At 40.1% G+C, this 72089-nt stretch overlaps 4 protein-coding genes across 12 annotated transcripts in view; 3 read left to right on the forward strand and 1 right to left on the reverse strand.

Moving 5' to 3' along the window:
* Positions 1-12864: 12864 nt before the first annotated feature.
* Positions 12865-28735, reverse strand: smarca5 (SWI/SNF related, matrix associated, actin dependent regulator of chromatin, subfamily a, member 5). Its single transcript, XM_053622045.1, has 24 exons — positions 28453-28735; positions 26000-26110; positions 25740-25906; positions 23771-23871; positions 22914-23014; positions 22598-22777; positions 22328-22483; positions 22107-22238; positions 20551-20619; positions 20316-20425; positions 19984-20210; positions 19765-19886; positions 19404-19556; positions 19146-19278; positions 18912-19060; positions 18656-18775; positions 17771-17878; positions 17526-17639; positions 17317-17439; positions 15734-15866; positions 15509-15627; positions 13581-13793; positions 13355-13465; positions 12865-13209 (listed from the first exon to the last, which is right to left on the reverse strand). Exons 1-24 carry the CDS (start codon positions 28525-28527, stop codon positions 13144-13146), a joined length of 3093 nt encoding a protein of 1030 aa, XP_053478020.1. The 5' UTR covers positions 28528-28735; the 3' UTR covers positions 12865-13143.
* A 1580-nt stretch (positions 28736-30315) lies between these two features.
* LOC128606064 (putative nuclease HARBI1) lies at positions 30316-32577 on the forward strand. Its single transcript, XM_053622058.1, has 2 exons — positions 30316-30845; positions 31564-32577. Exons 1-2 carry the CDS (start codon positions 30475-30477, stop codon positions 32447-32449), a joined length of 1257 nt encoding a protein of 418 aa, XP_053478033.1. The 5' UTR covers positions 30316-30474; the 3' UTR covers positions 32450-32577.
* A 3422-nt stretch (positions 32578-35999) lies between these two features.
* Positions 36000-58325, forward strand: usp38 (ubiquitin specific peptidase 38). Of its 3 annotated transcripts, none has more exons than XM_053622046.1 (11): positions 36000-36107; positions 38489-39217; positions 40037-40172; positions 40878-41007; positions 43072-43173; positions 43707-43865; positions 48547-48740; positions 48855-48948; positions 50381-50487; positions 50864-52136; positions 54111-58325. In XM_053622046.1, exons 2-11 carry the CDS (start codon positions 38536-38538, stop codon positions 54279-54281), a joined length of 3048 nt encoding a protein of 1015 aa, XP_053478021.1. In that variant the 5' UTR covers positions 36000-36107; positions 38489-38535; the 3' UTR covers positions 54282-58325. The 3 variants fall into 3 exon arrangements, with proteins under 3 accessions (XP_053478021.1, XP_053478022.1, XP_053478023.1); XM_053622047.1 differs by having other exon boundaries at positions 38508-39217; XM_053622048.1 differs by lacking the exon at positions 36000-36107 and adding an exon at positions 37697-37712 and having other exon boundaries at positions 38508-39217.
* Positions 58326-65286: 6961 nt separating this feature from the next.
* The window catches only part of gab1 (GRB2-associated binding protein 1), a 78368-nt gene continuing 71565 nt past the window's right edge, over positions 65287-72089 (forward strand). For 6 of the 7 annotated variants that reach the window (XR_008385625.1, XM_053622050.1, XM_053622051.1 and 3 more), the window contains exons 1-2: positions 65287-65430; positions 65524-65624. Coding sequence is in view for 5 of the 7 variants with exons in the window: in XM_053622050.1 (XP_053478025.1) it covers positions 65553-65624 (72 nt within the window). In the remaining 2 variants the exon portion in view is untranslated. The remainder of the gene's footprint in view (positions 65431-65523; positions 65625-72089) is intronic. The other variant, XM_053622056.1, reaches the window with a different exon arrangement.

Consider the following 72089-nt stretch of genomic DNA (forward strand, 5'->3'; position numbering starts at 1 on the left):
TGAAATAATGTAGTACTTGCGTTCTCTATTTCGAAGCTACTGGCTTTAACAGGAATGGTGTGTTTACAACTATATGAGAAAAGCTTTAAGTTATAATATAAGTTAGAGTCTCGATGACCAACACTTTCTGTGATAGGGGCAGTAGTGGCTCAGTGGTTAAAGGCTCTGGGTTACTGATCAGATGGTCAGGAGTTCAAGCCCCAGCACTGCCAAGCTACCACTGCTGGGCCCTTGAGCAAGGCCCTTAACCCTCAACTGCTCAGTTGTATAAATGAGATAAATGTAAGTCGCTCTGGATAAGGGCGTCCGCCAAGTGCCATTAAATGTAAATGAGCATGTTTGAGGAGAAGATGTGAGACATGGCGTCGTAGATCCCACAGGATATAACCCACCATCCATTCGCACGTCTTTACCAGCCAATCACAGTGGAGACAGGCAGCCCGTTAGACGCTTTGTTTTCAAAGAGCAACTTTTCCGAACTGCTGCGCTAAGTGCCTTTCCGATAGTCTGATGTCACCAGAAGCCCATTTGTCTGCAAAGCACAAATTACTACCTAACTAACTGATAAGTGAATAAATAACTTACATGAATAAGCCATTACAATGTATTAAGTTTCACAAAGTGTATTTCATTAGAAGTAACAACAACAAAAAAAATCTATTTGTATACTACAGTTAGGATAGCAATACTGAAAAATTGAAATGTCAGCTCAGAGTTTACATCTTTCTTTCTAAATGTGGTACAAGCATTATTTTAATACCTGTATGCCCTTTGCCTATATTCTGCCTCTAATCCCATGCATATTCTCTAAGCAGCTTTGGGATTCCTTTGGTAGCGTCCCACACATTGTTCCTTACATACACAGTCTTCATCAAATCAGGTCTGAAAAACCAACAAATGAATTATGAAGTTTAACTGCAAAACAGGTACTTTCTTCTACCCCCCCCCCCCCCCACCCCCAAACACTGATGAAGGATGTAAACTTTTGCACTCAGCTATAACATGGTTCTTTGAAATGGCGGTAAAATGGAAAGAATCTTCGTCAGGAGCAATTAGAGAACTTCAAAGTGATGAGAATAAGGAAGTCACTTGCAGGTTCAGGTGGCTACAAACAAGCTGTGACAGATTAAAGAAGAAAACAGCACACATTTATTAACCATGAAGCAAGGCGCTGTGTTGGTGACAGATGGGGAGAGTAGCGAGGACTCGAGGGTAAGCTTTGTGCCGGTGGGCCTCTTCTGGGCTTTGCATGCCACGTTCACGGCTTATCACTTTCCTTTCAACTCCATACGCATCGTTTCAAAGAGAAGTGCTGATTCCCTTTTAACTTTGACAAGGCCTATTACACAGATGGATGGCTCTGTTTCAGAGGGTCTCCTTCACTGAACTTCTGTGAGTTTATTAAAAAAAAAATAAAAAATAAATAAAAAAGCTAACACAATGCCAGGCAGCTCTGATCAGATAAGATGGCTGGGTAAATCAATTCAATCCTCATTGTCGATCCCAAAATAATCATCACAGCACTGTCATCACTGTATACTGCGATACAGTATATACTGTCCATAAATCTCCTTATGAGAATGTAATAAAATGATAATGATTATATCAAGGAGTCAAACAGCCTACCGTGCCTATGCATAAGAATCAAAAATGTTCAGCTAAAGGGATAATAATGATTAGTATTATAAACTCATCTGACACATTTGAAGCAGATTCCATTTCATTAGTCTTAAATAGACCCCGATTACGCGCATGAATCTTCACTTTCCGTGGATTGAAAACCTCTAGAGAAAATGAGTTGTTGTACAAAAGACTTTACTCTTCTTTCACACCAGTATTCTCTGTGTACATTATTGTCCTCCTCTTTCCCTTCAGATGTAGGTAGACAACAGAGTTCTGACCTGAGGAATTTTACCCTTCTGTGTGGAGACACGTATCTTATAAATGTGGCTGTATTGGTTCTCCAGTGTGCAAGCCTGAACATCCCTCATGGCGTATATTATTTTGCTCTCCTTCTGTTTTGGTGTCTAGTCCTTTTCATGTACAATGTTCTGAATAAATGTATTGCTGGGTTTGAAATACACCTGAACATGATGTTTTCTCCTGTTCTGTTTGCCCGGCGATCCTGGTCTGGTTTTCCTGTTAGAACTTTGGAGCTGTTTTGACAAAATGCAATGCTTTTCAAGCTTACATAGATGATTTTTTTTTTTTCCTCAGATGTTTGCACTTTTTTGTTCTTGGCCAAAAATGACATTTTCAGCCCGGTGGTATTTTGCTCAGATCATTCCCAGCTTGTTGTTCAGAAGGTTGTGGGAGTCACACAGCAAACACAGTTCACAGCGACTTGGTTTCCAGTAAACAACAACGTCCACACTGCCATCCTTCTTTCTATGAGGTTTGTCTATGAAGACCAGTTTGCTGTCTTGTGTGTCTTCCTTTGATGTTGATTTCTATCTTAGGTGTCAGCTCACACAAGACTCACACCTGTTTAGATATTTTAGATATCTCCACTTCTTCCATACGCCGACTGGCTACATTTAAGAAGATCTGTGATCCCATTAAATTTTGTGTTGAGATTTGTTCTGTTATCGAGCCATCTCTAACCGTTTTGATTGTCTCAGAAGTTGGTGTGTTTGTAAACATATAGTTTACAAGCTCAATAATTGTGTATGAAATTTGTTTTCATCAATTTCCTGTTCGCAAAGACCTAAGACGTTTATGTAATGTTTTGCGTTTCCCACTATGAGATTTAGAATATTGCCAAATACCTGCTCAATATATTATTCACCATGGTAATACTGCAGAAAATATGATGGAGAAGGGCTTCCAGGACTAGGAACACCTAATAACTAGAAGAATCCACGTTTCACCCCTGGATTACTGGCAATTCATCTTCATTAATACGATTAAATTGCTCTTTAATTGGACTTGAAATTTGTCTGTGATATAACTACATAAACACATGTGGAGATCAAACTCTGATTCTTCTGAAGAGGGGACTGTCTGACTCCTCTAGAGATCAGACTCCTTGACTCATTCAGAGACCTGACTCACTAACTCCTCCAGAGATCTGGCACCCTGACTGTTCTGGAGATCAGACTCTCTGACTACTTTCAGGATTATCTAAAGACACAGTCTTTAATTTAATGCCTCTCACGTAGGAAGTCACTCCACTTGTCCCATCCAGCTGATTGCCACAAGGTGACGGAAGGGAAAAGAAAAAAAAAAAACAATAAATGTAGAAAAGCCACATAGTGGAAAATTACTCTGGGGACAGTATTGCCTGTTCCAGCACGTTATTCAAAACTCACGCTGAGTATTTTCAGCTTCCAGTATTTTCATTTCATAAACGCTCCGGAGGGCCTCTTCAACGTAGACATGTAAAGGAGTCTCTGGAGCTCCTTGGCTCAACCTCCCAGCTTGAATCCAAACAAGCTTCTCTGCCCTGTTTAGCATCAACAAAATCAATTGTATCAGCTCCTTTGGCGTCTATACTTTTTGGCTTTAGTCTCGGCTGCTTCTTTATTCCCATCTTTCTTCTGCCTATTTATGGCTTTCCATTGGTAAAGAAATGCGTCAAACATGGCAGCTTTCTATATGAAATAAGACTCGATTGATTGTGATTCCTGGAGGTCTCACAACCAATCTAAGCAATTGTACTGAATGCTGGTAAAAGGGAGAAGGCAGACACAGATGGTGCCGAGGCAACAGAAAGAGAGGAGGGGGGTAGATCGATACTGACCTCTTTCTGCTTTTAAGAATGGTACATCATGCAGCTCCATCAAGAAAGGACTGGAATCATCCTTTTTTTTTCCTTTTATATTCGTAGAGGGAGAGGCTGACAATGAACATACGAATGAATAGTGATTAAGTACGATAGAGAACAGCATAAAAAGAAGATAAAATTCAGCTGACCAGTTTGAACCTTAAAAATTAGGAGATAAAACAAAAAAAAAAGAAGATATCTGCTAACTCGAAATTTGCAGGTCCAAGACTCAAACAGATTGATTCTTTATGACAGTTCAACTGATTGAATCAAATTTTCAGGAAATTAGTAATATTCATGGTGCTATAGAACCACCTCAGTAGTAAAACAGTCAATGACTACATTTACATGGACAGCAGTAATCTAATTAGTGACCTTATTCTGAATAAGACAATATTGTGATTAAGGTGTTTACATGAGTTGCGTTTAGTATATTCCTTTCACGTTCCCGTTTTACATGTTATAGAACATAGAGCGATTAACAGCACACGTCATTACGTCCCCGCGCCACGCCGTCCGACATTCCCTCCAGAATTTCACGTATCATACAGTTCGTCTTCATTATGGTACCGTATACAGTTTTGGGTGTTTTTATTTTAAATTTTTACAAACACTTCAAGTGCGGTTAATTATTCATCATGCTATACGTGCAAATAGACGACTGCTTGAAGCTGTGGGTTGCGTCCCAAACCGCGTACTTACTGTCTATATAGTATATAGAGATGCATGTATTTCATCTACTACAGGCCTACAGTAGGTAAGTACGCGGTTTGGGACGCAGCCGTGCTCTCTTGTTTGCCGTCAAACGGTTGAGCGCTGCCGTGTGTGTACGTGTCCTGTCGCAAAATGCGGTGAAAACTCTCACACGACGTTAATAGTGTGATTAAGGTGTGTACATGTCTGTAACGCACGTCGATAATGCGACTAAAAAAGGAATACTCCACACGTCTTAATTCGATTCGTGTTTACTTCGAGTATGACTTTAATCGGATTAAGCTAATTAAAAAAATGGCTGTTTACATGCTAGTTTCTTAATGAGAGTATCGTCTTAATCGGGTTAATATCGGATTATTGTTGTCCATGTAAACATACTGAATGATTCAGGTGGTTATATAACATGCGCAATCTAAGTATTTTTTTATCCTTACAAATCAGTTACTGTATGCCACAGGTATAACCTGCAGTACCATCTCATAAATCAAACAACAAAACAGCATTTTGAGTGCTGCTGAAACTATATACTAAATCAGACAACACATCTATGTATAGTTTATGTCACAAAACCAAAAACAACAACAAATCAGTCCTTACATCTATGCAATGTAGAGTATGATAAAGATACAATTCATCACAACCGAGTTGTCGTGTTATCGTGCTCAGCTTGATCATCCACTGAAAGAGTTGAATCACCGACCCCTCTGTGCTAATAACTATTCTAACTGCCTCTTCTGCTGCTCAGAGACTTGCAGTTCCATTACTCAAACACCAGCAAAGATGCCGCGATAGGCTCGGACGCCTTCCCTTGTGGCTTATCGATTCTCCAGGTTTGAATGATATAATACATCTTTGTGATTAGAATGCAGTGCTGGATAAGACACGGTAGTTTTGCTCAAACACTAAGACTGGAGATATCGGATAAACACACCACTTGTGTTCACCTTTTCCTTCATGCCTACATCTGTCTCAAGAAGTCCTAAGTGATTCGGTACGAACAGCAGAAGGACGGAGAGGACGCACTGAAAGAGAAGATGTATTGAGGCAAGTTAGTGCAGTAAAGGAGAGTTAAATTAGCATGAACGGATTATGCGACGGCAGAGCCTTTTGTGAAAAGCACTAAGCATCAACTGCACTCTTGTGCGATATAAATCTCGTTAAGAAGGAAACAGTGGCAGTCAAAGGTCAAACTCCAGCTGATTAGGAAATTATGGAGTAACCGTGCCAACAGGCGCCATTCAGACTTGAAACAAAAATTCTACAGGGCTTGCTTTGCCCTTTTAATTAACAGCAAGCAAGCCTGACTAAATCTCATTGCAATTACCAAAGTGTAAACCTGTCATGTCATCTTTCAGCCATGCGACTGAGCTCACAGGCCTGTCAATCAATAGCCTGGCTTCATCTGTTACAGTCTGTGCAAGTGTTATTCTCCAATTAAGACAGCTGCAGCTGCGAGGAAACGATGATATGTGGGGCAAATATGGATTTATAGCTTAAATATGGCTGTCAAGCTGGTTGTCTGTCTAACTCCATATGCTGTAACAAGAAAAGGAAACTGGAATTCACCATTGCCTGTTAGTTGTCTCTCAGTCCCTTAGTGGTCAAAGTGCAATGACAGAAAAAAGTGCCTGCTCTTTGTAGCAGGTGCATTGCATGCGTAGGTCTTCTGTCCACACTTATTGAGCTCCTAAGCAAGATGTTCGACTTGGAGCTAGTCCAGCACGACTGCAAGATGTTCTTCTCTCTTGTCTACATCCAGCAAGCCATCAATGCGAACGAGCACTAATGATTACTCCTCGATGACTACCACTGGAGCAGTAGGATATCTATATTGTGATTATACTGTCCCTTGCGACATAGAATATTCTAGATTTTTTCCAACTTAATCTCTACCGCTCACATCTGTGGCATGTGCCGTTGCCACAGTTTCTCTGTGATGAGACGAAAACAGTCACCCTGTTTACTCGAATTTTTATTTTTATTTTTAGTATTGAAGTCGCATCTCAGAAAAGGACGTATTTTACAGACTTAGATCTTAGTCTACAAATGACTGACTGATTCATGAAAGAGTTCTGCATGAATATGTATCGCATTAAAGTTTACCGACTGCCCCAACAAGTACCCTTACATTTCATATTCAGTGTTGTGTTGTAATTAGTTTATTTGTTTTCTGAGTATAGGACAACGTGTTGGAGTTCTTGTCTGTGGTAGTCGCATATACACTCCAGATATAATAGACAATGTCGAAAAGTAATTTCTTTAAAAACACTGGTGCATCTTCAGAGTGTCATTAAAGACTGCATGGTATTTTTGTTCCAATTTATACTTTCACTATTTTTATTTTTTTTTTTTAAAACAAACCTGCAAATCTGTTGTTGTTTTTTTTTCGCACGGCAATCTGTGCACTGGGTATTGTTTTTCTGCTGTAACAAGTCCATTTTCATTATGGGATCCATAAATTATCCATTTACTTTCACTTTCCTGCTTTCTAATTTATATTATGCTTATTTCTATCCGTGAGGGAAATGTATTTTTCTTAATCAAACCCCGACTGGGAAGCTGGTAAGGAGGAATATAACATGCAATAAAATAAATATCAAAGGAATTGGCTAGAGAACTTGGGCCAATGTCACAAAAATAATAACAAAAAAAGGTTTTAAAAATATATATGCTGTATATATATATATATATATATATATATATATATATATATATATATATATATATATATATATATACACACACACATGCCACTATAGCTCTGACTGTAGACAAATAATCTTGAGGAGCATAGAGGGATTTGAAGTTTAGCCCTATACCATGCATTAGCATGTTATAAGGGAATTCTGTACTGTCACTATTAAAAAGGATGCTCTAACATGCATTCATTTTTCTGTATGATGTATTGTCTGACAAAAAGCATCTGACATGTGGTGAATAAAACTCAGTTAAACACACCGAGTATGCTGCCAACAACTGAGTTCTCATTATGATTAAAGAAACAAAGGAGAGGCGAATACACCAATTCTGCGTGCCAGTACAATTAAAAAAAAAAAAAGATTTAGCTTACACTTTTCTCTGTAGCAGTGATGAGGCGAAAAGACAAGGTGATAAAATAAAGCAACAGCGCCCCAAACTGGTGTAGTGGCTGAACAACTTAGCTTTTTCACTCAATAAACGCTTAAGTCAGGTACTCAAACATTATAAAGCCTTTGTTTACTCCCCCAAATCATCATATATATATATATGATTTGAGGGGAATTTACTGAGCTGTTTGAAACATTATAACCTACAACAAACAAAAAAGTTGCAAAAGTCAGAACTGTTGTTGAAGTCTGTGTATATGTTTAGATATTTTTTTTACCTTAAAATTAATACTAAAGATTAAAAAATATCTAAAGTCCATAACTAAACTGGAATAATGTGTGGCTAAATTGTGTAGTTGTTTCTCGTCAATAAAGTTCATATTTAGTATACCTTCAGGTGACTTTCGGTATGTGTTTTCTTTGGAAGCTATTTTGTTTGGTCCAATTTTGGAACACACACACACACACACACACACACACACACACACACACACACACACACACACACTATTTTAAACTAATGTAAACTGTGAACCTACCTTGTCTTTTTACCTTTCATTGGCTAGTCAATTAAAGCGCACCTGTTATGGTTTTGAAACGTGCCTAATTTTGTTTTAAAGGTCTCATACAATAGATATAAATGTATCCAAGGTCCAAAAACACTTTAACGTGCTCATCATTTAAATTGCAGCGTTACCTTTTTTCCCAGAGAGTCACAAACGACTTGTTCAGTGATCCGTTCTAAAGGATTCATTCTAAACTCCTCCTTTTAGAGAGCATACTCTGCTCTGATTGGTCAGATGTCCCAATCTGTTGTGATTGGTCTACCGCTGTCAGCGTGTGCCGAAAAGGAAACGCCCACTACTGTAACGAGTATCATCACCGTCTGTTCGTGAGCAGCCGATGAAGACCAGAGTCAGGGCTTTTTGTTACAAACCTACATAGATTAGTACAGGAAGTAAAGTCTGGAAGTCGTTTCAGCTGTTCAGAATCAATTCCTTCTTTTGGGAGTCGATTACCCTGTTTGTCGTGCGCTTTGATTTTTGAAACTTTGCAGACATGTTTACATTCACAAACAGCTCTAGAACACACTACATGATATACTATATATAACACACTTCACTAAAACATCTACCATCTACCAGGAATTAATATCAGGAGTGATGTTGAAATGTATTAAATAAAATGACAGTGCGAGCTGCACAATTGTATTGATATTTGCAACAGGCTCGTGTGTGTCTTCTCTATATTGACGACTAAATGCATAGTAAGACTTCAAACTAAAACAGTGAAACATCAGGGCCTACAAAGAATACTAATCAAGAGAGAAAGCAGGTCGAGAACCATTATACACAATAGGAAGATAAACCAATGACAAGACAGGGGTGGAGACATGAAGACATGAACCAAAACAATAAACAAAATCATAAAACACTGAACCTAGGTGACACACAGCACAGTCTGAGAGGGGGAATTTGTGACAGCTAGTAATATTAGAAAATGACATTTTATCTAATAAACCCTTGTTTTTCTCCTTCATAAACCTTTATCTGCTGTCACCGTGCTATCCCTGAGCTCAGGGTGTACCTAACTGGTTAGTAGCTATCAAATGGAAATGGAAATAACACCATAGCAGCTGTTAGCCAATAAAAATGGGATTAAACCAACTACGGGGGTTTGACATTTGGGTTTGTTAATGAAAACATAATAATGACTTCGCTGACCTTTGTTGAACATTATTATATAAACAGCTGTGCTGATTTCTGTAAAGCTTCTTTGTGAGTGGCCATTATTAAAAGCAATAAATAAATAAATAAATTGAATTGAATTGTTTCGGGAAATAGTTTCTAAATTACTGCTACTAATGCTACATGATGGACAAGGTATTTAAAAATAATAATAATAATAATAATAATAATAATAATAATAATAATAACACCACAGTCAGGCAATTAAAAGATCTCATGCATGTACTGTTAAATGTAGTCAATTAATAAGGAGGCTGGAAAATAACTTTTCACCTAGCAAAGATGGTCTACCACTCTGACCAGACCAGACTGTGGTTTAGAAGCTGGAAGTTTGTCTGACCAAGCGGGATTTTTTTCAGCACGGCACATCCAAATCGACACTGGTCAATCAAAAAACTCCACTAAATACCTCCAGTTCTTACTAACGCTGTTTGCCTATGTCTCTGTAGATCTAGAGAGAGGTGACAAATTAATGGAAAAACTAACACAAATTGTCTAAAGTTCACCGCTTCACTGATTCTTGGCAGCGATGCTCAGGACCTGTGACAAGAAAGGGAGTTCATATTTTTGAGGGTTGTGTAATGATGTAATATAGCATGATACTCTCAGAGGACAATTAGCCAGATTTACAAACACAAGCAAAGCTTATACTTAACTACACTACAGAATACATAGCAGATAATGAAAGTGAAACAGAGAAATTTAATTTCATACAACATGTATTAGGGGCACAGTGACGTAGTGGTTAGTACGTTTGCCTCACACTCCCAGAGTTGGGGGTTCGAATTCTACCTCCACCCTGTGTGCATGGAGTTTGCATGTTCTCCCCGTGTTTCAGGGGTTTCCTCTGGGTTCTCCGGGTTCCTCCCCCAGTCCAAAGACATGCATTGTAGAGTAGGCATTTCTAAATTGTCTGTGGTGTGTGAATGTGGATGTGATTGTGCCTGGAAATGGATTGGTTGTTGTCTAGGATGTCCCCAGCCTTGTGCCCAGAGTTCCCCCCAGATAGGACCCCATGACCCTGCATAGGATAACTGGTACAGAAAATGGATGGACAACATCCGTTTTATCCTCTTTGACAAACAAATCTAGTCTTTCCTCACATTTTTCATTTCATTTTAAAGAAAGTGCAGTCAAGGAGGATTGCTTGAAGTGGGAGCATGGTGGCATAAATATGGATATCGGACACTTCCAGCCATGATTATTTACATTATACGGCAGCATCGGTAGCCACTAATGCTACCAGAGAAGCATTTGCCTGTTCAGGTAATGTGTCCCTGCTTCATTTTTTTTCTTACTTCCCCCCTTATCTCCCAAATTTGATCACCTGTCAGTTCCTACCCACTAGTTCTCCCCTATCCACCAACTGGGGTTAGGGTGAAGCCTAACAAGTGCTTCTTCCGAGACACGTGAAGCCAACCAATGGCATCTTTTCTAACAGCTGCGTATGCTGCATCACAGGACAGTGTAACCCACTTGGAGGAGAGTGTTATCTGCCCTTTTTCCGCATACATGGCATACATCACAGACACTCACGGTTGGCTTGTGTCGCTTTGATTGATAACGGAGACAGAGTCTGCCATCTCTGCCACTGTGAGATGGCTGTGGCATTGTTGGGATTCGAATGTATTCTTTTTTCCCACCAGTTAATCACAGCAATACTTCAATCATTCTTTAACTACAGTGATAAACAAATTGCATGGGTAATCAGTCATATTTGCAGTCGATATGGTAGTTATTTCCTCTGCCTCCTCTTTAGCAGCAAACTCAGGCTAGTCTGTTCAGTAGTACAGTTACGTGCATCACTCCTCTTGTTTTTCATCCATCAGACTGATGGGACTCAGCCAGGCTTCAGTGCTTTGTTTTGTTATTGACACCACTGGCAGCATGTCTGATGACATTGCAGAGGTCAGAACAGTTGCTTCATCCATCATTGACAGTAAAACATCCTCGAATACATCCTCGTGCCATTTAATGACCCTGATGAATGTGCTTGTTTATAACATATTCATTCTACAGTGCTATATCTCTACTATACAGTACACTGGATGTGATTACATTCGGATTAAATACAGAAGTAAGATTCAAGACTTTGTTGCGATATTGACATGGATTAGACACATCAGCCCGGCACGAGTAACTCCGATTCACATCGGACCACATCACACCACCCTGATGTTAACGATTTTCCTCCTTCAGTTTGTTCCAGTTATCACTTACAGTATACATTATACACTGCAAAGTATGACATCTTAGCAAGTTGAATATAGTCAAATTTGTTCAAATCTAGTACTTCCTTTTATAAGATTAGCATCAAACAAATAGAAGACAACTGAGCCTAATGTGTTTAAACGGCAACTCAATGCACTTACAGCTGCTGGTGGAGGAAATTCTTCTAAAATGCCTCTCTCAGGACTCCAGGTTTGATACAGGAATTTGCTAACCTGTTGCACTTTGAATGTCGTGGAGTAAAAGTAAACTTTTGTTGTTTAAATGACAATTCCTTGATTCGTTGATTTTTTGGCCACTCTAACAGGAAGTCATATTTGAACAATCTCCTGTTCCTAGTCACCAAGTATACTTAAAAAAAAAAAAAAAAAAAAAAGGAAAATATCAATAGGAGAGGTGAAGAGGTGAAACTCATGAATTCATAGGGGTGCCAGTAGTTGCTGCACACCTATATTTATCAAATCACACCTATATTTATTTATATATTATTTTTTATAAACCTGTGTTGTGTTTGATATCCATGAGAGCAAAAAATTATCAAAATTTGTGTGAATTTTTTTTTTTTAACAAAAGCTTAAACAATAAAGAATTTTTCACAGACTTCTTTGCTCATATGTACAAGGGTGTCAATATTAGTGGAGGGTACTGTAGTTTTACACTGTCTTTCGAAGTGATGTTTGTTTGTAAATGAGAACTTTTAGCTGTACTCATTTTCGACACGTGTATTGAAGAGTGCTTTGACTGATAGTGTTGTGTCGACGTCTTGGCCCGAATCTGCGTTAGAAAGATTCGCTGGTGAGGGAACGATTGTTCGTACGAGCGATGGCACCGATTCAACTCGCAGGATCAATACGGTTCTGATACCAGTATGTGGCAGTCACCTTCTAGAGATAATAATGGTTCGCTGAACCTATATTTTTATTTTTCATTTATTTATCTTAAGTAACTGAACATGCAATACTCCAAACAACCAGTAACCTGAGCTCAGGATCGAACCCTGGAGCTGTGAGGCAGCAGTGCTTCCCAGTACGCTGCCCTGCTAAAGAAATGACATAAAATATCAAATATTTAAAATTACTACAGTTGACAAAGCCATAAGAAATCACTTTCAAAAGATCAGAAAATCAGCAACTTTACAAAACAAAAAGGAATTTATTAGACAGACTTGTACAGACTTGTTCCTGTATGTATACAGTACTGACGCATGTATACAATACTCTATTGTTAAAAAAAATAATAATAATAATAATAATAATAATAACAACAACAACAACAACAACAAAAAGAGCAAAACAAAAAACAGTTGAGTCTGATAGGCAAGTGGAATGTAGTACATAACCAACAGGCATAAATACATTTATTTCAATAGCACAAAAATTACACATACGAGGGGGGAAAAAACAAAAAAAACAAAAAAAAGGAAGAACTGCACAGCCGTAGTTTATTACGTAACTAAAAGATTGATCTATTTTACAATACTATGCCTTTTTCAAAAGGACGAGCTACTGTGAGGCAAGATGATACAGTACGTAAGTAGGACCCGTAACACAAATACTCTACTAAAGCGCCTCATCAGTCAGTGGGGGGGTTCAAGTGTGATTTACAACTTCAGCTTCTTTTTACGACCGCGGCCGTCTGGGGTCCCGTCCTGCTTACGTTTCTGTGCCTGAAACATCAACACACACATCGGTAGAGTTTTAGTGTCCTATATAAAAGCTATACACACTCTAAAGTACAAGCTTCTAGAAGTGCATAACAACAACAACAAAAAAAATGTAATTAATTAATTAAATAAATAAAAAGAAACTCACTGAAGAATTGCGAGGTCCTCGTTTCTTCTTCTCCGCCTTCTCTCGTTCTTCCAGCTCCATGTTCTCGCGCTCGATCAGAGTGATCAGTGTGTTACATCTCCTCTGTAGCTCCTGGAAACACACACACACACACACACCAACGACTCGATTTTAAACACGCGACGTGACGATTTTAAATACGGCGTTACTGTTCGTTTTGAACATGGTGATCATCGTTGTCACTCACCATAGCCGTGCGAGACTTCAGGAACCAGTCGAAGCGGAACTGAGGCGAGTTGCGAATACACTGGCGCAGCTCGTCGTAAACGCTTTCCTTGTCGAAACCCAGCTTGTGCAGCATACAGATGAGGAATCGGTCTTCCTCCTCGGTGTAGTTCTTCCCCTTGTTGGTCCCGTAAGAAATCCTCAGCTGGTGGAACGGTGCCTTGTAACGTCCGATCTGGCCACAAAAATACACAAAATATACAAACTGGCTCTTTAAATGCATGACATTTACAATGAAGGTGTTCTGTATAGAGCAAGGTATTCATGGAAATCACATTGTCCATATTCGGGCGTAAATGCAGAATCACGATATGGGAACCGTGCTGGCTTGGTGATTAATTTCTAAGCAGCTTTGCTTGATCAAATAAGACAACTCTATCAACTGCTATTATGACATGACTTGAGTGTTTTGTTCGTTATAAAATATCTCATATTATTAAAATGTGAACGTTACGGTTTAGCCCAAATAGAAACAATGCAGATGGTCACAGAGTGCATACGTATAAGCTTCAATTTTAATCTCGATTCTTGGTCAATGGAGATCATAATGTTTTGATTATATATCCAGGGTCTCGGAAACCAACGAGAGTAAAACTACATCCAACAATCAGCCATAACATTAAAACCACCTGGCTAATATCGTGTAATATCGCCTCGTGACGCCAAAACAACTCTGACCCGTCGAGGCGAGGACTCCACAAGACCTCTGAAGGTGTGCTGTGGTTTCTCGCACCAAAACGTTAGCAACAGATCCATTAAGTCCTGTAAGTTGCGAGGTGGATCCTCCGTGGATCGGATCGTTTGGACGACACATCCCACAGACGCTTGCCCATTTTTCCTGCTTCCAACACGTCAACTCCGAGAACTGACTGTTCACTTGCTGCCTAATAAATATATCCCACCCCTTTACAGCTGCCATTGTAACAAGATCATCAAATGTTATTCACGTCATTTGTGTGTGGTTTTAATGTTATGGACGATCAGCATGCTCTACAAAGTCACCCTAACGCTCTACGCATTTTCTCCACCGCTGCATCATGTTTTTGCAGATTTTTCTCAACATTTTCAGATCGACGTACACTACCGCTCAAAAGTTTAGCCACACTCATTCTTTATGGAACCCCCCCCCCCACCCCACATATTAGAATAATAATAAAGTCATCAAAACATCTGGAGTAACACAAATGGAACTATGGGAATTATGTTGTGATAAAAAAAATCTTAATATAAATCAAAGTAATTTAATAATTTAGCATCTTCAAAGTCGACGCCCTTTTTGTCTAGAATTTCCAGAAATGTATTCTTGGCGTTTTCTCACCTGATTTCTTGAGGAATTTCCCTGAGATGCTTTTTAAACAGTATTAAAAGGAGTTCACACCTACGCTGAACCCTTATCGGCTGCTTTTCGGAAAGATTTCGCTCCGAGTCGTCCGTTTAAAAATATATTCATTTGTAAATAAAATGTTAGTTTTCTAATGAAAGAAATGAATATGTTGACACGATTATATTTTTGTCTACGACACGGATTTCAAACGTTTAATCACACACCTTCGGATCAAAAGCTTTTTATTAGGACCATGAGAAACATTTCAGTTGCGTGTCCACAAACTTTTGACTGGTGGTGTATTTGGCTCAACATATTCCCATCGGGTCCCGACTTTTCAGACGCCCGGTAGAATTACACCGTAAATGTGTGTTGTGTTTAGTATTGTGCAATTTCCAACATAGCCATGAACATTGTGGATTCAATTTAATCAGAATATCAGTTCTTTTACATCAGTGTTACAGAATATTTGAGGGAAACAAAAAAAGCAAGAATCCTTGAACCAAAAGCTAAAAAACGAAGACTAAAATGTAGTAAAAGTAAAGCACGTAAGCCCAGACCCTTACCTTTGAGTCCAGTGCTTTCTTGATGCTGATCCTCCTCTGAATCCTGGCTTCACCTCTCTCAATCTGAGCCATGATCTTCTCAATATCCTGCAGCTCATTACAGCGCTCCCAAAACACAGCTACACACACACACACACACACACACACATTTCAATTGATCTCAACTAAGCAACACCGTAAATAAAGGGGTACTGTTTAAAATGTGCAAGACGAGCATTACTCTACCAGAATATTCCATGACTTCTTCAGGTGTTTTGCCTTCCACTTCACGGGCGATGTTCTCAATATCGTCTCTTCCCCATTTCTCATTAGCCTTTATGAACTGATTGAAATCTCGCTTGTTCCAAATGGTGAAGCCCTATGGATAGATAAAAGGTATTACAACTTTATAAAGGAAATCTCCAGCGCGGAAGCCTTGTGTCCTACAGCACTCCTGAGAAAAATAGTGTACTCTCTAAGGCAAAAACCTACAAACTTTGACCGTATCTGGGCTCCTTTTCTTAATACCTTACCACTGTTAGGACCCTAATGGCTGACCATTCAAATCCGTATTTATCTATTACTTCTAGACTTTAATATCTGCATTTACTTTCTATACCTTATTGTCGTTTTTCTACCTTTAGTATTATCACACGATTCTGAATGATGTAACAGATGGACCGTGTGTAATTCGGGTGGGGCTGGGTCGTGTTATTTTGATAGGCTGTGTTTGTTAATTTGTGTGGGGGTTTATTTATTTATTTTTTGTTGTTGATCATTAAGATAGAAAAAAGCGAATGTGGCGATATTTCTATAGTGCACTTGTATGTCTATTCCCAATAAATATATCTATACAAATAAGAAGTAGAACCAAAATGCGCAGAAATTCTTTACAGCGAGTTGCTAATGTCTATACCAACTACTGACAGACTGGTTTTTAGTTATTTATTTATTTTTATATACACACGTACTGCTTCTTATATACGGTCACAGGAAAAAGAAAGTACACCTTCCTTCAATTCTATTCCTTCAGTTTTTCATTTAACACAATTGAATTGTGTAGTCCTCACCAACTTCTATAAACAAATAACGTCAGTTGATGAGAAATAAAAACCTAACGATTTTAACGTATGCATGTAGTCATTTCCCCGCAAAAAAGCAGCCCAACATTCAAAAACTAAGCAGGGAAGAAAAAAAAAAAAGTACTCCCTATAATTCAGTAACATAGTAAAACCACTTTTAGCGACAATAGCGAAGTAAATGCTTTTCCGTAGGAGTTTATCAGTCTCACTTCGTTATGGAGAAATTCTGGCCCGCTCTTCTTTACAACATTGCTTCAGTTTTATTGCAGTTTCAAGGCGTTCGTTTCTTTCTTTCTATTCCCCATGATTGTAGTTCTGTAAATATTGTTTGTAACCAGATTGCCATTATAAGTCTCACAGACAATATTTCTAATTGTTAATTAATATGTTGGCACGATTATATTTTTGTCTACAACACCATACAACACGAGAAACATTTCAGTCGAGCGTCTACAAACTTTTCTCCAGTAGTGTATGTTTTATCGCATAAGTTTCATATCTGACTGTCTGCTCCTGTCTAAATGAGCAAAACAAAGTAAACAGTCATAGTCCTTATCACCGAAAAAATGTTTATTTTTTCTTACTGACCTCATATGGACACAGAGTATCCCGAATAGTACATTCTGTATACAAATACCGGTGCCTGATAAATGTGAAGTTTTCCAAAAGGAAAATGTTGGTTCATCATATGTTCTGAAAAAAAATATTAAACTGGCCTGATAACACTAAGCAGGTGCAGGAGGTTACCTGCGACAGGAGGTTCTCCTTCTCCTCCAGCTCTTCTTCATTCAGAGGTTCTGCTTCATCGATCTTCGCCTGCTCCTCCTTCTGCACCTGAGCAGCATTGGGCAGCTCAGGATTCCTCGGCACCTGGTAGCGAGAGATAAGAAAGTTTCCAACCTTGCTAATACGGCAATTCTGAGGATCGCTGCCAAAAAAAGAGTAAACACACGTACCTTGTAGCCAATAGTTTTCCTGTAGTACAAGATCTCTTTCTCGAGCAGCTCGAAAAGCCGAGGAGGGAAGAACTGGAAGTCTTGAACGTTGGGCTGTTTGGGAGGCCGAGGAGCCTGAAAGAGAAAAGAGAAAGCAGGAATATTTTAGACTTGTTCCCTAGGCACAGACTATTAAAAGTGTTTTTGTGCTCATTTTTTTTTATGCTTCATCGTGGTTAATTGAGCAAAGCTGGGACAGAAAATACCTTTGGCGCTTTAGGCTCACTAACACGCAGGGCCTCTCTGAAGTAAGCATCGACAGCGTAGTTGGCTTTACGCTCTCTTTTTGGTGGTTCGATCCAGTTGGTGATGACCTGAGAAAGAAAAAAAAATAATAATAATAAATCTTATTTCTACTAAAAGTTTAGACACACTCATTCTTTATTTTAATTTTCCCACGTTTTATAATAATAATAAAGTCATCAAAACTGTGGAGTAACACAAATGGAACTGTGGGAATTATGTTGTGATAATAAATCCGAAATAAATCAAAATAATTTAGTATTTTAGCATCTTCAAAGTAGACGCCATTTTTGTCTAGAATTTCCAGGAATGTATTCTTGGCGTTTTCTCACCCGATTTCTTGAGGAATTTCCCTGAGATGCTTTTTAAACAGTATTAAAGGAGTTCACACCTACGCTGGACTCATATCGGCTGCTTTTCTGAATATTTCGCTCCGAGTCGTCCGTTTAAAAAAAGATTTTTATGTAAATAAAACGTTAGTTTTCTAATGAAAGAAATGAATACGTCGGCACGATTATATTTTTGTCTTCACACATTTAATCACACACCTTCAGATCAAAAAGTTATTAAGATCATGAGAAACGTTTCAGTCGAGCGTCCACAAACTTTTGACCAGTGGTGTATAAGAAAGCTAAAAATCAAATACTTGTAAAATATATTAGGTTTCAAATAAGATTTCTTCTTTATTAAAACTAAGAAATGTTGTTCTTTAGCTCTAGTTATTTAGTCTGATGATGTTGCGGAAGGAAATAATCCCTCGCTATCAGCAATACTTCGTATTGCAGTTCATAGCACTTTTACATCATATTTATAGATCATCTGAGGAGGTCAATTCAGTCTACGCTTACCTTTTTCTTCTCTCGGTAATCCTCGCCTTCGAAGTTGTACACGCTGTTTTCAGTGTCCATGGTGAAATTCCGCAGAGAGCCTTCACCAAGCGTGGACATCTTCTCCTTCATCTCCATGGTCTTAAAGTTTAAGGAACGCAATTTCAATTAAAAGGCAGAAAACCCCCATATCTGAACCATTTTTTGTTATTTTACACACTCCAACCAAAATGTCAGGTGCAGTAGATTCTGTCGCGCGTGTGCATTCGTTCTGTACCTTCTTTTCGCCTCTCTCCAGGATGACATCGATGTCTTCGTCTGTAATTTCGCTCTCCTTGGAAGCGAAGACGTGAGTGGCGCCGTGCCGAATGATAGACAGCATCTCATCTTTGCCCAGCTTGTTCATGTTAGGATCGACCAATCTACCTGAAAGTCGCAGCAGAACAGGGTTTAAAGAAAGAAAGTCCCCTGGTTTTTGATTTTTGATGCGCTCGTCCTCTCCGGTCCTCACCTTGCTGGATGACGATGGAGTCCAGACGTAGTTTCATTTCGGCACGTTCCACGATCCTCTCCTCGACGGTGTTCTCTGTAATGAAACGGAACACGCGTACTTGCTTCTTCTGTCCGATTCTGTGAGCGCGGTCCTGTATGACGGAGAAAAATAAATAGTTACACAATTTTGCCCCGTTTAAGTAAACTCAAAGTTGCTCCAAAAAGTCCTGTGTTAACCTGAAAGCTGGTAAGGAAACGTTTTTAATGATACACTGACCATGGCCTGCAGGTCCACTTGAGGATTCCAGTCAGAGTCATAAATAATGACCACGTCCGCTGTAGCCAGGTTAATCCCCAGCCCACCGGCCCTAGTGCTCAGCATAAAGAGAAACTTGGGACTGTTGGGCTCATTAAAGACATTGATGGAGATCTGAGGAGATTAAGGGAAAACAAGAGTACACAAAATCCTTCGTTAGAGTGCTAACACAGCATCTTTACCTCGGGTAAGCTCGTTTCCGAAAGCCAGACTTAAACGTTTAAGCAGCCGGGTGTTCGTTGAAATGAACCGCTTTGGTTTCCTGCAGCGACAGTAAGATTTCTGGCATACCTAGAGGCGAGTGAAATAACGGCGGGTGTACCTGTCTCTCCTCGTGAGGCGTTTGTCCGTCCAGGCGGCAGTAACCGTAGTTACGCCACATGCAGTAGTCTTCCAGAATGTCCAGCATCCTGGTCATCTGGCTGAAGATCAACACACGAGAACCTTTAAATCAGGAAGAGAGATTAGATTAGATTAGACCGAGGGCATCAGACTCATAGTTTTGTTAACTATGAGTCTTTCCGCACATGTACCAGCTCACCTTGTTCCTTCAGCTTGGGCAGCAGCTTATCGAGTACGGCCATCTTGCCGCTGTTGACGACAAGATGGAGGTCAGTGGTGTAAGGTGGGCCAGGCTCCGCGCCATCAAACAGGTACGGGTGATTGCAGCACTTCCTGAGCTGCATCAACACGTTCAGCAGACGCATCTTATCCATCTTCCCTGCCGAGTTCAGGATATCGATGTCCTTCATCAGGATTTTAGTATACCTGTCAGGAAAGATGGAGGATCGATTCAGAATAAAACATGTTGGCTTCCCGATGTCTGGATGTTTATTCGCTGTTTTTTTTTTTCCTGAAATGATGCCAGCATACCATTCTCTCTGCATCTTGCTGAGCCCGACATACATCTTGACTTCTTTCTTAGGAAGCAGAGATTTCTCCACATCAGCTTTGATACGCCTCAGTAGAAAAGGACGTAATACCTACACGGTTAAAAGATTTTTAAATTAGAAAAATCAGGTTTAGTGGAGTTTCCATTAAAATACACCCTTGTGCATGCTTCATCACAAATTCTGGGTGGAAAAAAAAAAAACAAAGATATACTCACAGTGTGTAAACGCTCAACCAGTTTCTGGTCTCCAAGACAGTTATTTGTGTCAAACCAGGAATCAAAGTCCTACAGGGGTATAAACAGGAAACAAAACTTAAATAGAAATCTCAAAATAGAATTCGCAACCATTTAAACTAGCTGAGCTTCTGTCCAAAAGTGCAGATGCCTTCAAATAATAATAATAATAATAATAATAATAAGGCTGCAATAAGTGCACTTACATACACACGTAAGAGCGAGTCACTCTTGAACCCGACCGTGTGTTCAGCTTCAAGCATCGTTAACTACATTAATATGTACTTATGGAAGGAGTCTCCAGTCACAGCACTCTAATGTTCAATAAGTCTTTAGGACTGGGTAATTTTGCAAGTTCTGGTTTAATGGTAATATGAAAGCGGTATTTTTTTGTAGTCTTTTGACTGCGTTACCTTCAGCGGAGAGAATAAACAGGGAGGCCGGTAAGGGAAAAAGACACGAATTAACTTAGGACGTGTCTATGATTCAGAAATTACAAACTGTAATATTTGGTAAACTGCTGTGGTATAAAAGGAATGAAAACCACTTATTGTATCGCGACGATAAAATGGTCAACTCCAGCGTTGTGAACGTGATGCCGCTTTGAGTCGGGCCACATTACACCAACCTGTCGTTGATTATTTTCCTACATCAACATCACAACTCGTTTAAAACATGCTGTATATGTGACCACATGAGCATTGTAGCATAAGAGAGAGAGAGTTTGGTCAGTAGTGGCTCAACGATTAAAGGCTCTGGGTTACTGATGAGAAGGTCAGGGGTTCAAGCCCCAGCATCTCCAAGCTGTCACTGTTGGGCCCTTGAGCAAGGCCCTTATCCCTCTTTGCTCCAGGGTCGCGGTATCATGGTGGACCCAGAACTCTGATATGGAAATAAAAGAATTTCACTGTACTCTAATACTGTATATGTGTAATACTAATAAAGTCTGCTTCTTCTACGAGTTTGAGTGTGTATACATTGATTTCACACTGAAACGTCTGAAATAGGGACGCTCCGATCAGGATTTTTGCAGCCGATACCGATCCCGATCATTCAAGCTTTATATTAGTGATATGTAAGCTTTCTTTTGGCCGTCAGTAATACCAGAGACATTGCCTTGGTTATATTATTTACAGTAATGTTATAGATTGTGGTTTTAATTGAAAATCAAATAAATAAGCTCAACAAATATATACACGTTTTACAATGAACATTTGAATAAGCCTTTATAAAAATACACGGCAAGCGGCGAATTTTTCACTGTTTCACGAGACCTCGAGAGAATTCCACACTGGTGATGACATGACTGCAGCGCTAAAGTTTAACGTCGTCACGTGTTTTATGTCATCGAATCACGATCGGTTCGTGAGATCGGCCAAATTTAGAGACTACCGATCGAATCGTAGGACGCGATGGTCGGCCGATACGTCGGAGCGTCACTAGTCTGGAAATATGGATGCGTTCTAGTCGCTTTAGGGGGGGAACAATATTTTGCTGAGTAACTTTCTCATTCTGCGAAAGTTGGTGAGGAGGGCTACCTCGGAGGAGTTGAAGACATCAGGCAGGAGGAAGTTGAGCAGAGCCCACAGCTCGTGCAGGTTGTTCTGAAGCGGGGTCCCTGTGAGCAGCAACCGGTTGGTGGTCTTGAACTCTCGCACAATTTCTGACAGCTGATAGACCGACAGATAATTTAGAATAAAATCCACAATAGAAAGTAACGCGCTTTGTACGCTATAAACGATAAATAGTTGACACGGACCTTCGATTTCTCGTTCTTGATACGATGGGCCTCGTCGATCACCAAGTATCTCCAGTTAAACTTCTTAAACACAGCCCTCTCGATGATGAGCATTTCATAGGAAGTGACACACACGTCCCACTCTCCTGGCAACAGAGTGTCACGGATGAACGCGGTCTACAAGCAGAAAGGTGTGATTAGGACAAGCACAACAAACATAAAGCAGTCAGTGTTATGTGTAAACACACATCCATGGAGTCAGATTCCTGCCACGTGACTCTGTCCGCTCACCCTCTCTTCCCGGTCTCCTATGAGGCAGACAGCTCGGAGCGAGGGGACCCAGCGATTAAACTCGTTCATCCAGTTATACAGCGTGGACTTGGGAACCAGAACCATGTGAGGCCCGGGGATGTTCCTGTAGTGTTTCATGTAGCCGAGGAGAGAAATGGTCTGCAGAGTCTTTCCGAGACCCTGAGGAGAAAACAGGAGAGAAGAGAGAGGTTTTTGTGCTTTTTGTGCTCGTTTACAGAACCTAGAAATGTTTTACGCTCAATGGAAAGACAGAGTGCGCAGGGGGTTTTAAAGAGAGGAGGGTCCGAGGTCGTACCATCTCGTCAGCCAGGATGCCGTTGATTCCGTTCTCGTACAGTGAAATCAGCCAGTTCAGTCCACGGACCTGATAATCTCGGAGTTTGCCCGTTTTCACATCTGCACGAAAACCGATCATGTTAGAGATCAGAAAGTTCTCGACTCACCACGAAGGAACTTAAGAATCTTACGCTACGTTCACGTTTATTAGAATAATAATAAAGTCATAAAAACTCTGGAGTAACACAAACGGAACTATGGGAATTATTTTGTGATAAAAAATCCGAAATAAATCAAAATAATTTAATATTTTAGCATCTTCAAAGTAGACACGCTTTTTGTCTAGAATTTCCAGAAATGTATTCTTGGCGTTTTCTCACCTGATTTCTTGAGGAATTTCCCTGAGATGCTTTTTAAACAGTATAAAAGGAGTTCACACCGACGCCGGACTCTTATAGGCTGCTTTTCGGAAATATTTCGCTCCGAGTCGTCGGTTTAAAAATATATTTTTTTGTAAATAAAATGTTAGTTTTCTAATGAAAGAAATGAATACGTCGGCACGATTATATTTTTGTCTCCGACACCGATTTCACACGTTTAATCACACACCTTCAGACCAAAAGCTTTTCAACATCATAAGAAACATTTCAGTCGAGTGTCCACAAACTTTTGACCAGTAGTGTAGATCACGTTAAGTTAAGTTAGAAAGTACGGAACATCACCTCACCTCCTAAAATGTTTTATTCTTCTTATAGAAAACTGATTACATTTTTAAACACTCATCCATTAAGGACATGTCGTACTATCCATTTATAGTTACATATAATGTTGTGAAAGTTCTCTGAAACAAGTTAGGTCCTGTGACCATTAACTTACAGGATGGAGACTCGTCAAAGCGCGTGCACACGTTGGCGGCCTTACTGCTCTCACTGAGCAGCTCCTCATCCTCCTCCTGCTCGGTACGGCGGTGACGGTTACTGTGAAAATTCAAAGTGGCGGCCGGTGTGAGTAAACCAAGATGAAAAGCATTAAGGTCTACACCTGATCAACCAAAAAGACTGAAGCAGGACCATCTGCACCTGCCCTGCTTCAATACGTCAGAGGTTTAAAGCAGCAAACCAGACGATGATGATCAAAAGAGAAAGATAAAAATCCCTCCCAAAAACATCTTTTGGTTTGATTTAATCTGGACAGAATACAACAAGCGTACGGCCTAAATGTACTGATCTATAGGTGTCGGTTTAATGACGCTTATTTTTTAATGATTTAAGTTATACCGATAACTAAAAAATAAATAATTTAAATAATTGTGGTTGTTCAAAATAACCACACGTTCACGATTGTGCATTTAATGAGCCTTTATTGGTTGATTAGACTGCGATTGCACGTCATAAACATTCGCATTGCACACACACATCTGTATATTTTGGAGTCAGTTCGGTTTTGTCGTCGTTCCTTCAGAATCACACACGAAGCCATGACCCGCTTGTTCATTTAATACATTATTTGTTATTTCTGCTTTCACGAAATAATAGTCTGGCTTTCTGCCAACTTTCTTAAGCTTAATGACAGCAAGACTCATGTACTCTTTATAGGTCTTTCTAGATCCTGCAGTTTCTCATTATCCATTGACGGTTCCTCTGTTTTTCCTTCCTGTCAGTTTAGGAACTTGGGGGTCATTTTCGATAGCACACTTTCATTTGAAGCACACATCAACAGCATAACCAGGTCTTGCTATTTTCATCTTCCTAATTATTGCTCGCCTGCGTCCTTTTCTCACCCCGCGTAGCACTGCTATGCTTGTTCCTCTCGCGTTGACTAGTGTAATTCTCGTTTATCTGGTTTAAAACACAAGTTTCTTTAGAAACGCCAGAGGATTCAGAATTCTGCTTGAGTATGGGAACTGAAGTAAATAAGTATTAATTCAAGGACGTAATAAACGTTCAGTCTAATTGCTTTAACCAACTAACGTGTCCCTGCTGATTGATCGAAAGCGACTAAAGACCTTTTAAGCAGAAGAGAGGGTGTATTTACTGTAGATACCGTCGAGAAGATTGAGAATTTCAAGTTGAGAGGGTGTTTATGGTTCGTCATAGTTGGAAATTCTGCGTTTCAGTCGAATGCAGAATTGAATTGGAGACTTTACCTCAGACGTCTGTGCTCACGCGACACTTTTTCCTCAGAGGACATTCTGCTGCTCGTATCGTAACCCGGATTCCATCTATACAACATATTTCCCCCATAACTTCAACAGCTTCAATGGCTCCCTATCAAATTCTGAAATTTATTGACATTGTTATTTATTGTTATTTACTACTTTGCCATTGTCGCTATTGCTACTTCTTGTTCTTGATGCATGGTGACCTTGAGTGATTTGAAAGGCACTTTACATAAATAAAATTCATTATTATTATTCGTTTTAGTAATTGGAAACGTAATATTACTTCCGGCAACAATCCGTGCTAAACTTCACACACGTTTCTCTTCTGAAGACTCGCCGAGTCGTCACGCTTCGGGTCATGTGGTACAACCTCTACGCTCATAGGTCACGGTGAAAATGAGGGAATAGCGAAACAACACGTCACGATAGTGAATGCTACCCAATCGACACTGTCCTCGCACAATAAGAACAGAAAAAAAGTACTGAGACGGTGATATTCCTGTAGTCCAACACATAAGGCGAAATGAACACTTTTGAGCAAAATGTCTTCTGAAATTTTTCATAAGTAGTTACTATATAATTTTTTTCTTCTTCAGATAGCTTATAAGATTGTCTTCTAAAGTAACTTGTGTTACAGAATAATAATCATGAGAAACCACAGAGAGAAACAGGAGAAGCACTTACTCCCCAGCAGACAGGAGGTTCTGTTTCTCGTCCTTTTTAATGCGAGGGCGGCCGGGCTTCATCTTCAGCGGAGACGTAGGGGTCTTCTGCGCAGCAGGTTGAATAAAGTGAGCAAACACCTCCGTCTGCTTCAGCAGGTACTCGAATCTGTTGGTCCGGTCTGTTTTCTAATGAATTTAGAGCACAGAGTTTTGTTTTTTCCCCCCCTCCATCTGAATTCCCAGTTAATAACATAAACCCAAAGCAAACCAATTAATTACCACTTTCTCTTCATAACACGCCGCCGGCTCCGCCTTCGCCTTTTCAGCCGGAGGAGAGGACGACGGCTCGCCTCCATCCTGCCCCGCTTCTTCAGCACCTAAAGCCGCATCCTTAAAGACAGATTTGGAGAGGTTACTCAAAACGTACTATAGAAAGAAGAGCCTCCGAATAATACAACAGCGCTGTCGATTTGTAGTCTCGACTCGATTTGTAATCTCCGACTGGCTTTTTTACAATCGACGATTTTTCTTCAACTGTACGTGTAAATAAAAGACCGGCAACTCTTCAGAAGGGTGTTGACATAACAGTCTCCGGTGCTTACTACATTTCTCATTCGTTTCTTATGTTAAACGTTATATGCTCCAGTCATATATTTCTCTGTGGTGTAAAACAGCTCAATGTGGTTGTGCTACTCCTTTAGACAGACAGAAAGAAAGAAATTCAGATTATATTATAGCGGCAAGCAAAAAATTTGAGCGTATATCCAAGCCGTAGTAATAATGTACATTCAGTACAAATGCTCTACAAGTATAGGATATGAAGTAAATCTAACGGTACATACACAAGTCCTCCTGAGAGAACATGAGCGTGAAGCGGTATTAATCGAGGATGTACTAAACGGTCAGTCTAATTGCTTTAACCAACTAACGTGTCTATCCTGATTGATCTAAAGCGACTTAAGACCTTTGAAGCAGAAGAGAGGGTGTATTTACTGTAGATACTGTCGAGAAGATTAAGAATTTCACGTTGAGAGGGTGTTTATGGTTCTTCATAATTGGAGATAATTGAGCTTCGGTCGAATGCAGAATTGCATCGAAGACTTTATCAAGTTCGGATGAAGACGTGACTCAGACGTCTGTCTTTTTCCTCAGTGATGTTTGGCGATCAGGTGATAACGTGTAATCGGAACCTCACAGCAGCGGTTGGTTATATGGCAAAGATACAAGCACAGCATGATCATTTAAGACGGTTCTGCGAGACATGATGCGCATTACAACATGTAAGTTTCGCTAACAAAGTGTCGGGAAAACAGTAGTGATGCATTTTTAAAAACTTACTTTAAACTACAGAAAAAACAAAAGGGGTCATGACTTTAAAAAGCCTTTTTTTATTTTTAATTTTCAAAAATCAGCTGATTCCAATACACGTCTGTAAACGCTATTTTTTAAAAAAAAAACACATTTTATTTAGAAAAACAACACAATACCTGCGCTATCTCAGTGACATAATTTATCACAAACTCAACATTTGGGTCTGTACTGGTAATTTGTTGCTTTCTGTTGGTGGCACGTTATGTCTAGTGGATTCCATCAAACACCTCCGTCTTGAATACATCCTACTATGTAATGGAAACCATTTGGTAACGGTTTTAATGGTTAACATCTGATGGTTTGATAATGATAATGAGTCTTTATTGATCACATATACATATGTACAGTGAAATTCGTTTCTTCACATACCCCAGCATGTCAGGAAGCTGGGGTCAGAGCGCAGGGTCAGCCATGATACAGCTGAGAGGGTTAACAGGGTTACTTGCTCAGTGGCCCAACAGTGGCAGCTTGGCAGTACGGGGGCTTGAACCCACGACCTTCCGATCAGTAACCCAGAGCCTTAACCGCCAAGTCACCACTGCCCCTGAATTGTAATAGTATCTGTAGTGGAATTAGAATTAGAATTTCTGTGATTGTTTCTAATGGGGACTCTTTCAGCAGTGGTGATATTTTTCAGCTAAATATCGCGATATGACCGGCATAAATATGTCCCTCAGTCAGTGGTGTGTGTGTGTGTTCTGTCAGGATGATAATCTGAACACAAACTTGGAGCTCCATTGATTCTGCTTTGCTGGCTTGCTAGCATTAGCATTAACATCAGAGCTCATATCAACAGATGTTCATCAGGGTTTGTTCATTTCTCCTCCGAGATAGGGGTCATGATAAAACAATAATAATAATAATAATAATAATAATAATAATTAATTAATTAATTAATAAATAAACCTGTTACTACGGAGGAAAATAATTTGCCGAATTGACATGACTACATGTACCGGAAGTAGTAGTATTTATTTCCTGTTGGTTTTTTTCCTCTTCCTTTTTTTTTTTAATAACACACTAGAACCAAAAATGTTAAGCTAGAAAATAAGTTATACTGTCGACATATAATCCGAGGAATAAATGAAATAAACACTGCGAAGAGTGTGTCATTAGCTAAACTCATCACAAAGCTAAGCTAAGCTAAGCTAAGCTAAGCTAAGGAACAATACACGGCAGATGTAGAGCGCTAACATGCTAAGCCGCTAGCTGATTCATTTCGCCAAAAGTTAGTACACACGGTTAGGTTCACAGAAGTCTACAGCTGTGTTACACAGAGTTATTTCTCAGTTAGAGGTAAATAAGTGTGTAACAAAACCCCAGTTTATCGCCATGTTTGTTTGAGGTCTTGTTTATTTCACCTGTGTTGTCGCGGGTTGCTCAACTTCAGCCTCTTCTTCCCGCTGTTTGTCCACGCTTCCCTCCGTCTCAGACATTCTCTATTGTTTATTTATTTTTAATTTTTTCTTTAAACACAAAACAAATTAAATCACAAGTTTATACTCCCGAAAGAGCCGATTCGCTTATTTCACTCAACCCGGATTTATTACAATAGACAACGATGAGAACAACAAAGCCACGCGCTTCGTTAATGACTTCCCACCGGCTTTTTCTTTCGTTCTTTTTTTTTGCCTCCGTTTCCCGCAAAAGTGAGGCCCGTTACAAATATCGCGAGACTTCTTATCCTAAACCATACAGCCACCTTGCAAATATCGCGAGATGTCTTTTTGATTCATTCAGTGAGTCGAATCAGTTGGATCATTCTTTAAGAGTCGACTCATTCGGAACCCAAATGGATCTTTGTTTTGTTTTTTTTTTCGCCCTCGATGTTGTCACACAATACACGAGCTTTACTTGATTTCCTTCCTTCTTTCATGGTGTTTGCGCGTTCTCATAGATGCAGGATAAATAGTAACACATAAATAAAAACAATGTTTTAGTAGAGGTTGCTTATACACTCTAAAAAAAATTTGGGGTTATTTTTTTCTACCAAAACGTTGGGTTGAGCTTTTTGGGTCATTTAATTGGGTTATTTTCTCAGTCTCTAGCCAGTTTAGAGGTAGTTTTTGGGGAGTTTGTGTAACCCAACCGTTAGCTTATTAGCTGGGTCATTTTCACAGACAGGTGAATCAGTGCACCCCTTCCTCACCCCTTCACCCCGCCCAGCTCCCTGGGTCTGTTTGAATTCACGTGGAGGTAGAGGGTTTTGAGGCGAGGAAACCAAATGACCACATTTAAGTTAGAGTTCATTACTGTGTAGAGTTAATGCTGCTGAAAATGCATGGCCGAGTTTGTGATATTTAGGCAGGGAGCTCTGGAAAATGTTTTCATTGGAAAACAGTAACTCAGCAAGTGATAATTAATTTTACCTATCACTACAGCTTCAAAATTGAATATTCAATTCAATTTTATTTGTACAGCACTTTTAACAACAGACATTGTCTCAAAGCACCTTTACAGAAACATAGAAACATAGGATACAGATTTTAAGTGTGTGAATTTATCCCTATTGAGCAAGTCGGTGGCGAGGAAAAACTCCCTAAGATGATATGAGGAAGAAACCTTGAGAGGAACCGGACTCAGAAGGGAACCCGTCCTCATCTGGGTAACACCGGATAGTGTGAAAGTAAAATAAAGTTTATTATGGTTTTTATGTGAAGTCTGTTTTGTTGAACTAGTCCACTGTTCACTAAAGGAGACCTGAGTGCAAAACTGCATGTGGTAATTGCAGTCCTAAGACCATAGTAGCAACCGTAGTCCCAGCAACCACAGTGAGAATGTCCATGTGGAAATGAGGTCCAAAGCCATTTCCACGGTACTTCAAGCAGTACCATCCTAATCAGTGTCCAGGCTGCACTGCTTGGGGTCATCATGTACTGCTTCATATCATATCATGTACTGTTTCCTCAGTGTTGGAGTTACACTACTAGTGTCATGTGTTTATGTTGGCTGTGAAATATGGACTGAGGTTATTCTATAATTCTCTGGGTCTGCATCTTCTCTGAGGCTCTGAGTTAGGGTTAGCTAGCTGGATGCTGATTTTGGCCTTGGATTATAGGAATCTTTTAGGATTCCTAAAATTTGCCTCGACGATAAAATCGTTGCCAAAATCGTATAGTGTGAACCCGGCTTTAATCGGGTTAATATCGGATTATTGTTGTCCATGTAAACCTACAGTACTAAGAGAAAGTGCGATTTCACTTCCTGACAGTAGATGGCGCTTATTGAAATGCAGAAATACGCCGGTACACAAGGTGGCGCTGCACAACTTTTCGTTTCTGACACACGCTCATCACTGAGAAGAAGAAGAAGCAGCAGCAGCAGCATTATTATTTACGTATTTACAAGCACGTTTTTTGCGTACTGGCTAAGTGAGAGTGAGAATGGATTTGTCAAGCTGTAGTAACTGTAGCTGTAGTTTCAGCAGCAGCAGCAGCAGCAGCAGTAGCAGCACCAGCAGTAGTAGTGATGAAGAAATAATTGTTCTGTTGAGTGAAGAAAGACACAAGAAAAGACCTCGGAAAAGACGCCGATATTGGATCCACCCCATACTGAAGAGAAGAGAAGAGCATGGGGAGTTCCATCGCCTGATACAGGAGCTGAAGCTGTATCATGAAGGGTTCCGGCGGTACTTCGGGATGTCCGTCAGTGATTTCGAAAATTTACTCCAAATGCTGGCGCCGTCGTTGAGAAAAGAGCACACACACTACCGCAAACCAATCGAGCCAGAGCAGCGTTTAACCGTGTGTTTACGGTGAGTCCGCCTACTTCTTCTCCTTCTCTTCGTCTTCTTCTCCTTGTCTTCTTCTTCTTCTTCTCCTTTTCTTCTTCATTTTCTTTTCTTCTTCGTCTCCTCCTTTTCTTCTTCATTTCCTTTTCTTCTTCTTCTTCTCCTCCTTTTCTTCTTCATTTCCTTCTCTTCTTCTTCATTTCCTTCTCTTCTTCTTCTTCTCATTCTCTTCGTCTCCTCCTCCTCTTCGTCTTCTCCTCCTCCTTTTCGTCGCCTTCGTCGTCTTCTCCTCTTCGTCGTCTTCTCCTCTTCGTCGTCTTCTCCGTCTTCTCCTTCTTCTCCTCTTCGTCGCCTTCTCCTCTTCGTCGTCTTCTCCGTCTTCTCCTTCTTCTCCTCTTCGTCGCCTTCTCCTCTTCGTCGTCTTCTCCGTCTTCTCCTTCTTCTCCTCTTCGTCGCCTTCTCCGTCTTCTCCTTCTTCTCCTCTTCGTCGCCTTCTCCGTCTTCTCCTTCTTCTCCTCTTCGTCGCCTTCTCCTCTTCGTCGTCTTCTCCGTCTTCTCCTTCTTCTCCTCTTCGTCGCCTTCTCCTCTTCGTCGCCTTCTCCTTCTCTTCTTCGTCGCCTTCTTCTTCTCTTCTTCTCTTCGTGTTCTTCTTCTTCTCTTCTTCTTCACTTGAATATGGATCAGGTGCTGGTTGTAGATCACCAACCTCCACACAACAAGTATTTACCTATTTATTTTTCAGGTTTCTGATCACTGGGGACTCGTACCACACAATTGCATCCAGTTTTAGACTTGGTGTTTCCACTGTTTCTTTGATCGTGAGTGAGACCTGTGACGCGATTTGGCATTGCCTCAGAGATGAACAATTGCCAGTGCCTACTGAAGAGATGTGGAAGAACACAGCCAGGAGGTTCAACGATCGATGGAATTTCCCAAACTGCTTGGGAGCGATGGATGGGAAGCGCGTGTTATGTAATTATAAAGGTACGTTCTCAGTAGGTTTGCTGGCCCTAGTTGATGCTGATTGCCGCTTCCTGATGGTGGATGTGGGAAGCTTTGGCAGCAACAGTGATGGAGACATCTTTGCCGATTCTGCGCTGGGAAAGGCGCTCAGAGATGGAAGTCTGAATGTTCCACCACCGAGCGAACTTCCAGGTGCCCCAGAGTTGGGAAAAGTTAAGCACGTCATCGTGGCGGATGAAGCTTTTCCTCTGAAACCGTATCTCCTCCGGTCATACCCTGGACGCCGGCTCCCCACGGACATGAGGATTTTCAATTATCGCTTGTCTCGGGCACGACACGTCTCTGAAAATGCCTTCGGCATCCTCAGCCGACGCTTCAGGGTTTTCAGAAGAAGTTTACAGGTTCGACCGGCTGTCGTTGACAAAGTTGTCAAAGCCGCTTGTGCGTTGTGTAACTATTTACGCTCGGACGGAAGCGACCAGGATCATGCCCCAGAGGATGACCACGATTATGCGCGAACGCTACAAGCTTTCAAACGTTGCCGGGGGCGGCGGGCAACTGCGGAGGCACAAAATGTCCGAGAACTGTACAAAGACTACTTTAACTCGCCAGCAGGAGAAGTTGCTTGGCAGTATGACCATGTGAACCACAGCTCGGAGAACTGATGAAACAACACTGTTCATTTGTGTGACGTTCATTTCCAGCTTTTGAAAACGGCTTACTGTAGATATTTTTTTTCCTTTACTTGCAATTTCTCTGTGAACTTGAATAAAATTGAATCTTATCTATTGTCTCTGAATGTCAGGGGTTTTTTTTCATCAATTAATACATAATATCTATAAGCACCAGCACTCAAAACAGCAACTTATAGATAAATAGATAGATGTATATATTTAAACATATCAAATAGATTTTACTTATATAAATACAATGCTGGGGGTGCACGGTGGCTTAGTGGTTAGCACATTCGCCTCGCACCTCCAGGGTCGGGGTTCGATTCCCATGGCCCTATGTGTGTGGAGTTTGCATGTTCTCCCCGTGCTGTGGGGGTTTCCTCCCCCAGTCCAAAGACATGCATGGCAGGCTGACTGGCATGTCTAAAGTGCCCGTAGTGTATGAATGGGTGTGTGAATGTGTATGTGATTGTGTGCCCTGCGATGGACTGGCACCCTGTCTGGGTGTACCCCGCCTTGTGCCTGATGCTCCCTGGGATAGGCTCCAGGTTTCCCTGTGACCCTGAAAAGGAGTAAGTGGTATAGAAGATGGATGGATGGACACCCACTTATATTTACGTTGATGGCACTTGGCAGACAGCCTCATTCAAAGCATTTTACAGTAATGTCATTTTATACAACTGAGCAGTTAAGGGTCTTGCTCAAGGCTCCTGCAGTGGCAGTTTGGGCAGTGGTGGAAAACGAACTCGTGACCTTCCGATCAATAATCCAACATTTTGTACTGATAGAACCTTGATCCAAATACTCTTGCACATTTATTATACACCTATGCAGATTCTTTTTGCACACACATATTTTTTATTGTTGTTATGCTTGTGTGTGTGTGTGTGTGTGTGTGTGTGTGTGTGTAAATAACAGTGGTAGTTTAAAAATGTATACAGTAAAGGTACCCTTGGTCATATTTGAAATGTTACATGAAATATTGTGCATCTTGGTCATATTTCCAATATATTTTCTAAACAAGACTAAAACATTTGTGATACAAGTGATTGTTCATACTTTACCTAAGTGTTGCAGAAATAATTTAAAAATATATATATAAATTGCATTTAAATAATCCCAAAATCCATCAAGGTACAACAGATGTTAATGATGTTAATAAATAGAGTAAATTGCTCCTACTGTGTCTGTGCTTCATTACGAGGATTCATTTGTCAGGACGAATGGAACATCCAAGTGTCTGCATTTCCAATACATGCGAGTCGACTCTCAAAGTTCACCTAAAAGAGTCGACTCATAGAGCCGACTCCTTCACGTACGAAGCATCACTAGCTCAATTAAACGGAGTATTGATTATTATATAATGATGTGATGTAATGATGCATTTACTGCACAAGGATAATGAGCTAATTATGGAATGTGTTGTTTTCAAGCGTGCACAACATATGTGTAAAAAAGATTCATTAAAGTTAACGTGTATATGTCAAATGAGGTCAAAATCCAAAATGTTAGCTTGCACATGTAACAAATAGCAGTGATGCTAGTAATATATCTTACTCCAGAATTACTTGTGGTTTGCTTGTTTGTGGATTAGTATAATAGATCTTGTTCGCTTGGAGATTTATGTTTGTTTCACTTTAGTTTTGATGAGGATGAGGATAAAAATAAGGATAAGGTTCAAAGGATGAACATGAAAACAAAAAAAAAATTGCTTTATTGATATTTTAGTCCACCGTATTTGCAGTTATTGGTGGGCTTTCAACTAAGCACCACCTGTTTTAGCTCAGTGGTAATGCTGTGGTAACGCTGTGGTGGCTCAGTGGTAACGCTGTGGTGGCTCAGTGGTAACGCCGTGGTAACGCTGTGGTGGCTCAGTGGTGGCTCAGTGGTAACGCTATGGCAGCGCTGTAGTAGCGCTATTGGACTACTTATCAAAAGGTTGTGAGTTTAACTCCCTGCACCACCAAGCTATCATTACTTGGCCCTTGAGCAAGGCCCTTAACCAACAACTGCTCAGTTGTATAAATGAGATAAATGTGAGTTGCTTTGGATAAGGGTGTCTGCCATAAATGTAAATGTTTTTTGTACATTATTCAATGCTACACACGCAGTGATGTTGGCTCCTGTCTGACCTAAAACATTCAGATAAGATAAAACTTTATTGATCCCACACTGGGGAAATTCCCTCATTACAGCAGCTCAATTACACAAAAAACAGATAAGAAAGAATACACATTAAATAGGAATAGAATAGAATTTTTTTTTTTTAAAATATATATATCTATATATCTATATATATATATATATATATATAGATATATATATATATAGATATATATATATATGAAATAGGAATAGAAAAATAAGAATAATAGTAGTAAAAAATTAATAATAATAATGGTAATATGTACACTATGAACCCCTCAATGTATGTAGAGATAAATAAGAGTATGAATATATACAGATAAGTGACCAATGTGGTATTGCACAGTTCAAAGTAGAGGGTGAGCAACAAATAGTAATAAATGAATAAATGTTTATATTGCAGAATATTGTTGGCTGTTGATGTTACCTTTGCTTGTATTTTCTCATTTGTAAGTCACCTTGGATAAAAGCATCTGCTAAATGAATAAATGTAAATGTAAAAGTTACCTGTTCACTGTTACTCTTTTCTATTTGCCTATATAACTGTAACAACGATAATTGTGAGGAAACGGACTGTAGTTCGATACATTATTTGTTAGCTGAATCAAAAAATTCTGGCCCATTTATTTTTTGAATTTGAGTGTTATCAGTTATAAAACAAGGTGAAAAAACATTTACATTTAAATTGCTCTGTAGAGTTTGTACCTAAAAATCTTGTTGTTGTTTTTTTTTTTAAAGAAAGTAAGAAATGTAAACTATAGTATAATATTAAACCTGAAGTGACCTATTATGTAAAACGTAATGAAACTATACCCTTGTGAAAGTGATGGACTCATAAAAAATAGCCCCTGATGATCTTTAAAAATATAACCAGATGATGGAATTGTTGTCCATTGATTAAGGAAAGGCTTTTATTCAACCTCACATGTAAGGACAACTTGATTATATGTGATTTGTTAATATAGTAATAATACAGATTTCACAGGTTTTTGTATATGTACAGTATGCTAAAATTCACAAACTATTAACAGAGTTATCAAAACTGTATTTTGACCCGGAAAGAGTTACAGAATATGAAATAAATCATATAATGTAAAAATCACTATACAATGAAATAAACAATACTGCAATACAATAAACAATATGCTAATCTAAAAATGAAAAACTTATTCAATGTACTATTCCTTAAACACCACAGGTTGTTCCCTTTTACGCTTATAAAAATGAAAAAAGTTAAATTTAATAAAGTGAACTATTTAATTGAATATTCCTTAATTAATATTTCTTTTTCAATCATTTAATTTCGCTTGTGAAAAAAGGCACTATTTTAGACAGCTATACGAGGGTCCTGTCTTGATGACGCAGAATGATGACGTTGGTATTCATCAGCTGATTGTAGAACCAGAGAAGAATCAAAACACCGCGTTAAAATAAAACTGGATTAGATTTATTTATGAAGCGGGTCGTTAGATATTATTCAGGGATTGTGTAATGACGCCTTTCGGTGAGTTTCCGTTGTTTATTCGGTTTATTTACGGAAGTTGAAAAAAAAGAAAGAAACGTTAGTCTGGTTAAAATTCTGTTAAGTCAGTGTAGTCTCGGCCTGCCTGTAGCTTCATTTAGTTCCTACCTGTATTCGGACAAATCCCGCCTACTGCGCTGGGATAGGCTAGTTTAATATTCTTACAAGTTTTCTGATTGGTGGAATGAATTGCTGGCCAATCCGAGCTCAGGGTGCGGGTTTATCGGAAAATGGGTAGTTAAATGTCGTTGTCCGTGTGACAAGGCATGAGGGCTTTGTTTGGATTTAAAAAAAATCAGATCTGGTTAGTTGATTTATATCAGTGAGTCCAATAAGCACTAAATATTTATCATTACATTTTAATCCAATATCCCAAACAGTCCTCATGGCAAATACTTTAAAGAGTATTGATCGGTGTTCGTCATTGATTGCTGTATAAGCTGCTAGCTAAGCTAAACTGCTAACAATTGTAGCTTTGATACATGATCATCATCTTCCACACACCTAAGTGTTTATTTAAAAATGGACTGTAAATAAAATATACTAAGGCAAAGGAAGAGTATGGAAACATGTGAGGTAATATAAAATAAAATGACGTGTGTGTGTGTGTATGTGTGTGTGTGTATATATATATATGTATATATATATATATATATATATATATATATATATATATATCTATATCTATATATATATATATATATAACCCCAGTTCCAAAAAATGTTGGGACGCTGTGTCAAATGTAAATAAAAACAGAATGCAATGATTTGCAAATCTCATAAACCCATATGTTATTCACAACAGAGCACAGGAAACATATCAAATGTATAAACTGAGGAAATGTACTATTTTAAGGAAAAAATGAGGTTATTTTGAATTTGATGGCCGTAACACGTTTAAAAAAAAGTTGGGACGGGCCACCAACAAAAGGCTGGAAAAGTAAGCGTTAGTAAAAATAATCAGCTGTAAGTTAATTGCAACAGTTCAGTAACGTGATTGGGTATTAAAAGACGATCTTAGAGAGTCTTTCAGAAGTAAAGATGGGGAGCGATTCACCAATCTGTGAAAAACTGTGGAACAATTTCAGAATAATGTTTCTCAATGTTAAATTGCCAAGACTATGAAGATCTCATCATCTACAGTACATAATATCATCAGAAGATTCCGATCATGTTACTGACCTGTTGCCAATTAACCTCAAGGCTACAGTAAAGAGCAGTAAACAGTAATAAATGAAATAAATTAGAGCTGCAACAAGTAATCGATAATAATCGATTATGAAAATCGTTGTCAACGAATCTCGTTATCGATCAGTCGGTCTGCGCACGGCACGGGGGAGATTTACTCATTACGTTACTTCTGTTCAGAAGACACGCTTCGGAGAGTAAATACTAAGTTGTGTCCCAAATGAAGTACTGTACACTTACACTATGCATTGTGCACTCTACCGTCTAGTGTGTGGATTTTAGAAAGGTACCGATAATGACTTTCTTCAGTTTACTTTCTGTCAGTCTTACCTTTTATTCCCAACATGACCTCAGTTACCAACAGATGGAGGCGAAATCGTCACGTGACTAAGGAAGAAAGTAAGAAAGGCCGGGGGGCATTTTATATTAAACACCGCGGAGATCAAACAGTGCTGCACGAGCACCAACTTATGTTTATATCCAAAATGCTCCACTGTGTGCAAGGGGCAGGGGAAACTGGTGCAAACTGCTTAAAAGATTTAGTTTAATTTAAGCTTCTTGTCATTATATGTTGTGTTTGTGCGCTTGTAGTGTAAATTCTGTTGTTTATTATAACAGAAGTGATGTGTTAGTAACGAGGCCTCGTTGCTGATCACGCGCGGTGAAGACGCGCAGATCTGTAATGTCTAATTAATACACTACGATCAAAAGTAAACACAAGTAAAGTAATGGTGCAGTGAAAGTGAGATTTTATGATTAATTTAGGACTGTAGTTTAATTCTGTGATTTTGTGCATCCATAAAAAAAATAATGCAGAAATACTATAAAATAAATTGTATATGTATGTCTGTATGTATGTATGTGTGTGTGTGTGTGTGTGTGTGTGTATATATATATATATATATATATATATATATGTGTATATATATATATGTATATATGTATGTATGTATGTATGTATATATGTGTATATATATATGTATGTATATATGTGTGTGTATAAGAGATGGATAGATATAGATGCTTCTACATATTGGTTTTTGTGTCATCACTCTTGCGTTTATCATCTACAAAGTTTTTGTGTTGTTATTGCTGATGATAGCAGCTTTAGTTGGCGTAAACAGTATTTTTCTTTATTTTTGACCTCTATCCCGGTGCACATTTTCTCCACACAGCTGTTTCTTTCCTCTCCAGCCTCCCCATGGTGCATTAGCGCTCCATAATGGATAAGATTCTGGAAGGTCTGGTGAGCTCGTCTCACCCGATCCCCGTAAAGCGGGCCATAGTGAAGATGGTGGTGGAGGCGGCTGAGAAAGAGGTGACGCAGGAGCAGTGTCAGGCCCTGTATCAGCTCACTGCACGCCTCATTCTGCTCGGTGAGGACGCCTTCCAGCGGCAGGTGGGCCTCCAGGTGCAGGAGGCGTACGCACGCTACCACCGTGATGAGTTCGCCCGCTTCCTGAGTAAGGACTACGTCGTGGAACTGCTGCATCACGGCTACGGCCCTCTAGACCGCCGCGATCCGGCCATACTGGACTTCCTGCATGGTTGCCTGCGGCTTCTCATCAGCTGCCCGGCCGTGCTCGAGCTGGCGCCGACGTTACAGACCGAGGTCCTACGCATGGTGTGTGAGCGACCCGACGCCGCGTTCTGCAGCAAGCTCGCCACACTGCTCAGCGACTTCCCCCAGTGTGTGTCACGCAACAAAGCCGCTGTGCCGCTCTGCCAGCAGCTGGTGCGCACGTTTGCGCATTTCCAGTGTCCGGCGGCCGAGGAGGCGGAGCTGAGGCGCTACGTAGGGCAGGTGGGCTGCGTGGCTGCGTTGCTGCAGGGCATCTGGAAGGCGGAGCCGGCCACGCTTCTGCCCTCACTGCAGGAAGTGTTCGCTATTATCTCCTCAACAGGTCAGGGGCTAGAGCAACATTTTATTTATTTTTCTATCAGACGAACAAACGGAGCAGGATGCAAGATCATATATATACCAATTATAGCTCGCTTACTTCCTGTCAGTCGTATCAGTTTCACAATAACTGTGTGTTTCCCTCGTCTTCTGTTAATAGCATTATGTTTTTAAGTTGTCCATCCATCCGAGATTCTTGTTAGAGCAATATCGCAAGAATGATTGGTTAAACGTTTGTAGGATTTACATGGAATTATTATTACAACCAGCAGATTTTGAAATTGATCCAAACAGCGTCAAGGTTCCTTCCTGTTTGTCATACAGAGATATTACTTACATATTCCTGTCCAGGAAGTCAAGACCAATTTTTGTCTAGCTGCAGTTTTCACCATCCGTGTATCGATCCGTCTCACGTCTCTGTCCGAGATTCTCGTCAAGAACGAGTTAGAACTGATGAGATTTTAGATCAGTTAGAAATCGAGCCAAACAGTGTCAAGGTCACATGTCAGAAATAGTTTTCCTTCGATAGCTTCCTTAATATTTTGAATTTTATGTTGCAGGGTTTTGAGGTGTATGAATTGGCAACAAGAGTTACTAGACCGGTTGGTTAATACATTTGATTTGGTGTAAAAAGTATCCGATGCGGTGTATTAGAAACCTGCGATCTGCTTTGAAACCAGAACGACTGTCTGAGCTGCTGTTAGAGAAAACTAATCAACATCTACTGACCAATCAGAGTGGAGAATTAAACACTACGTTGTAACGCTTGGTTATATAGAATCGTGTGTGTGTGTGTGTGTGTGTGTGTGTTGGTTGGTTGCAGATTCATCTTGTGAGCCGTCCATCGCTCTGGCCAGTCTGGTGCAGCACATCCCTCTGCAGATGATCACAGTCCTCATCAAGAGCCTCACCACTGACCAAAACGTCAAAGACGCCAGCATGACCCAGGCGCTCAGCAGGTCGGCTCTGACGCTCGCTCCATTTCCTGCTCTGTCCTCCTGTTTCTCTCCTAGCAACAGTGCAGCATAGTGTTATGCAGCGTGAATACAGAAATGCTGACCACATTATCCAAAAACATCCATGTAGAGTAACCTTCTGGAAAACTTTGAAATGGACTAGAAGTAGATTGGATTTTCTGTCATGCCGTGGGGGGAGGGGGCGCATGAGAAATGGAGGAAATGGCTCACATATTGTATGTATAGCATGTTAGCAGCACATCTTAGGAAACCGTGAATGCATGACTGTATTTTATCTTCAGCTCACTTCTCGCAGACACACTTATTATTATTATTATTATTATTATAATAATTATTATTATTATTATGTTTTTAGGTGTATTCTACCAGGAGTTGAGTGGAGTCTTTTGTAAACTTTCTGGAGTGAGCTGTTGGGGTTAAATTGACTTTAAAAAGATGGTCCTGCTTACAAAAGTGCAGAAAATGTCAAATCAGGTTCACGAACTGTTTGAATAGCTGCTGTATTGTGGCTGTTGATGTTAAGCGCAGAGGTCAGGAGGTTGTCAGGCTTTTGTATGTGACTGTTCTGTCATTGCTGCTTGTTTTGTCTTGTTAGTATTACCATTGAACGCTGTTCTGATTTTGACAAACTCCCTCTCTCTCTCTTATTTATTTATTTATTTTTCCTTCTCTCTGTCCGTTCTACAGGATGATCGATTGGCTCTCATGGCCGCTGGCCAATCACGTAGACACTTGGGTTATTGCTCTTTTGAAGGGACTGGCTGCTGTGCAGAAGTTCACCATCCTCATCGATGTCACCGTGCTTAAAATCGAACTGGTGAGTACAGGCTCGGATGGACAGGGTTTTGTGTAAACCCTGCACACGATGCATTATATACCTGTACTAGATAATAATCTGAACTGTGTAGGGAATTAATCTCGCATCTCGAGGGGGTATGTGCCTGGTAGTTATTTTGGGGGCTGGTTTACATTATCTGGTTAACTGTAGGGTTGATTGTTAACTACGTGTGTGCAAGATGGCCGCCGCACATATGCTGCAGTCATTCGACGCATCACTTCACGTGCATGATCTCAGAAGTTGACCTGACACGTCTGCATGGCGCAATACCGACGGAAATAGTGGAGGAATCGTTCAGTCCCTCCAGGATTTCGCAGATATTAACGCAAAATCGAGCAAACTGCAAAATTCGATGGAGCTTGCAATTTTTTCAAAATTACCGCAGATTTTCCACAGGTTCGGGCCAAGACGCGTCATGTGACGTCATCAGAACGCGCATTCAGCCAAAGCCCTCTTCGTTTCACGTGCGTCAAACACGAGTGCAGCTAAAAGGTCTCGTACCGACAAACATCACTGAGGAAGCCCGCGCAAAATATCTAATGCGATTGCGATTTCGCCGATTCAAGTAGTTTTCTGCAAAAAAAAAAAGCATGAAAAATCCCGCAAGTTGCTTGACAAATTTTTTTCAAAAGCCGCAGCAAAATCGAATATTTTTGTCCGTGACGATCATGAAAAACCTCTGTGAAATCCTGTACGGACTGATCGTAGCACCGTGGGACTGTGTCCATGACTGAATTAAACTATCACGGTGTCTCAAATCGCACGCTTGTGTCCTATTCTAGACCTCTGCGGAAAGTTTTAAAGAGAAACGGAGCTCGTCGGTTTGTTTAACGTTGCTGTGCGTGAAATTGCTAAACATTCCTGTTCGACTGTGATGCCCGGACCGATGTTCTGGACCTGACGTGCCGTCTACTGGATGCCATATTTGGCACTAGCCCATCTCTACCAATATGTGTAAATGTTTTAAAGTGCACCTGTTATGGTTTTTCAGACATTACCTTTCATGTAGTGTGTTCTAGAGCTGTTTGTGAATGTAAAAACGTCTGCAAAGTTTCAAAAATCAAAGCGCAGTTTTGACTCCCAAAGTTATCGACTCCCAAAGAAGGAATCGATTCTGAACAGCTGAAATGAGTCGTTAGTGATTCCAGACTTATTTCCTATGCTAACCTACGTAGGTTTGTAACAAAAAGCCCCGACTCTGGTCTTCATCGGCTGCTCGTGGTGATGATACTCGTTATGGTAGTGGGTGTTTCCTTTTCCACACACGCTGACAGCGGTAGACCAATCACAACAGACTGGGACATCTGACCGATAAGAGCAGAGTATGCTCTCTGAAAAGAGGAGTTTAGAATGAATCTTTTAGAACGGATCATTGAACGAGTCGTTTGTGACACTGGGGGGGAAAAAAAAAGGTAATGCTGCAGTTTAAATGATGAGCACGTTAAAGTGTTTTTTTGACCTTGGATGCATGTAAATCTATTGTACGAGACCTTTAAAACAAAATTAGGCACGTTTCAAAACCCTAACAGGTGCGCTTTAAGGCAGTGACTGGCAACTAAAAGTTTATATTCACATGGAATTTAGACAGCGCTGGATTAGCGTTCTGTTCTGTTTGCTGTGAAACTAATTGTCTATTGTTGATGTTTTATCATAATCGTGTACTTGCACAGCAAATTTAGCAATACAAGCGCAGTATTTTTCCTTTAGTGTTCTATACCCTGCAGCAATAGATAGTCTGTTGTAAATGATCTGCACCTATACAGCACTTTTTTAACCTTTTACACTGTGTCTCATTCATACACACACTCACACACCAATGGTAGCAGAGCTGCCATGCAATGCACTAACTTGCCATCAGGAGCAACTCAAGGTTCAGTGTCTTGCCCAAGGACACTTCGGCATGTGGAGTCATGTGGGCCGGGAATCGAACCGCCAACCCTACGATTAGTGGACAACCCGCTCTACCACCTGATCCACAGCCGCTCCAACCAGCCTCTGTTGTCTATTTTCTTACTTATGGATACCTGTATTTTTCATCTGTAGGTCTTTAATCGTCTGTGGTACCCTATAGTGAGACAGGGAGCGTTAGCGGTCCTCTCTCACATGCTGCTGAGCTTCCAGCACTCACCAGAAGCCTTCCACTTGGTAAGACCATCACACGACCCTCTACCGAATTCTTTCACTTGAGTAATGTGCGAAATTTGTTGATTGCATTGAAGTAAATGCAAGTCTACCGACCTTCTCGGTTGATTAAAACCCAAATAATTGTCTAACTATTTGTATATTACTATTAGTTGGGGGGGGGGGATGAAGTAAAAAAGCCTAATAGTTGGTTAGTGATTTTAATTGATGCCTTAGTGATGGTGCACAGCCTTGAACTAATTAGATGAGCGTGCATATTAAGCATTCATCAAAGTTTGCTTTAAACGTTTCTTTCAGTTTTATTCGAATAGTGCTTTAAACAGTAGACATTGCCACGTCACGGCTTTACTGAGATCTGGATGTAGATTTAATGACCCTGTGTACTGGGATTATAAATCATTGCAGTGTACAGGTGTAGAAACCGGTACGGCGTGCGTTGAAAGGGTGTTCGGAAGGAGCAGATTGTGATTTAGAGTTCTTCATGACAATAGCAGCAATTAGGAATAATAACAAATGTACGTTTCCTGGTGAGACAGGTGGTCCCCCACATGGTACCCCTGGTGCAGTCTTTGCAGAGCGATGGCCTCCCTACCAGCAAAGCCTTCCTGCTGCAGTTCAGTGAGCTCATCCACTGCATGATGTACCAGTACTCTGGTTTCCCCGACCTCTACGACAACATCCTCGAAGTCATTAAGGTGAGAAATCCTGACTAATCCCATTGCACTGCGGATGTAACGTTGTGGAAAATTCTCTCCGACCAAAGTCAAAAAAACTTCCAGGAGTTATGGTTGTCCAAAGAAATGAAACTTTATTCAAGACAAATAAAGTGAGACAGTCTAAATCAGAGGTTCTCAACCTTTTGTAACTAAACCCCCCCCCCCCCCCCTATCATGTGCCCCTTCTCCCCCCATGTTGGAGGAGACCCAGTATAATGGTTATCTATTCTATATATATATATATATATATATATATATATATATATATATATATATATATATATATATATATATATACTGTTTTAATGAATAAATGGATAGATTTTTTTTTCTTTTGTGTTTTTGTACTTTTTTTAATTACTTTTCATAACGTTTATGATTTTATTTAAAAAAACAAAAAAACTTTGACATTTATAAAACTATACACCAACTATGTGGTGCACCAACACTGTGCACCAACATAGTTCCAAAACTATGCACTATTGCACCAATAAGGATTAAATTAAGCAGTGTTTAGAGCTAATCTAGGATTTGTTGATTTGGGCTTTATTTTAAATCGAGTTGTGTTGCACCACTTAATTTTAAACACAGATTAACAAATCGGGGATTAGAATTCGGACCTACGATTAAAACCTCCATCTACGATTAATTTTCTCCGCCGTTGACAACGTTGCGGCAGTGCATACGGGTTTCATAAACGTGGAAATATATGAATTCTCCAATGGTAACTCTTTCAGTTCCACTTGATTGACTGCAAAAGGCTTGTGAACTTTAAACTTTGAATTAAACTAAAACAACTGCCGTTATTAACCGCTCATTCGCATAACCGATACAGGCTGAGAAAATGGCGCAGCGTATTAAAAGCTCAGATTTTACAATCCATGAAAAATGTATTATATCAATTAATGGAACAAAAATCGAAGACAAAAGGAGAGATAACATGACAATTAAATAGAAAGATGATGTCTAGGTCCAGCTAACCGCTGATTTCAATGCTTCTGTGGGGATTAAAGACAAGTGAGATGTTAATAATGTGAAAGCCTGCTGGAAAAACCTCAAATTGAAAGTGAAAAAAGATGCAGCACAGGAGAGAAGGGACACATCTCTCACCGGTGGTGTTGTGAAACAGCTCTCCGTTTTCTCCACCTGGGTTTTGAATGGGAATGCGAGTATAGTCAATTGCTCCTATAACTCCAGGAAAACCAGCTCTTCTATAAAATCCAGCAGATGTTTCTCCTGTTGGGGCAAATCCTATAAACAGATTTTTCAAGGCTGCAATTGCCCCCAATACTCTTCTAACAATTCTGCTCAGTTGATTTATGTACTCCAAAGGGGTCCCCATCCACCATTTGGAAACAACCAATAGTGTAAAAGCGCAAGGCTTTTAAAAGCTGGAGCATGGGTGGCATGGCTGCATTTCGGTCACTGCCATGTCTAATTGCAGGTTCAATTTTTTAATTTAATCTAATCACAGTTTCCTTGCTGAATCGGTACCTGTTCAGCAACATTCTAAAACTCAACAGGGTTGAGACAGTCCCTTATTTTTCTGCGAGGAACTCTTTCATTTTCTCCAGTCCACCAAATAAGTGCTGCCATTTTGACAATTTAAACCTCCTAAATAGCAAGTTTAAATTTAATCCCTAACTGAAATTTAAATCTGAGTTTAAAGTGATGGAGCAACAAGAATATAGTTAATCTCACAGGTTTATTGTGAGATTAAATCCAGGATTAAAGTGATGGTTTAAATGGAAGCCTGCTTACTTTTAAACAAGGTTTAAAGTTTGGTGCAGTAGAATTATTAGATAAACCTTGATTTAATCTAGATTTAAGATGAATCCTTATTGGTGCAACCCACCCTATATAACGGACAGGTATGGAACATGAATGATCAAAAATGTTTCTGAAGGCTATAACTACTTTGAACAAGAGAACTAGGCTGTAATAACGTGGACTATTTTACATGTAAAACATGTTGCAATCCATTCGTCTTGCGTTCTAAACACTCGCCTACGAATGACGTAAATTGGGAGGAAGGGCGCGTCTAGTTATCCATGGCATTGTTAAATCTCTGGCTCTCAGCCTCTCACCGAACAGAGCAGACGCTGAGAGAGGTGAGAGTGCAGCGGGAAAGCCAGACCTCGCGCTTGCAGGACAGTACTGGCGACATTTGGAAAGTTGCGAAGGTTTGTCAGAAAAGTCGCTAGATTTGTTGTTGGGCGGTTTTTGGTTTTTTTTTTTTTGGTAAAAAAAAAAAAGTTTTAAAAAAGTCACTAAAGGGGTCTGAAAAGTCTCTAAGTTGGCAACACTGGTTTGCACTGACAGCTAGATAAAAGGCAGGCTAAGCTCCGCCTATCCCCAGCAAAAAGAAAATGCAGAGGGAGAGGGAACGCGGGGTTTTTCATTTACGCACATTCTATTTGAAAAGCAATAAAATACACAGCACCCAAATGATGCCCTGTCTGTGTTTATTTTCTTGAAAACAATTCCCCCCCCCCACCCCCCCCCCTTCCGATCTCTCCCCTGGTTGAGAACCACTGATCTAAATTATGCAATCACACAGCAGGCCTTTTTATACCTTTCTGAGCTAATGAGCTCATCTTCGGTGTGGTTTTACCTTTTTTCTTTAGAAACAAAAAAACAACTCAGCCCCTTTGCCACAATTAATTATTTCTGCTCAAAGCTGTTTTATACTTGTGGTGTAGAATCAGTTATCTGTTTAAAAAAAAAAAACTTTCACTAAGTCAGCGTTGTCCTTTTTCTTCCTCTGATCAAAACTCCCTTTCTCGATATCTGCCCTCCTTTCCTGCAGCCTTGTCCTAACTCGACACTTGATATCGGGCCTCAAGATTGTACACTGACAAAAGCAGTTTCTGTGCAGAAAAACACAGGATTCTTCTAACTCGGTACACACGAAGGATATAGTTTGATCAGAATGTAGTTTTTGATTATACTTCTAGGTATTGATTATGCTTCTAGCATGCATATCGATTATGCTTTGTTAACTCATTGATTATTAGATTATACATATAGATATATTCTATAGTAACGGATACGAATAGGAAGAGCACTGTTAGTATTTTATAGCTAGTTGGGCACAGGCCACACCCACTTTGGGTATTAATCTGAATATAAAAACGGATACTTGGAGCTCTAAACAGATTCAGATAGTGTTATTTCCTTACATTCGAACACTGCATACTCAAATATTCTATTTTGCAAGCAAACCTTTAGCTATTACTAGATACGTTAGTGGTACGTTTTACCACTAAACATGGCTTGTAACCTCGTACTTTCTCCATCTTGCTCCAATAAGATCTTATAATAATACTCTTTTTCACACCAAATCTTTTCAGAAAACTTTCTACCCCAATAAACCAGGGTGTAGCAGATCAAAAACGGATGATTTACACAACAATAGTGTACACCCTGCTCTGATCCACCTGCTTCTGCCCATAATGGGGCTGATAATGAGTACATAACATAATTATCACATAATTGTCATGATTACTATAGCTGTGTGTGGGAGGACAGAACATGGCAGCATTCAGAGTTCAGGGAAGCTCTCAGACTGAAGATGATGGTGTCTTTGTCATGTAGTAGGTTTTATTAATAATAAAGAGAGAAATAATTTATTAATCCTTAATACTGTTACTATTGTTGATATACATTGCATTATACTAAAGTGCTTTTGAATTCCCAGATCTGATGTGTGTAATTGTTGTTATGGTGAAGTTTTCTGTCAGGAGTAGTTTAATTTAATTAACTTTTCTGGAAGGAGCCTTCAGTGTCGGAGCGTTCTATCAGTCGGAGTAAAAGCTATAACTAAGTTTTCCAACATGTCCTCAATACATAAGAGATTTGCGGTTTCTTGATAACATGAAAATGTGAATTTTATTATTTTTTTTGCCTTATTAGCGTCAAGAGAGGTTGGCGAGGGAAGGACTGTAGCACAAACGATCGCACGAACGAACTTGTTTTGCGGATTTTCCAGGACCTCAGATGCAAGGGGCGTAAAGATAGACTCCGGTCGCGATTCCCTTCGCAGTATTGGCTGCATGTGTTTGATCCAGTTCCATTTTCGCAATGTTTTGAACAAAATGTAAATGATGTTGAATGAAACATGATGGCTGAAAAGATTCCTTTTTATTTCTGGATCATAAGCAATGCAAAACGATCTGCATTTTTGTCTGTATAAAGGTAAATAAATTTTAAAAATAGAGGTTTAATATTGTAAGTACAGGTTCACCATATCTTAAGAATATGGAAATATAAATGTATTTAATTGAATAAACAAAGGTTTCTGGGGACTTATCGACCTAAACCCTATGAGCTCCATAGAGCTCCAAAATCGGTTAAAATGACCGTATTTGGCGTTGTATGAAAACTACTGTAGAGCAACCGTTATAATGCGTTGTGTAACCATATAATGTATAATGCGTAACTTGCTATTATATAATAGAAATGAAGCGCTTATGAACATGCTGTTATTTGAAAATAATCATCTTCAGGGTGGTGGAAATACCTCCGCTTGACCTTTGACTGCATCGCACCATTGCGTCGTTGATTATTTTCCTATCACAGCCGACTCTGTATCACGTACTGTATATTAAAGATACCGCTGTGGCATTTTTTATTTACTGAAACCTTTGTATTGTTCCAGGAACTCCCTAAACCCAGTGAAGAGAAGATCAAGTATGTGCTGAACCAAAGTGCCTGGACCTCGCAGTCAAACTCTTTCGTCTCTGGTCTGCTGAGGCTTACGGGCAAATCGGAGACCGGGAAGACGGGACTCGTGAACTTGGGCAACACCTGTTACCTGAACAGTATAATTCAGATGCTGTTCATGGCTACAGAGTGAGTTTGCTTTTACTTTACACCGTGCAAGTGTTAACGTGTGGAAAAATACATTTCGGGTTCCGTAGTTTCCAGAATAGTTGATCTCGTGTAAAGTTCCCGTGTTGTCTGCAGTTTCAGACGGAACGTATTATCCCTGAACCTGAACGGCTCTAATACGCTGATGAAGAAACTACAGCTTCTCTTTGCTTTCTTGGCGCATACTCAGGTTTGTGGGCTTCCACCTCTTCATCCCTGTAGATTTACCTCTGTTTCTTTAAAAAGGTGTTTTGTTTTTTTTTTAAATGTGAAAACACATATTTTCATGCACACTCTTGACCGGTTTTAAATTGAAAAATAATAATAATTATTCCTACATTTATATAGTGCTTTTTTTTTTTTTCCTAGAAACTCAAAGCGCTTTACATTGTATGGGGGGTGTGGGGGGGGGAGGTCTCCTTAACCACCACTAGTGTGTAGCATCCACCTAGATGATGCGATGGCAGCCATAGTGCTCCAGAACGCCCACCACACACCATCTGTTAGTGGAGATGAGAGAGTGATGTCGCCAATTCAGAGATGGGGATTATTAGGGTGCTATGATAGAGAAAGGCTATTGGGGGAATTTCACTAGGACACCGGGGTTATACCCCTACTCTTTTACGATAAGTGTCCTGGGATTTTTAATGACCACAGAGAGTCAGGACCTCGGTTTAACGTCTCATCCGAAAGACCTTATTGAAAAATTTAAAGACCTTATTCAAAAATGATCCTTATTGTAAATGGTATTTGCCAGGGATGTATTGTTTTATTGCCACCGTGTACAACGTATGCAGTAGCGTCTTTAGTAAATTGTCTGGAAGATGTGGTAAAGGTGTTTTGTATTAAAGACTAGCACGTCGGATCCGGACTGAAACTTTTCAGCACACTCGAGTCTCGCCTCCAGTGTTATCGATGCCGCTTTTACCATTTTGATGTACGTCTTTGACAGAATCGGTTAAAATTGAATGTCGTTTTAATTTATTACTGTATTACTGCAGTAAAACTTAACCATATTTAATAGTCATGTCAAGACTTTAATACGCTGCAGCAGAAATGTCTCTCGTACATATTAGTGGATTTCTTGGGCAGGGTTTTTTTTTAAAATAGTGTATGCTTTTAGTTGTATTAGTAGTATTTTTATTTTAATTTTAAATTTTATGAATAGCCAAAGATGATACTGATATTGCGTTCTAAATGAGACGATAAAATGCCTGCATTGAATTGAAATGAAATTCCTTCTAAGAAATGAGAGTATATGAGATAAATGCAGATTTAATAATCATAGACGTTGGTAAAAGGTCTCTTATGCTGGGACATTTTGTTAAACACATTCACACAGAATGAAATTATGCGTATGATGTATTAAGTTGCTATTGCCGTAGGCAGATGCAAGGGTAATACACGTCCTTTTTCCTTTGTTAATGAACAGACAGATCATCTGCCTGACATGGGGTGCACTTTAATTGTTAATTTAAAAGCCCTTGTATATAAAGTGTCCCATAAACTGAAATGTCTGTTTTTATTAGCCAATCAAAGCGACACTGGACGACCATTCCTAATAAAGTTACTAATAAATGCTTGTTATTTTCACTGTTTTAATGAAATTGTTTCTACCCCAGCGAGCGGCGTACGCACCGAGGAGCTTTCTCGAAGCGTCTCGGCCGCCCTGGTTCACGGTGGGCTCCCAGCAGGACTGTAGTGAATACCTCCGCTTTCTTTTAGACAGGTACGTCTAATGCGTTTTTTTGCATGACATATGTAGTCCTGAGTATATACCTTTCTTTTGATACTATGAGTATCTACTGTATGTTAATATCTCGAACGCAATATTAGCCTTTGTAATCCTGATCTGTTGGAAGCTTTTAATAAGGCAAGTGAGCAATAATAAACGTCAGGTTCTTGGCGTATTTTCATACATCGTATGAAAGCTTAAATCGTGATGCATGAGAGGTTCACCAGTTTGGATTTTTTAAATGTTTTTTTTATGTGTTGCCATGTGTTGTTTTTCTCTGTTCTCTATAATACTAGTATCTAGTTTCATAGTTTCTGAAATCTGTTGATGTATGGATGCTTGTATTATTCACTTGTTTTGTGTTATTAAGGCTACACGAGGAGGAAAAGACTCTCCGAGCTCTCCAGACTGCCAAACCTAAGACCGTGTCCTCTGATGTTGAGGGTACTGATGATGCGAAAGCTCAGAATGTGACCAGCACCCCGTCTCATTCTCAGACTACACCGGTGGACACTGATGGTGATGGACAGACTCTGGTGGAGCGGATGTTCGGCGGGCGGCTCTCCACGGGCATCCGTTGCTTGCAGTGCCATAGTCTTTCTGAGAAAGAGGAACCGTTTACTGATCTTTCTCTGGCTTTTTGCCCGTCCGGCATTATGGGCTCCTCGACCGCGCAGTCCCACCAGGGGGCAGTAAACGGCGGCAGTGAGATCTCTGAAGGCACTGTAAAGGATGAGCGGAGCGAGGAGAGACCCAAGACGGAGGCAGTGCTGTCCCTGTCAGATCTGCTCGAGTATTTCCTGGCCCCGGAGATCCTGGAGGAGGAGAATTGTTACTTTTGTGAACGCTGCGGCTCGCTGCAGCGGGCGGAAAGGGCCATACACGTGGTGACTGCCCCCGAGTACCTCATCCTCACTCTTTTACGCTTCTCATATGATGCGACATGCCACGTGCGGCGCAAAATTCTGGACAACGTAGGCATCCCGCTGCACGTGCACCTGCCCGTCCACCAGCACAGCACTTCCTCATCATCATCATCATCATCATCACCATCATCATTGTCGCCATCGGTGCAAATGGACTCCCCAGAGAATGGCGAGAACTTAGCCAAGAAGCTAAAACCTTCTCATAAAGAGAAAGAGGAGGAAGACGAAGACTTAACGGACAGCGGGAGAAGGGACTGGGGGTCAGGGGTGCGGTGTGTACCTTACGTCCTGTGTTCGGTTGTGATGCATTCTGGGATGTCCTCAGAGAGCGGCCACTACTACTCGTACGGCAGGAACGTGAGCGTTGCGTCAGCCAGTCCCTCTTTTAAGAGTCCGGAATCAGATTCTGGGGTCGGCCTTTCAGAGGGCTCGACAGCTTCGCAGGAAGTTCTGGAGTGTGCAGGGCAAGACTCCAGGGACTGGTTCCTGTTCAACGACAGCCGAGTGACCTTTACTAACTTCCAGTCCGTGCAGAACATAACGAGCCGCTTCCCCAAGGACACGGCCTACGTGCTGATTTACAGGAAACAGGAAGAAGTTGGAGGACAGGCTGGGGGTTCAAGAGCTACCGTTAATGGCTCGAGGTTCAGTGGGGAGCCACCTCTTCAAAAAGATCTAATGGATGCCATCACCAAAGACAACAAACTCTTCTTACAGGTGAGAGGATTCTTTAGGACACAGTAGAAAACGCTCTTTTAACAGTGGCAAGAAAAGTGGCCAGAGTGTGGTGTGATTGAGCTGTCAACACGCTGGTTGCGTTCATACATACCTACCACTAGAGGGAGGTACTGGGGATTTGTTCTGATTTGTTCTAAAACCTTTCGAAGCTGTCATTATTCCCTGCTGCGTCACATTTCAGCAGTGTTTGGTAAGTTACTCAAAAAAAAAACGAGAATCTACTACAGATGACTAATTACGACTTTAAAATTGTAATCTGATTACTTTACTTATTACTGCATGTAAAAAGTAATCAGATTACTAATTACTTTACTTTCACGTTACTTTCAAAAGCTATCAAACCTACAAAAATACAGCGTCAATGTATGACATGATCAGAAAAAATTGGATTTATCATAATACGTGTCTCGGGTGTCGTCACTGTTTGTTGGATTACCAGACCGATAAAATCTAAAACTTTTCTATCTAGGCCAGTTTGGTGTCGCTAGCCAAGGGGAGGTAGATCTAAGCCATCACTGTATGGGTTTAGCTGCTACAGTGCCATGCAAAATACATGATCTTTCCTTATGCACTGCTCATATCATGTTCACGTAAACTGGAACTCATATAGATGTTTACACACCTCGTTTTCCTGCTCAGAATGCGAGGATGCTAGTGTTTCAGTTTCAACCCCTTTACTAATTTTCCCCTCACACTGACCGAGAGGTAGCGTTTGGCAGAATTGAGAGACTGTCAGCCAATAAGACACGAGTATTTCCACGTATTTTCCTGTAAACCCTGTCTGATCGGTCTCGCCTCCGTTCACTGAAGATATAAAATTACAACACGGCCGTCTTCTTTTACTGATGTTCAGTTACGTAGTGACAAACCGCTCCAAGTGGAGAATTATTCAGGGCTGAAGAAAAAATCTTCAGGGATACAGCCCCCAATGCCCGGACCAGGTTACACCCCTGACAACCGCGCAAAACATGATTTCTTCTCAAAATGCATTTTAATTAATATTGTTTTCTTAACAATAAATCCGTAATGTCATTTTATTGACATCAGTAACTGTAATCAAATTACATCAATTTAAAATGTAATGCGTTACACTACTGTGTTCTCAGTAAAAGTCATTAGATTACAGTAACGCGTTACACCCAACTCTGCATTTCCGTGCTCTCGGCACGTAAAAAGAGTGAACTGGCAGGTTTGATTCTGTTACTTGCTTACATTATACACTGTGTAATAAATGTGCAGTCTTGGCGTGCCTGTGAGATTTACTTTATTTCATCTTTTATATTGATATTGTTCTGCATGACGATGATGACCAAGCTTGCCAAAATCCCACCATTTTATAAAAACCAATGAGCTTGAGTGTTTGTATGATTTCTTGTGGACAGTAAGGCTTGTGAGGTAACACTATCCTGGCATTACTGGTTGATTTGCAAATTGATCTTTAAATCTGATTGGTCTGATCTTCCAGCTGTACACCCTGTCACCAGTTTATTAAGTACAGCTAGTTTAAACCTACCATATGGGTGCACTTTGTAAATATTGCAATTACTGACAACTGTGAAAGACCATACATATCTATCTATCTATCTATCTATCTATCTATCTATCATCTATCGCGGAGAAAGACAGCTGAATTTTGGACAGATTGTGGTTCTGTATACATTCTCTAACTGTCTTGTGAAGATATCGTCATTTAAATATAACTATATATGATGTCATTCTTTGATAAATAAAAACGAGTAATCTTTGGCAAACTGAGGTGATGTAAGAGGAACACGAGACTTTGTGGTGGTCTGTTAAAGGAAAATAATCTACTCCAGGGTGGTAACTACAGCCCACCTCTGTTTTTATAAAAGCACACCCCACTGTGTTGTTTTTCTTGCTTAGTACCTTACAGTCATGCCTTGGTAAGCCTTTAACCATGTGTGTCTGTTGTTGTTTTTTTCTTTCTTTCAGGAGCAGGAGCTTAACGCCAGGGCCCGGGCTCTCCAGGCCGCCTCGGCCTCCTGCTCGTTTCGACCCAACGGCTCGGATGACAACGAGCCCCCGGGAAGCTGTGGGCCCTCGGGAGGAGGAGGAGGTGGAGGAGGAGGTGGCTTCAGCACTGTCAGCAGACTGGTCTTCTGAGAGTGGTACACTTTCCGACTCGAACAGAACACTGGACTCAAACACTCAACACTGGACCTCCTTCTGTCTGAATCCAACATGCAGAAATTCTCAATAACTCGAAACCACCTCACAAGCTTTCCTTCGCGTACAGATCACTGTTTTTTTGTTGTTTTTTTTTAAGCCGTCTCACAAAGTGTTCACGAAAGCACTTTCTGGTAACACTTTATTATATCACGTAAAGCGCCTTCGTAACACGTCGCATAAATCCTTTTCTAGAGTAAACGCCGGAGGATTTATGAAGCGCTTACGTCTTAGAGATTTTTATCTTGTTTTGGGTACTTGTGTATTTACATGAAAGAGAGAAGGGAGAACAACCTGTAATTATCCCTGCGGATTGACGTTTGAAATATTATTTTTAAAACTCATAATTAATCAGATGGTTTTTAATAACTGCACATTCATAACACGGTGAAATCCCTCGAAGGTGTGCATTAGGGCTTCATAAGTGTTATAAATGCGAATTTGATTAGTTTGAGTGCATTGAAATAATACATTCAGCTGTCACATTTGGGTTTAAAAAAAAATCGTATTGAAATGGTGCTTCATAATGCTTTAAAATGCAAATGGAGCCCCGTCGCTTAAGCGCCAATGCTCCGGTAATAAGTAGATGCAGTAACGACACACTTTTCAATACGAAAGATGAAAAAACATTATCTAAGCCCTCTTGAGCTATAATGATAATTGAGTGCTCTTCTGTCTTCTTTCTTTTATGTGGAAACGTTTGTTTGTAAAGTCACAGGGTTTTTTGCGTTACATTACATTACATAAATCCTCAGCTGTTCCTTTATTAAATATTTGCGCATTGTTTATGAATGTGCCACGAAGGTCCCTTTTTTATTTTTTTTTAACGGGTTGAGACCGATCCATTCATGGTCCTGTAATCGTCAGATGTACCATTTGCCGTCTTATGCAATCCAAACTGATTCTGATTGCATTAACCTCTATAAAGAACTCAGATTTGAGCTATATATATATATATATATATTTTTTTTGTTTCCAACATGTAAGCAGTCACGCTCCACTCAGACTTCGGAGCGTCATACTTGAACGAGTGTTTGTCTACCTGTCCGTCGGGTTTGTGCCCATAAACAGATCACCTGACGTGTTGCAATACATTTACACAGAAGGGTGCAATACTGATTTTGATTCCATTGTGGAATCGAAGCTATACTTTTAAAATAGCAGGAAAAAAAAAATCACTGAATTATACTGGGATAACGTTAATAATTAAAAAAACAAACAAACAAACAAAAAAAAAACACCTGTGTGCGTGTGTGTGTGTGTGTGTGTGTGTGAAGAGATTGTCTTGCATGCCGAATTTGTTTTGGGGTCAGTTTTCACAATATTCCTGTTTATATTGTTGGGTTTTTTTGGCTTTCAGGGAGATTTTTTTTTTTCTCTCTCTCGTCGATTTTAAACTGATTTTATATGCCTTTGATACACATTTTAAGATTTTACCTGATTACAAAACAAGCCTTGTGTAGCTATGTAGTATTAATAGTTGATGTTTTTTTTTTCTCCTCTAACAGTAAAGGTTCATTGATGAGCAACGGCTGCTGTATTTAATGTACACATTTAAAATGTATATAATGTTTATAGCGCTACTTTTAAAATCCGTATCGGTCGTTTATTAATGAGATAATGGCTGATATTTTCTAACTTATATGGTGTTTTATGTGATCCTTTGTGTTAAAGGAACAGGTTTTTATTTTTCACAGCCATGCAAACTGTCTGAAAGGAAGAAATGACCTGGGTCTACTACTGCATGGCAATAATGGACATCACAGTTGTGTGATTATTATAGTTGACAAAATTACAAACTGCACCTAGACTGAGTTTTGTCTTATGGAAAGCAGGATGTACTTATTCTTAAAAAAAAAAAAAGTGCTTGGGGCCAGTCTAGTCTAGACTTTATTACCTGTATAGTTACACATAAACTAAACATGCAATTATAACGTCACTACAGAGAATGTTTACACTGATTTACAAATGCATCACAGCAGGACATCTTGCGTAAATACAGAGATTATTAACTTTTGGCTGGTCATTTTGACAGTATGAACTCCTGATTTTAAAGTAAGGTGCACACTAACTACACAGGAAGTGTGGGCGCATTTGAACGATGGCCCTAGTAGTTGCTTGCATAAGTATTCACCCGTCTTGAACTTTTCCACATTTTGTCGCATTAGAACCTGGAACTTAAATGGATTTGATTGTTACTTCTTTGACTGTTCCTCTCTGAATTTTGGTGGACCGCCTCAAGCACGAGTCATGGTCGTGTCATCATCGTACTATTTTTTTTTAAAACAATGGATTTAGTGGTGCTTGACAGGATGTTCGGAAAGGTTTGGGATATTTCTCTCTTTTTTTTTTTTTTTTTTAATGAATAAAAATGCCAAACCCTGATTGATACTTTTCTAAAACTTTCTTCTAGACTTGTTTTGATCGCACCTTGGTCTTCATGGTGCTGTTTGTTTAGGCTTGTTCTCGAACACCTCTGGAAGGAACGAGTGTATTTATATTGAGATCACGTGACACTTTAGTTGCACACAGGTGAACTCCAACGTGTGACTTCCGATGCCACCAGAACTAATTTAGGCATTTCACAGCAAAGGGGGTGAATACTTATGCAATCCCAACTTGTAAATTTTTTTTTATTTGTAAATAATTTCGCAAACTATCCTAATAATCAATATATCTTTATTGCATTTTTGGTATTTTGGCTATTATTCATGATATGTAATCCCAGTTCAATCCATTCTAGCACCGAGTCGTAACACTACATGACGTGGGAAAAGTTCAAGGGGGTTGAATACTTATGCATTGCACTGCAAGTGTGCATTGAGAGAGCATGTCACGACTCAAATCTTATACAGGATTTATTTAAAAGCTAGCCTTTCGAAGGTGAAGATACGCTTACACAAGTCAAAACTGAAGCTGAGACGTGGGTATTTACAGAAGACGACATCCACTGTAGTTACATTAGAATTGTTTATCTAGTTAATGTGTAACTACACCGTAATCAGAGAAACAATATGAAGTGGGAACGAGCGTTTTTACTGTGAGCCGCTTGAGAAATCAAGCTAATCTGCCCGACTAATCATGTGGAGCATCTGACTGAGACCAGGATTCATTCCAGATCATCTACACCTTTGTTTATGACTAATGATATATTTTTAAAGCTCCTGCTAAATCCTTTTGATTCTTTTCGGCTCACTGAGATTTAAATTTGGAAGGACGTGCGGATTTAAAAGGGGTTTGACAATGCTGAGATGGAATGCTCCCATAATGCTTTTTTTTTTTTTTTGTAATTCCCTGGAGGAAATCTATACAGTTTTCATATCAATACTATGGAATTGCAGCATTTTCAGATCACTCGGTACTGTAACACGTATGCAAGATATCCAATTGCAATAAGAGTGGTTCTTACAGTTACAGAATAAAAGCTAATAAATGGAAATGCGAAAAAAATAAATAAATACACCCCCACCCCCCTGTTCATTTTGCTGATCCTTTTGCCAGGCCCACTTTGAAGATGTTTAACAATTGTCCTTTTTGGCAAATGGCTGCTATTAGAGACCAGAGACAGCTCATTAATGCATTAGAGAGCATTAGACACGGCGCAAAACAGATTATCAGAGACAAATGTTATCGGGGTTATCCCGGCTTTTACCGCTGAATTAGGAGCCCTTTCACAGTCACCGCGAGACCGACAATCCATCAAGCTCTGGCAGAGCACTGATTGAGTCGTTGAGCTCTGTGTCCTGAAATGAACTCGACACCCCACATCTCTGTCTGTCTCTGCTCTCTCTCATACGGATCATAAAGCTGTGCAAGTTTAAAGCCACTCGTTTAAAGCTTTACCCGCAAATCTCCTCCTCCTCTCTAAATAGAAGCCGAGTGGTGTGTTTTTGGTTGGAGATGCTCCTGTGTATAATGCACCAAAATCAGCCTTGTGGTTTTTAAAGAGAGAAGAAGGGTGCGTTTAAGCTCTTAAACCTCCCCTTAACCCATTAGCTTTACAACACGGTGTGTGCTGTGGAGTATTGCCACTCGTGCTGCCTCCATGAACATTTGGTCAAATCAATGGCTCTCAATTATTCAAAAGCTGAGTACCAGGTCTCTCTCTCTCTCTCTCTCTCTCTCTCTCTCTCTCTCTCGTGCAGCCATTTCACAAGGACACATCGACACTCGGGCTCACTCCCACAAGCCTACAACGTTCTCATCGTCTCAGAACGAAAGTAGGAGGTGACGAGAAATCTCTCTCTGCACTCATTCTTTTTTAATACGGGGGAAAGTCATGCAGAGCACTCGGGAGTTTGTTGTGCATCAAATATGAGCAGGGTTTCGAAATCTTGGTCTTCTGTAACTCTGCGAGATTAATGACCACAGAATCGAATACATAATATACACCTATTGCTTCAGCACTCTGAGTGGGCAGCAGCAGCAGGTCGCTCTTTTTCCTTCTACACGTTCACACAAGCCTTGTAATGTACTGGATCTCTCTTGCATGAGTTAATCAGTTGCAAAACTTGAGCCATCAAATGTCTCGCTTAAAAATCTTCACTTGTAGCGCACTCATTTCTAAAAAAATATTTGTTTTTTAGTTTGTAGGTTTTTTTTTCTTCTGGCCATTCATTTTGGAAAGTCTTTGTTCATGGAGGCATGTTCAAAAATGTGAACAATAATATTAATATTATTATAAGACATTTGGAATTTCACTACATTTATTAGGGGCTGCAGCCCCCATCCTCCTCCTCCTCCCCCCCTCCCAATGGGAGTATATGGCAGCCCTGTGAACTGTAAGTAGGAAAATGATGAAATTTGGCACACTCAGAAATATGACCATGACTAGTATTTGGATCAATTATGGAGTCTCTAGGACCAACTCTATAGCACCACCACTAGTTCAAAAATTCACTTTTCAAATGGTTACAGTTATAGTATATTATAATAAATAACACTTTGTCCTAGAGAAAAGAAATGTAGTTCATCAGATTACACTTCTCATGGTGATCCCAGTCCATATCTTACATTAAGACTCCACCCATTACAGCAGTCACCATTTTGAAATGTACAGTATTCAGTGTTTTTTTTTGCTACTCCTTGTTCGAATTTTGTCCAATTCTTACCAAAATTGGCGCAGATGATCAGTGGACAGAGCTGCACCAAACTGAGGGAATGAGAGAATTTTGATTTTCATATTTGTTCAAAAGTTCTGATCCAGTATCTGTTAACATTCTTCTGTGTGCTCATTCTCACCTTGGAAGCTCTGCAATTCTAAAGGTCCTGGATTTGATTCCCATTTGGTGCAAGTTCTTAAACGGGTTTGTAATGTTGTGTCATTCGGTTCCTTTATTTTGTGGCACAGTATTGCACTAGATTTATTCATTTAGCAGACGCTTTTATCCAAAGCGACCTACAAATAAGGAAATACATGCAAAGCGATATATTAAGTGGAGAACCATACAAGTAGTGCTACAATACAAGATCTATTAATTGAGTTCTAGAAGAAGCAAAGTGCATAGAGTAGAGGTGTAAGAGCCAGAGGAAGGTTTTTTTTTGTGGATAATGTGGGGTTGGCGTTTTAGGGGTTAGTTACGTGCTCACGGAAGATGTGGGTTTTTAGCTGTTTTTGAAGATAGTGACAGATTCTGTGGTCCGGATTGAGGTTGGAAGTTCATTCCACCACTGAGGAACAGTTAGTTTGAAGGTTGTTGAAAGGGACCTTGAGCCACGCTGAGTAGGTACTACTAAGCGTCGGTTGCCAATCGATCACAGATTGCGTGAGGGAACGTAAGCCTTCAGGAGAGTGTTGAGGTAGGGCGGTGCTGTTCCAGACAAGGTCTTGTACGTGAGCATCAAGGCCTGGAATTTGATACAGGCGTCTACAGGAAGCCAGTGGAGGGAGATGAAGAGGGGTGTGGCATGGGTTCTCTTGGGCTGGTTGAAGATGAGGCGTGCTGCTGCATTCTGAATCATTTGAAGGGGTTTGATGGAGCTGGCTGGAAGGCCCGAGAGTAGTGCGTTGCAGTAGTCCAGTTTTGATATGACAAGAGCCTGGACTAGTAGCTGTGTAGCCTGTTCGGTGAGATAGGGTCTGATTCTCTTGGTGTTATACAGAATGAACTTACAGGACCGTGCAGTTGTTGAAATGTGGTTTGTAAGGGTCAAGCTGTCATCAAAAGTCACCCCAAGGTTCCTGGCTGTCCTGGTTCGCTTGAGTGTGGTTGAGCCGAGCTGTACGGTGAGGCTGTGGTTGATTGAGGGGAAGGCTGGGATGACGAGAAGCTCAGATTTTGCCAAGTTGAGTTTAAGGTGGTGTTCCCTCATCCAGTCCGAGATGTCAGACAGGCAAGCAGAGATTCGTGCAGACCTTTCAAACGTTTGGCATGCAAATAAGTGCCAATTTCCTGTTCAAACCTCAGCTCAGCTGTGCTTCTGAATCTATCTTTTATTCATTCATCTACATTCTATTTCTCCTCTTCCTGTTCTTTGGGCTCCGCATTGTGCTTGCCACGCCTTTCATACCTGGCCCCTTTAATTGCTGCTTGCAGCTATATTTATTATTATTTCTTCCAATAATTAATAACCACAGTAACCAACCAACCAACCAAATAAATAGATGAATGCAGCAACTAAAAATCTATCATCAACACTACAAACCATGCCAAACAGATGATTGGTGGATAATGTGCTCACTGAACGAATCATACATGCCAAGACATCGTCCCGAGGCGGTTTGGAGTGGACTGTGTGTCAAAAAGTCCTGAGTAAGCAGTTAAAAGACTTTGTTAGCAGACTTGCTTGGAGAAGGCGTTTTCCAGTACAACAGCATTCCACACATTCCGGCTTCACATGGACACAAATCCCTGCATGCATCATTGGCTCAGGCACATTCAACCGCTGTGCCTCGCTTCTCTATAGAAACCAACACAATAGGCTTTGTGTCCTAACAGGGAAAGTAACAGAGCTGCACAATATGTTTAACATGATTGTATTGTAGTATCATGTCATAAAGCATTGATGGTAAATAGTTTAAGACTGGCTTGCATTATTTCGACCTAAACTGGAGGTGGGTGAGGATGCTCACAGTGCGTAGTAAACATTTTTGGATTAGTTAGAGGATTGGTTCGTTATCATGTTATCCTAAAGGCAAATATCCCAATTAGATGAAAATAATAAGCCTTGTATTGTGGTAATAAAAATAGGTGCAGGGTCAGTGTAGATTCTTTTAACAATTCTGATAGAAGTGAAATTTTCTTTTGGGTTTGTTTTATTCACAGTAGCTCCTTTCATGTTATCATATATCTAAATCATTAATACTATGATTTATTGAAGGTTCTTCAATAAATAGCCTGTACAGCATGTAATTAAAAACACATACTTTTATGCGTTTTTTTTTGGGGGGGGGGGGGGTTCTTGGCTACACAGTTCAGACAGATATACAGTTTGTACTGACACAAACAGAGCCATGAATTTGTGACATTGAATATATGGATTTATAGTGATTTTTATAGCAGTTATTTGTGAGACGTCTGCATTTAAATGGATGCAGATGATCTGAGGGTTGTTTTAATTAGTTATTTTTCTCTAAAAACAAACAAACAACAACACTACTATTATTACTACTACTACTAATCATTATCATCATCACTGGGCAGCACAGTGGTGCAATGGGTCCTGAGTTTGATCCTGAACTCAGGTTTCCGCCCCTGTAGAGTTTCCTCAGGGTTCTCTGGTCCCATTGTCCAAACACATGCAGGTAGGCAGATTGGCTACACTTAATTGGCCCTAGGTATGAATGAGCGTGCACATGATGTCCTATCTGGAGTCAATTCTCTCGCCTCACCTGGATCCACCGTGATCCTGACCAGGATAAAAGTGATTACTGAAGATGAAAGAAGGAATGAATGTATTATGATGATGATGATGAGCCACCATTCATTTTCCATCCATTCATTTTCCATACTGCTAATCCTACACAGGGTCGCAGGGAGCCTGGAGCCTATCCCAAGGAACTCATGGCACAAGGCGGGGGAAACCCTGGACAGGGTGTCAACCCATCTCAGGGCACAGTCTCATACACATTCACACAGTATGGACAATTTGGAAATGCCAATCAGCCTACAATGCATGTCTTTGGACTGAGGAGGAAACCGGAGTACCCGGAGGAAACCACCAACGCATAGAGAGAACATTCCAACTTTGTGCACGCAGGGCGGAGGTTAGAATCAAACCCCGGAGGTGGGAGGCAAACCTGCTAACCACTAACACACTCTTATTATTATTATTATTATTATTATTACTATTATTATTATTATTATTATTATTTGTAGTAGTAGTAGTGGAAGCAGTAGTAGTAATAATAGCTAGTATCACCAGCTGTAGTAGTATTAGTACTAGTAGTAGTAGCTAGTAGTAGTAGTAGTACCAGCAGTAATAGTAGCTAGTAGTAGTAGCAGTAGTAGTATCAGTAGCAGCAGTAGCATTAGTAGTATCAGTAGTAGCAGCACTCGCAGTATTAGTATCAAGTATCAGTAGCAGCAGTAGTAGTAGTAGCAGCAGTAGTATTAGTAGTAGTGGTAGCAGTAGTAGTATTAGTAGTAGCAGTGATAGTATTAGTAGTAGTAGCAGCAGTGGTAGTAGTAGTAGTAGTAGCAGTAGTAGTATTGCAGTAGTAGTATTAGTAGTAGTAGCAGCAGTAGTAGTATTAGTAGCAGTATTAGTAGCAGTAGTAGTATTAGCAATAGTATTAGTAGTAGCAGTAGTAGTATTAGAAGTAGTAGTAGTAGTAGTAGCAGCAGTAGTATTAGTAGTAGTAGCAGCAGTAGTATTAGTAGCAATAGCAGCAGTAGTATTAGTAGCAATAGCAGCAGTAGTATTAGTAGCAATAGCAGCAGTAGTATTAGTAGTAGTAGCAGCAGTAGTATTAGTAGTAGTAGCAGCAGTAGTATTAGTAGTAGTAGCAGCAGTAGTAGTAGTATTAGTAGTAATAGTAGCAGCAATAGTATTAGTAGTAGTATTAGTAGTAGTAGCAGCAGTAGTATTAGTAGAAGTAGTAGTATTAGTAGTAGTAGCAGCAGTAGTATTAGTAGTAGTAGCAGCAATAGTATTAGTAGTAGTAGAAGTAGTAGTATTAGTAGTAGTAGCAGCAGTAGTATTAGTAGTAGTAGTAGCAGTAGTGATAGTAGTAGTAGTAGTAGCACCAATAATATTAATATTAGTAGCAGTAGTAGTTGTAGCAGTACTATTAGTAGTAGTATTAGTAGTAGTAGAAGAAGTAGTAGTATTAGTAGTAGTAGCAGCAATAGTATTTGTAGTAGTAGAAGTATTAGTAGTAGTAGCAGCAATAGTATTTGTAGTAGTAGAAGTATTAGTAGTAGTAGCAGCAGTAGTATTAGTAGTAGGAGCAGTAGTATTAGTAGTAGGGGCAGTAGTATCAGTAGTAGTATCAGTAGTAGTATTAGTAGCAGTAGCAGCAGTAGTATTAGTAGTAGGAGCAGTAGTAGTAACAGCAGCAGCAGTAGTAGTAGTATTAGTAGTTGGAGCAGTAGTATCAGTAGTAGTATTAGTAGCAGTAGCAATAGTATTAGTAGTAGTAGTAGTAGCAGCAGTAGTAGTAGCAGTAGTAGTATTAGTAGTATTAGCAATAGTATTAGTAGTAGTAGCAGCAGTAGTAGTAACAGCAGCAGCAGTAGTAGTAGCAGTAGTAGTATTAGCAATAGTATTAGTAGTAGTAGCAGCAGTAGTAGTAACAGCAGCAGCAGTAGTAGTAGCAGTAGTAGTATTAGCAATAGTATTAGTAGTAGCAGTAGTTATAGTAGTAGTAGCAGCAATAATATTAATATTAGTAGCAGTAGTAGTTGTAGTAGTATTAGTAGTAGTAGAAGTAGTAGTATTAGTAGTAGCAGCAGTAGTATTAGTAGCAGTAGTAGTAGTAGCAGCAATAGTATTAGTAGCAGCAGTAGTAGTAGCAGTAGTGATAGTAGTAGTAGTAGTAGTAGCAGCAATAATATTAATATTAGTAGCAGTAGTAGTTGTAGCAGTACTATTAGTAGTAGTAGTAATAATAGCACCAACGATATTTATATATTTCTTTAAATTATTTGAATAATCATTATTTAAAATTGCTACAGGATCAAATCAAACACATCATTGCTGTAACTGTTTTCGTGTATTAGCTCTTTGATGTCTTCAGTAGGCTGGTGAAAAAAAGAAAAAAAAAAAGTAGTGAGTCTCCCTGGTATTTTTAATAGGATTTAATGGTCGGGATGCCCACCTAACAGCATTCTGGGAATTGTAGTCTGAAGTCCTGAAGACTCGCAGTCAATAAGTTCAAGAACGCACAGGATGCTGCTTGAATATCGCTATTTGAATGAAGAAAGTGTGTTTAGTTGCTTAAACGTGGGCAGGATTTTTTCATACACACACAGACAATAAGTGGAGGGCGAAACTAAATCTCTCTAGCAGCTCGAAAGGGCGGCACCTTTCGACTTCATTTCCCATAATCCTCTGCGCCTTGGTTTTTTTTCCCCCCATTCTTTGCTCGGCGTCTCCCTGTCCTCCTCCACAGGCAGAAGGAGGGAGGTTGAGTTTTGAGGGAAAAGTCTCGACGTTTATGCGCTTCAATCAGCCAGCGGAACTGGAGGGAAAGGTCGACGAAACTGGGACAATTAGTTGGAAAAGAGCGCCGTGGAGCTCGGAAAGCTCCCGAAAAACCACCATGTGCGGGAATATTGAAGGAAATAAGAGATACGCGTTGGAGATATTTGGCTTTAGTTTAAAATAAGATAAAATAATAAAAACGTCGAAGTACTCGGAGTGTGTCACAGCAGCCTGGGGGAAAAAACAAAAACAACAACCTCACACCGGATTATTATTCAAGTGCGTAAACTTGAAAGAGGCTTCAGGATACACGGATAATACCTATTTATACAGGTTCTGGATGCGTTTTTGATTGAGACAGGCTTTTATTTCCAAGCCAAAAACAAACAAATAAATACTAACAACAAAAAAGAAAAAGGAATTGTAGCCTGATAGCCAAGCAAGAGTTGTGGAGTGGAGTGGAGTGCACGCGCCTGGAGCCTCTGAAGCTAACCTTCGTGTACGTTTGTTTCCACTCAGGAGTGTTACACTGTAATTCTCCTCCGCGGCGTCCTCTCAAGTTTGTATCTGTTTCTCTGTCTACTTCCTACAGATTAAAAGGGCTACAAACACGGGGGGAAAATGAGCGGAGGGGATGTGGTGTGTTCGGGCTGGCTCAGAAAGTCTCCGCCGGAAAAAAAGTTGCGCCGTTATGTAAGTAGAAAAGGGGGAAAAAATCCCTCAATTCTATTCAAATGCGGTGGTTTTCAGTACACACACACACCACACAAATGCAAATGGCTGCTTTCTAATAACAATAATAATGATTGTAAAGATTTCTGGGCAAATCTGACACAGGCTCTGAGATTAATCCAAAACCTGCACAGGGTGTGTTACAGACTTGTTTACTTCTTGTCAAGTGTTTTTGCTATTTTGGGACAATGCTGTCTTTTCTGTCTCATTTTTCCCCAAACACATAATTAGAGTGACACTTGCATTCTTTAGTGGTGGTGGACACACACACACAAACATATATACACACATATATGCATACATACATACATACACACACACACACACACACACACACACACACACACATATATATATATACATACATACATACATACATACATACATGCATACATACACACATATATACATACATACATGTACACACACATACCTATATATGCATACACACATACGCACATATATAACGCACACATACATACATGTATACACACGCACACACATATATACATACATACATACATACACATATATATGTACATACATACATGTATACACACATACGCACACATATACATACATACATATGTACATACATACATGTATACACGCATATATATATAAAATATATTTGCACACACATATATACACATACATACATACATACATACATACACACACATTTTTAAAAACGCTTTAATTTGTCCTCTTCATTCCTACGCCACATCATGAATCTGACTTTATCCCAGGTTTAAGCCTTAAACCTGACGTTGAACTGGGACATTTTCTTCTCTCATCCTCCACCTTAATACAAAACAACCCTCACAACGCCACCATTCTTCTCTTACGCAAGTAGGAATAAGTAGGAATGCGTACAAATCAGCAGAAAGATCTATATTTGAGACAAAATGTTTTCTTTTGTTCTTTTTTCTTTACTTTTTTATGCTGATTCATCCCAAAGTGGTGCACAGCTCAGATCTTGCAACCTGGTGATGAACCAGCACTTTTTTTTTCATTTTTTTTTTCTTCTTCATCCTTAACCACAACAACCGTGATTCTCATGTGCAAGTAGGAATGCGTAGGAATCAGCAGAAATATCTGTTTAGGCTGTATTTTTAAAAAAAAATTTAAAAGCGAATTATCCCTTATTATTGACTTCTCCTGTGTATCCCAGACGCTGAGCTTAAATCCTCAACCCTGACGTCCTGATGTTGAAACAGCACGTTTTTCTCATCGTTGTGGTTCTCTTATGAAGGCAGAATGCGTTGTAATCCCGAAATCTGGTTTTCTTTTCCTCCTTTTCAGTGTCAAATGATTTATTTATGTAGATATAATTGAATTCAGATTTTCAAAACTCTACTACTCGCGACTGTTCTCCCGTGCTTCCCCTGTACGTAAAGTCTTAAAGTATCGGGATTATATATGTATTTTTATCCACCCTAACTATCAGGATATATTTATTACTCTGAATATTTTTACAGTAGCACTAGATAGCACTAGATTCTCCTCTTGTTTACATGAGAGCTTGGGCAGACATTTCACCGGAGGTGGTGCTTGTTGTTGTTGTTGTTGTTGTTTGTTGCTGTTTGTCTGGACGAGTTCACATGACCCGTGCCAGCAGACATTGTGGCTCTGGAAGTTTTCCCTTACACTGGGCCTTTACCCCTTGTTGCTAGCACTTGATACGAACTCTCTGATTACTTCAGCCCTGTTGTGTTCTGCACTCTTGTGTTCTGCACTCTTGTGTTCTGCACCTTGGTCAGAAGGGGTTGATGATGAATTTTCTGTAGCGGCAGTTTTCTAACAACAACCGACGCAAGAACTTGTACATCGGCTTCTCCACGTGAGCAAATTCAAATTCGTGTGTAATTGTTGAAATGGTGCCTTCTTTTGTGGCTTGTTTGTTTCCTCTGATGTTTATTTAATATTTTTGTTGTGAGTCTCAAGTGTCAGAGCTTTGTAAAAGTGTAACTTGAAGTAAGTTTCAGGCACGAGCAAAGTCTTCAGGACGGAAGGCTTTGCGGTTTCAATTTGAAGTAAGTGATAATAGGAGCTACCTTGTTTCAGAGACATTCCACAACACATACATATATATATACACACTGCCAATCAAAAGTTTGTGGACACTCGACTGAAATGTTTCTCGTGATGTTAAAATCCTTTTGATCTGAAGTTGTATGATTAAATGTGTGAAGTCGTGCCGACATATTCATTTCTCTCATTACAAAACTAACATTTTATTTCCAAAAAAATCTTTTTTTAAACGGACGACTCGAGCGAAATATTCCCGGAAAACAGCCGATAAGTGTCCAGCGTCGGTGTGAACTCCTTTAATCCTGTTTAAAAAGCATCTCAGGGAAATTTCTCAAGAAATCGGTCGAGAAAATTCCAAGAATACATTTCTGGAAATTCTAGGCAAAAAGGACGTCTACTTTGAAGATGCTAAAATGATAAAATATTTTGATTTATTTTGGATTTGTTATCACACCATAATTCCCACAGTTCCATTTGTGTTACTCCAGAGCTTTCACTTTTTTTTATTGTTATTATAAAATGTGTAAGGGAAAAAAAAAAAAAATGTGTGTGTAAACTTTTGACCGGTAGTGTAATTATTAATAAGAGAAGTCAAAGGTTTTAGAGCATGTTGTTATTGGAAAAGAATCAAAATAATCAACAGCGTGGCTGCATCAGGCTGCATCACACCACCTCATCGTTGATTATTCCTCCTCTGAAAGTGGCCTATAATAAAAACACAATACATTTCCCTTCTGTGGCGTACGTACGATTATCAGGAATGAGGATTTCGTCTTGTTTCCTTCTACCGGGGGAAAAGAAGAACAGAAACCCTAGTTACTAGAAATTCACTTGCAGCCGAAGTTTAAGGGCCGTCGTCTGATTCTGTCAGTAACGTTTAAAGTACACAGCAATACGTTATGGATTTCAACCGACAGCCGTTAGGCTGCAACGGTAAAGGTCTTCAGGTGAGTCAGACGTGAGACATTCTTACCGAAGCGGTTTTTCCAGAATTGGAGCAATAATGTGTTTAAATAAATAAATAAATAAATAAATAAATGACGGAGTTTCCCAAAGGATTTATGGTGAACAGATCACACATGAAGAGATTTGCACAACTACAGTTTGAACACACAAACACATGGTCAATCCCTCTGACAGGATGAGTTCTGTAAATATAGGGCATGTGTTTAGAAATATTTCTGTAGAATTCCTGAACTGCATGGAAATACAGTATATAGAAATGTCACTGTATCGTCCGTGCTAACCGCGCACACCCTGCACAGATGAGTAAGTTGAAATGGACCATAGTTAGGGTTAAAATTTTTTTTATTTTTTTTACTCTTTAGATTTCACAGAAAGGATGTGGAGCTGTAGAAGCTTGGCAAGACATTTTCATTTGAGCTGAATTTACGGTTCAGGCCATTTTTTTGAGAAACGAGTACACCTCGTTGAGAAATGAGGCGCAAAGGGACGGTCACGAACCCTGCTTTTTCCACAAGCTATCAAACTGTAGCGTATGAACATTCCCCGAACTTTTATTTTTCTTCCCTCCAAACCAATAGCTTCCTCCTCTAGACAGAAATATAATACACAGGCCTGACATGAGAATGTTTTAGTGTGGGCACCGAGCCCAAATTCCCAGCCCTACTGCTTCAAGCTGTGCCGAGCAGAGCAGAGCAGCGAGGGTCAAAAGTCTGCTGTGTTCCCGGCTGTTTGGCGGCGAATCAAGAGCGCGGCTGTTCAGCTGACTTTCTGTGTGCCGCTCAGTGTTGAGGGCTCAAAGTGCATGCTCACCGCTTCAGTATGGACTTTCTCACACACACACACACACAGCATGCAGCCATGGCAACTCTCGTCGCTTTCTATCGGTGATCTAGGCGCATCGAAGGCCGCTCACTTTACGTTTACAGCTTGCTGGAATTTTTTAACACTCCAAACACGACGGCCGTTAAGTCTAGAGGTGAGACTAATACTAGCGATTAAAGCCGATAATAATACAAAATTTTTTTTCCTCCACCCCAATCGCTCATTTTTTCCATCCGGCGCTCATCTTTCTGTTTTGAAACTTCCTCTTTTTCATACCGTCATCCCCAAAGCACGTGCAGTCCTCTAAGCACAGGGAGAGGCAGTGAAACCTGACGAGCTGACATGCAGGTTTGTTTGTGGCCAGAAGTGATCAAACTCTCCGGGACTTCAGCGCAGTGTCGAGTTCCACTTTTATTTCGTTTGAGTCCAGTTATTAACCCTTGACGCCTGTATATGCAAGACTCAAACGGATTCCAACGTGCGCTCGTATCGGTTGCTCAAGTGGACCGGAGCGATCCTTTTTCAGCATGATGTTTTGTATTGCAGAGATGCTGATCAGCTTCTTTTGAAAGTTTACGTTCACTGCTTTTCTTATTTAAACACCCTCTTTCCATCAAGAGGATCGCCTTTTTCGGACTGTTCTCATATCTGTCTCATTTTATACTCGATTCAGTAGCCAGAACTCCTGGGACAAGCAGGTTTTGTGTCCGGACTATTCGTTTTTATTCACATTTATGTTTGCATATGGTAGACACCCTTATCCAGGGCGATTTACGTTTGATCTCATTTATACACTTCCATTTATTCATTTAGCAGACGCTTTTATCCAAAGCGACTTACAAATGAGGAAGTACAGCTGCAGTTGAGGGTTAAGGGCTCACTCGTTGCTCAAGGGCCAAGCAGTGGTAGCCTGGTGGTTTTTAACCACTGAGCTACCAGCACCCCAGGTGGAGTAGGCTCACTGAACAGGCTACACAGCTGCTAGTCCAGGCTCTTGTCATATCAAAACTAGACTACTGCAACGCGCTACTCTCGGGCCTCCCAGCCAGCTCCATCAAACCCCTTCAGATGATTCAGAATGCAGCAGCACGCCTCGTCTTCAACCAGCCCAAGAGAACCCGTGCCACACCCCTCTTCATCTCCCTCCACTGGCTTCCTGTAGACGCCCGTATCAAATTCTAGGCCTTGATGCTCATGTACAAGACTTTGTCTGGAACAGCACCGCCCTACCTCAACACTCTCCTGAAGGTTTACGTTCCCTCACGCAACCGACGCTTAGTAGTACCTACTCAGCGTGGCTCAAGGTCCCTTTCCAGAACCTTCACACTAACTGTTCCTCAGTGGTGGAATGAACTTCCAACCTCAATCCGGACCTCAGAATCTGTCACTATCTTCAAAAACAGCTAAAGACCCACCTCTTCCGTGAACAAGTAACTAAGCCCTAAAACGCCAACCCCACATTATCCACACACACAAAAAAAACACGTTACTCTGGCACTTACACCTCTACTCTGTGCACTTTGCTTCTTCTAGAACTCAATTAATAGATCTTGTATTGTAGCACTACTTGTATGGTTCTCCACTTGATATCGCTTTGCATGTATTTCCTTATTTGTAAGTCTCTTTGGATAAAAGCGTCCGCTAAATGAATAAATGTAAATGTACAAACGTTATGTCCATCGTTATGGCTAAATCCAGTGTCTTAACCTCTGAGCTACCACAGTCTCCAGGTGGAGAAGTGTTTCCATTTTGTACATAGCTCTGTTTAAACTTCACGCTGCACTACACATGTCGATCACGGCACTATCTGGTTGGCGGTAAATAAGGGAAGGACCTCGTAGCTGAGAAGACGACCCCCAAGTTGATGAGTAGGAGTATCAAGTTGAGGGGACTTTTTTTTTTTTTGGCTTTTCCTAGTTGGTGGTTGGGAATTACATGATTTCGCGGAATTTTTTTTGTCATCATTGCCGACAACGTTTGATTTCTCAGAATTTGCGGTGTGCGCTTTATTTGAGGAAAGCTACTAGAATTGGCGAAATCTCAGTCGCATGAAATTGTTTTGCACGGCCTTTCGCAGTGACGTTTGTTGGTAAATGAGACCTTTTAGCTGTACTCACGTTCCACGCACGTGAATCGAAGAGGGCTTTGGCTGAACGTGCGTCGCGATGATGTCACACGACGCGCCTCGGACCAAATCTGCTCAGAGTATAGCGGCGTTTGCTCGCTTTTGCGCTCATTTATGCGAAATCGCAAAAAACCTGGAGGGGCTGCTCAGCGTGTACAGATGATCTTTTCAGAATAAAGATAAACCATCATAAAATTCTCCTTCTAAAGAACCGTCACCTTGTGTTTCTTTCTTTCTGTTTATATTTTCTTTACTCTCTCTCTCTCTCTCTCTCTATATATATATATATAGTAATATATATAATATATATAAAAATATATAATTTTTTTTATTTTATTTTTTTATTTTATTTTTTTCAGTTTCAAAAGATCAGGAGAAATTAAATGCTTGATGGACCTCAAATTATTTTACATACAGCGTGAGGACCGAACACGGCGACTCGTAGCCGGAACGTTTTCAAATGCTTGCTGACATTTTGT

This window comes from Ictalurus furcatus, chromosome 3, assembly GCF_023375685.1.
Source record: "Ictalurus furcatus strain D&B chromosome 3, Billie_1.0, whole genome shotgun sequence".
Taxonomy (NCBI): domain Eukaryota; kingdom Metazoa; phylum Chordata; class Actinopteri; order Siluriformes; family Ictaluridae; genus Ictalurus; species Ictalurus furcatus.

Excerpts from the sequence above, each read along its gene's own strand:
- smarca5 (XM_053622045.1), bottom strand. The coding sequence starts at position 28,527 with ATGTCTGAGACGGAGGGAAGCGTGGACAAACAGCGGGAAGAAGAGGCT. Across the intron at positions 19,279-19,403 it reads AAGTGGACCTGCAGGCCATG|GACCGCGCTCACAGAATCGG; the intron begins GTCAGTGTATCA and ends TCCGTCATACAG. Across the intron at positions 15,628-15,733 it reads AGAAGTCATGGAATATTCTG|CTGTGTTTTGGGAGCGCTGT; the intron begins GTAGAGTAATGC and ends GTGTGTGTGTAG.
- LOC128606064 (XM_053622058.1), top strand. The coding sequence starts at position 30,475 with ATGGATTTGTCAAGCTGTAGTAACTGTAGCTGTAGTTTCAGCAGCAGC. Across the intron at positions 30,846-31,563 it reads CGTTTAACCGTGTGTTTACG|GTTTCTGATCACTGGGGACT; the intron begins GTGAGTCCGCCT and ends TTTATTTTTCAG.
- usp38 (XM_053622046.1), top strand. The coding sequence starts at position 38,536 with ATGGATAAGATTCTGGAAGGTCTGGTGAGCTCGTCTCACCCGATCCCC. Across the intron at positions 40,173-40,877 it reads ATGACCCAGGCGCTCAGCAG|GATGATCGATTGGCTCTCAT; the intron begins GTCGGCTCTGAC and ends TCCGTTCTACAG. Across the intron at positions 48,741-48,854 it reads ATGCTGTTCATGGCTACAGA|TTTCAGACGGAACGTATTAT; the intron begins GTGAGTTTGCTT and ends TGTTGTCTGCAG.